A 72,089-nucleotide genomic window follows, 5' to 3' on the forward strand; every position below is an offset into this window, starting at 1 on the left:
TGTGGAACTTAATGTGGAATTCACGTTTTTTATAATTCAAACATTTTTCTCTATTTTATTTTATTTCATTTTCTCCATTTCTTTTCACACAACCAAATGAAGCATAAACGTGATTAAAAAAGAATATTAGCAGCCAATGTCATGCCAATTGCCAAATATAAACATCAGCGGATGTAGTGCTTGATTATCGAATATTATTATCTATTTATGTTGGATGTAAATGGGCTAGTTAAATCTTAAAAAAAAAGCGTTAATTAAATATCAAGCAAAAGTAAAACATTAGTTTTGGACGGTGAATATTAGGAAAGGAACCATGAAATAATGTAATGAATCAATGCTTTTATATTGAACATAACATTGGATAAACTATTAAGTTTTTCTTTTAATATTGTTATCTAATTATAGATTGATATGTACAGATTGTTGATTTTAACAATAATTTTTTTAATACATGTTTATGATAATTTGATTGATTGACCATGTAAAATTTTATACTATGTATAAATAATTTAACGCCATCTTCTCAATATTATGATAGTAGTCCACTGTGTTTCATTTTTCTTGTGTCAAAACATAATATATGAAAGAATTAAAGTTTGGTTTTAACGCATTATTATTGAATAAAACTCTTTAACCTATATAGCAAAAGCATAGGTAGCTTCTATTTCTTGTTGAAAGTTAACTTAGACAATTAAAAAGGGAAGTAAGAATCATATCTTATGTTTGAGAATCTATCTATTTGATTCAATCCAGATTTTCTAGCATTTATTATTTTTTTCTACCATTTGACTTCTCTTAAAATGTACTTTACTTTCATCAGTGTTTGACGTTAGAGTGAATGTTGCTATTGGTTCCCTCAACTTTTTTTCTTGACCTCACTAGTGGAGAAACACCTCTAGCTATTTTCAATATTGTGACTCATTTGTTTCTATGCTTTTCTTAATATTCAAAGCAAAGAAATCAACATTATTGGTTTGCTTTTGAGGAGTGGATTTAGGGTTGTTAGCAACTGAAACTCAACTAGTTTTAGTTTTTACAAATTTCAACGGGACCTTAATTTTGTTACCAACTGATTTTAAAATTAAAATATCAAAACATAAATTACTTGGTTGCAGTCCAAAATCCAAATGAAGGAACCGGTTATCCCGAACCGTACGCAAAGAATGATATGAGATTCTGATTCATCGAAACCGAGTTTGGAACTGGAGAGTTCCATTCCAAACAGTCCCTTATTTATCCGAAACGTATATTATATTAATTGATTATTGATTGTTTGAACTGAGAATGGAGTGAAAGCGATGGGGAACAAAATCGCGCGCACGACGCAAGTATCGGCTTCGGAGTACTACCTACACGAGCTGCCGTCGACGTACAATCTGGTTCTGAAGGAGGTTTTAGGTCGCGGTCGCTTCTTCAAGTCGATTCAGTGCAAACACGACGAGGGTTTGGTCCTTGTCAAGGTCTATTTCAAGCGCGGCGATTTCCTCGATCTCTCCGACTACGAGCGCCGTCTCTCTCAGATCAAACACATCTTCACCTCCATCGATCACCCTCACGTCTGGCCCTTTCAGGTTTTCAATTATAATTCTGTTTCATTTTCATCTTTAGCTCTCAGGTGCAAAATTACGTTTGATCAAAACCCCTTGCTTTTACTTTCATTTTGCTTTTATCCATTCAATGGGTCACCATGGCATTGGTGCGGAGTATATAAAAGTTTTGTTGATGAGTAATTTCCACGGAAAACCTGACTTACCAATCATGTTTTTTTTTTTTTCATCTCGAACCCGATACCTTGCTCAAGGGACTGAGCCCAGGACTATTCTCGGACCAACAACTTGTTGGTTTTTGCTTTCATCAGTTGGATTTGTATTGAAATATTTTCAACATTTAACATTTTGAACTTCAAACCAAACATGCACTTTAATTCATTCATTTGAGAAAACTGAGTGTGAGTCTCTTGTTTCAGTTTTGGCAAGAAACAGATAAAGCAGCATATCTTTTGAGACAGTTTTTCTTCCATAATCTGCATGATAGGTTAAGCACGCGCCCTTTTCTTAGTCTCGTTGAGAAGAAATGGTTGGCTTTTCAGGTACTCTTTCTTTCTTATTTATTTATGATGAGTCTTTTTTTTGGATATTCTTTTTTTTTTTTTTTATCGTCTTGTGTTAATTAATTATTGGTTTGGGGGTAATATGCTGCAGTTGCTTGTAGCTGTAAAACAGTGCCACGAGAACGGAGTGTGCCATGGTAAGTCTTGATTTAACTGAATCCAACCCTTGATTGTCAATGCAATGCATTGATGCTATAAATTTTCATTTTGTTGTTCAAGGTGATATCAAGTGTGAGAATGTGCTGATTACGTCCTCCAATTGGCTTTACCTTGCTGACTTTGCATCTTTCAAACCCACTTACATTCCATATGATGACCCCTCCGATTTCTCTTTTTTCTTTGACACTGGTGGACGAAGACTCTGTTATCTTGCACCTGAGGTTTCTTCTTTTTCCTCCTTCTATGTCTATTTTATTTGTTTTTGCTACAATTGAGTTAGAAGCTAGATCTACATCTGGTGTTGTGAAACTATTATATATGTTGTTGCTGTGTATTTTCTCTTATTCCTTCCCTTTTTTTTAATTAGTACAAGTTTTAATATAAAGATGCAAGCGAACTGCTTACCAGGTAACCCTCTGTTTAGAGGCTTAATTCAATTATGAATTCAGCTAATGACCTTGATGTTTTCATTCAACCAAGACTCTTAAGCTATAATATTTTTTTGTCACTGACTTATAAATAAGACAAATCTGTCTTGAGAATTGAAACTGAGGTGAACAAAAAATCTGCCATGGTCTTAGATGTCCAGTTTCTAGATTTTTTTTTTTAGATTTAACAATTTTGACCTTTATTGCAAAAATTATTGTACAGGTGTCTTTTTTACCTTTATTGCACAAAATTTGTCATGACCTTTTTTGTTTGATTAAAATTAAAAGTTGCAATTAGTGAGGAAAAATGTTAATCCTTGAAGTGTGCTACTAACTTCCATAAAACCCTAACATGATAAAATGTTACTAACTTCCTCTCTATTTGTTTCTTTTTTTCATTCATTTTTTGTTTGGGGCTGTGGCGTGTCAGAGATTTTATGAACATGGAGGGGAGATGCAGGTGGCACAAGACACCCCCTTAAAACCCTATATGGATATATTTGCTGTCGGGTGAGCATTCTTTGCTGCAAGAATCTTAATTTTGAAGATGTTTTAGTCTTTAAACCATCCATATTTTAGGCTGCAAATACGAATATTTTTGCGCAATTTAATTAACTGACTAAGTGATGGACAAAATAATTGATCTGCAAGGCATTGTACTGCTGTATTTATGGTGAGATACTGATGTTTTAGTCTGCTATTGATTTGATTTCTGTATAAATTTATGTTGAACCTGAACTCTCTAGGATATATTTTGTTGAAGCAGTAACTGATGCAATGCTGTAGTTATATCATCTTCTAAAATACTTTTTTTTGTGTTATGCTTTTGTTCTTTATTTTCTAAGTTGCAAATATCATTTTGCATCTTCAGGTGTGTAGTTGCTGAACTTTTCCTTGAGGGGCAGCCACTATTTGAACTGTCTCAGCTTCTTGCTTATCGCAGAGGGCAATATGATCCAAGTCAGCATCTTGAAAAAGTAATTTTTTTTGTGTGTGTGCATTAGTCTTGTTTGGTAATCCCGTAGTCCCATCAGTAGGGATAATCCCTACCCATTTAAATGACTCAGTTTTTAATATTTTAAATATTGTATTCTCTATGGGATGCAGATACCAGATCTTGGAATCCGTAAGATGATATTACACATGATTCAGTTAGAACCAGAGTCTCGATTTTCTGCTGAAAGATATCTGAAGGAATATGCTGCAGTTGTATTTCCAATCTATTTTTCACCATTTCTGCATGACTTTTACCGATGCTGGAGTCCTCTTCATTCTGATATGAGGGTATATGGCTTTGCTGAAATATTTTATATCATTAATGATTAGATGCTTTCAGTAACACCTACTTATTTTACCTGACTGCATCGACCAATCTATGACTGTAGGTTTTACTATGCCAAAGTGCTTTTCCGGAGATACTTAAACAAATGATGAACAATAAGTCATCTGATGATGCAGGGGTTAATTCTGGTGAACTTTTGGAAAACATGGTTGCTAAAGAAAGTGTGAGTTTCATGAATGATTCACTGATGAAGAGAGAGGACATAGGCAAAGGCTTAGTCCATGATCACTATGAACTTCTAGGTGATATTAATAGCCTACTGAGGGATGCTAAAAAAAATAATAATCAATCGCATGTAGCAGAAAATGCACATAATTCTACCTTTCCTGAAAATCTAAAAAATTTGCAAACTGGTAAACTGCTTCAAACTATCTCCAATGCATTTCGAGGAAATGACCATCCCTTTCTGAAAAGTGTTACTATGAATGATTTAAATTCATTGATGTCTGAGTATGATAGTCAATCAGATACATTTGGAATGCCTTTTCTACCATTACCAAAGGATAGTATGAGATGTGAAGGCATGGTTCTGATAACTTCTTTGCTCTGCTCTTGCATACGAAATGTCAAGTTGCCTCACTTGAGGAGGGCAGCTGTACTCTTGTTGAAGGCTTCTGCCCTATATATTGATGATGAAGATCGTTTGCAGCGTGTTATCCCTTATGTGATTGTGATGCTTTCTGATTCAGCAGCAATTGTGCGTTGTGCTGCTTTGGAGACTTTGTGTGACATTCTTCCCTTAGTGCGGGATTTTCCTCCCAGTGATGCAAAAATATTTCCTGAGTATATTCTTCCAATGCTTTCAATGCTTCCTGATGATCCAGAGGAAAGTGTGAGGATATGCTATGCCAGCAATATAGCTAAGCTGGCACTGACTGCTTATGGATTCCTGATACACTCAATATGCTTGAGTGAGGCAGGTGTCCTTGATGAATTGAGTTCACCACAGAAGCCATTGACATCATCCACTCATAGTTCTGGAAGATTGAAGAGGATAAATGGTGATGCCCAACTTCTGCAGCTGAGGAAATCCATTGCAGAGGTTGTCCAAGAACTTGTTATGGGTCCTAAGCAAACCCCAAATATAAGGAGAGCACTTCTTCAGGATATTGGTAAACTGTGCTGCTTTTTTGGTGTGAGACAGAGTAATGACTCTCTTTTACCTATCCTTCCTGCTTTCTTAAATGATCGGGATGAGCAATTAAGGACAATATTCTACGAAAAGATAGTTTATGTCTGCTTTTTTGTGGGCCAAAGAAGTGTTGAGGAATATTTATTACCTTACATTGAGCAAGCTTTAAGTGACGTGACAGAAGCTGTCATTGTTAAAGCTGTAGAATGTATGACTATGCTATGCAAAAGCGGGTTCTTCCGGAAGAGGATATTGCTTCAAATGATAGAGCGCGCCTTTCCTTTATTGTGTTATCCTAGTGAATGGGTGCGGAGATCGGTTGTCTCTTTTATTGCGGCTAGCAGTGAGAACTTGGGTGCAGTAGATTCTTATGTTTTCCTTGCTCCTGTTATACGGCCTTTCCTCCGCAGGCAACCTGTGTCTCTTGCTTCAGAGAAGGCTCTGCTTTCATGTTTAAAACCTCCTGTCTCAAGACAGGTTTTTTTTGAAGTCTTGGAGAACTCCAGGAGTTCTGACATGTTAGAAAGACAGAGAAAAATATGGTATAGTTCTTCACAATCTAAACTATGGGAAATTGATTTACTGAAAAAAGGAATTGATGAGTTGGATTCATTAAAGAACTGGAGTGACAAGCAACAAGGTCATGGGGTTCAACAAACAGTTGGCACTGCCTTCCAACAGCCAGGGATAACTGGTTGTGACAAAGCTGAGGCAAAATTGAGAGATATGGGGGCCTTTATGCATAATGATAGCAATAATGTGGTACATCGTGATACCCAATGCTCAGAGAAGTTACAGTTTTCAGGATTTATGTCACCACATTTTAGTGGTATGAACAGTTTGACATATGAAAAGCCATCAGAAGGCATACCTTTGTACTCCTTCAGTGTGGACAGGCGAGGAATGGGAATCCCTCCTGCAGCATCTGATCCTCCACTGCCAATGAATTCTCTGGGTGTTAGTTCATCTGCAATGCCTTGGGTTAATCCACTTAGTAAGTCCTTTAATTTGGCTAATTCAGTTCCAGCACCAAAGCTCTTTTCAGGTTCTTTTAGTATCAGCAATGGTTCTAAACAGTTCCATCGAGTGGTACATGAACCAGAAGCCAGGGAAAATGAGACAGCCTATGTTAATAACACATTTCAAGATGTGGGATTATCTGCTAATATTAAAGGTACTTCAATTGCATTGGAAGATGCAACTTCCCAAACTGATCTATCTGGATTTCCATCATTTGCTCGAGCTTCCATCCCCGACTCTGGTTGGAGGCCCCGTGGGGTGTTGGTTGCACACCTCCAGGAGCACCTTTCAGCTGTCAATGACATAGCTATATCTGCTGATCATAGTTTCTTTGTGAGTGCATCTGATGATTCTACAGTAAAGATTTGGGATTCCAGAAAGCTGGAAAAGGACATTTCATTCAGGTCAAAGCTAACTTATCACATGGAGGGAAGCCGTGTGTTGTGTGCAACAATGCTTCCAGGTTCTGCACAAGTTATAATTGGAGCGTCTGATGGATTTATTCATATGTTTTCTGTTGATCATATCTCTAGAGGTCTAGGAAATGTTGTTGAGAAATATTCTGGTATTGCTGATATCACAAAGAAGGATATTAAGGAAGGTGCCATACTCAACCTTTTGAATTGCCCTGTGGATAACTATACCATCATGTATAGCACCCAGAACTGTGGCATTCATCTGTGGGATACTAGGTCCAATTCCAATACCTGGACTCTTAAAGCTACTCCTGAGGAGGGCTATGCTTCTTCTCTGGCATCAGGGCCTTGTGGTAATTGGTTTGTATCAGGGTCATCCAGGGGGGTTATTACACTTTGGGATCTGAGGTTTCTTATACCTGTGAATTCTTGGCAGTATTCTCTTGCTTGCCCTATAGAAAAGATGCGCCTCTTTCTTCCTCCTTCAAATGCTTCTGTTTCTTCAGCTGCTAGGCCCCTTGTTTATGTGGCTGCTGGTTGCAATGAAGTTTCTCTTTGGAATGCAGAGAATGCGAGCTGCCACCAGGTATGAGGTTACTGTTTTATATTTGTTTATAGATAATAAAAGCAATATGTGGTAGAACGAAATGCAGTACCAACAAATATTCCAGCTAAGTTCAAGTTTCTATGTATCCTGAGAAATATGGTTTTCTAATGAAGTTTTCCATCTTTTTTTTTTTTTTATCACTAGTACTTGGCCTGCTGTGTAACTTAAATTTATGATGAGATGGTTCCATAAGGCTTATTGCATAAACCTGTGCCCAGATTACTATTACTATGTTTAATCACATGTAACCTTGTTGAATCATACGTAAATGTAATATTTAATATTTATAATATTCTGATTATTGTCTTGTACAATTAACATATCTTCTCACAGGTCCTAAGGACGGCCAATTATGACAGCGATGCTGAAATGTCTGATCTGCCCTGGGCGTTGGCCAGACCTTCAAGTAAGCCAACTTCCCAATCAGATCTAAGACGAAATGTTAATCGCAAGTATGGAGTTGATGAGCTAAATGAACCTCCTCCTCGTCTTCCTGGTATTCGTTCATTACTTCCCTTGCCTGGGGGTGATTTATTGACTGGAGGTACTGATTTAAAGATACGTCGGTGGGATCACTACAGGTATTGTATTGGACTTTCAGTTTTGTTTACTTGTTTTTCTTGCAAGAATGGTCTGATTGAATTAATCTGTGTTCTTTGTTGCAGTCCTGACAGAAGTTACTGTATTTGTGGACCAAACTTAAAAGGAATAGGAAATGATGATTTTTATGAAACTAAATCTAGTTTTGGGGTGCAAGTTGTACAGGTAATTTATGTTTCAGTAGATTGTGTAATCAACTTCATATTTCTTTTGTGCATGGATATTGTTTGAGCAGGGAGGTTCTCAATCAGGGTAGGTACAAAAGCTGGATTATGGTTTGTAGGGCTGAATAAAATATCAATTTAGGTACTTAACTATCCTTGAGATGATGACCTGGGTAGTTTACTATTGGTTGGTTCAGCTCCACCATCCTTCTTTTTTTCTCTTCTCTATGTTTTCTGTCCCAACTGCCAGGGATCAGCTAATGATTCATCTGCTGAACGAATCAAGAAATTAGACATACTCAACTATCCTTTGATGAATGTTTTCTGAAATAATTAGTTTTCATGATTTTTTTTTCTTGTTCAAAGTCATCCTTCACAGTTTTCTACCTATAGAATTAGAAACTTCGAGAAAATATTGTTGTGAATGACTCATTCTAAATCAAATTGAGAGGTCATTTCTACATCATGTGTCCCTTGTAGAAGTTTATTTATTTATTTTGAAACAATGTTGATGAGGGGGAACAAGGGAAAATAAATAATAGGCTGCAGGAGGGAATCAACATTTGATAGGGTGACAGATTAAAGCATGGGTGATGGGAAGCTTTACATTCTTCAATAAATTTTGTTTTGTAATGGCTAAATCTCTGGTATCCCTGTGAATGTTTTACGGGTTAAATTCATGGTGCCTTCTAAATGCTGTTGGATATTGCTTGCAGCTCCATAAACTTTCCAACTTATATAGAAATATACGCAGCTAAAATTTTATCTTTTACTCTTATAAACAGGAGACAAAAAGACGTCCTCTTACAATCAAGCTGACAGCAAAGGCAATTCTTGCAGCTGCTGCCACTGATTCTGGCGGTTGTCATAGGGACTCTATTGTTTCTTTGGCTTCTATCAAGTTAAACCAGAGACTCTTACTTTCAAGTGGTAGAGATGGGGCCATCAAGGTTTGGAAGTAAAGTTCATTTTGGTTATTTTTGTACATGAGTAGTGTCAAATCCTAGTATTAAAATTGTACAAAATTAAGTTATAGGCACTAACCCAGCAGGTAGTCACTAGACCCCCCCCCCCCCCCCCCCCCCCCTCCCTATTTCTCTCTGTATACTTTTCCATTTTTGTGTACACCTGATCTGTACCCGTAGGTATTATGAACAGGGGAATTATTGGTAGTTTCATTGACATAATCTTTAATTTAACCCTCGAGTGTTAATGGAACAAGTAGTTGGTGAGATTATGTCTGTATAGTGTATACTTAACTAGCAGATTTCGTCTAACAATTGAATATGTTTGTGTGATATTGATAATAATATGATGTACTAACATTTTCGAGGAAAAAAATGGGATTTTGATATTTTTAGATAGACCTCAGTTTTATTTGAAGGTGCCTTCTTGGCCGGCCCTGTCCCGGTGGCTGGGTGGTCTCTTAAAACACATCAATCATATGAGGGATTTCTCTTATGATGTCTGAGTCTTGTGGTTCCAATTAATTAGTTGCCATTAATCATTTCATATGACAATTGATAACACCAACGCTAATTTCTCTCACATCTTGGATTTCGTGTCTGCCAAAATGTATGTCAGCCTTCTAAGTGAAGTGACAAGCAAAAGTGGCTTAAAATCTTATTTGGAATGAAGATTACAACCTACGTGTTAGTTAAACAGCTTCTTCCTCATTAAATAATAAATACTGAACATCAAATATCTCACCTTTCATTTTTTCTCTCCCGTCTTTTCCTCACGGCCAAATTTTGTTGTGACCAGATTTCTATACTTTCGACCCAACAAAAAACAGAATTTTGTATTTAAATCATTTCCCCTTTAAATGTATAATGTATTAGAACATGTTTTTGTATCCGTTTCAAACAGATGTTGATAGAAAAGGATGTTTGAAATAGCGTCTACTCCTTAATTTTGCGTTGGATCATTGGATTTGTCTGGGAATTTATGCAATAACAAGTTGGACAGAAATCCAAATATGTGCTTAATGATAGGGATAGGAAGTAGGAATAAAAAATGAATTAGTGTTCAGACCATGGATGAAAATTCCGTGCTTGTTACTTTCTTGGGTGCGAGGTTCTGGTTCAGTTTCCACCAATCATCAGAGATGTTTAGGAAATATACGCAAGCATTGTGCAAAAGTGATGATAGGGACATTTCATGACAAGGTTCATAAAGAAACGTAATATTTACAAACACAATAAAAACGATCTAATTCGGATCAGGGATTTACGTGTTGGCTTCTTATTACAGAACTATGGCAGCCTCTGTACCATGCATGAAAAAAATATATTTTGCAACTTGTTATTCGAATTGCGAAGTGAATTTGACAGATGAGAGAAGCGGGGAAAAACAAAATCCTAAATCTCTTCTTTTGAGTTATTGAGATTTATGAATCATCACACATATATACATATTTATTCTTACGGAGATATAATTTACCATGAATCGAAATATACAACTAAATTGATATTCATGATAGTAGACCGAATAAAACTAGCGAGGCTTGTTTGATGACTCTTGAGACTCTCCAAACTTCGTGCTGTACACGATGCCACGATTCTGCAGTATGTAGATTTTTGGCCATTTTAACAGCATCATCGATTCCAGGGAAAGATTGAGAGCCGTAGTCATTATGTTTTGATGGTCCATAAATCTGAAAAATGCAGGGAAATGGAATTAAAGGGAAAAAGACTTCATTATTAAATGTTTGGATAACTTTAACAAAATGTTCTAATAGATAATTACATCAACACAAAATGACATAAGCTGGGGGGGGAGGGGGGGTGTAGTTGTAATCTTTCAATCATGAACTAGAGACTAATCCCTCATGATAAAGATACATTTAAGAAATTGACTTTTCTTTAGAGGGTAAAAGTAAGAGATCTTTCAGATCATGAACTACAAACTAATGGCTTATGATAAAAATCCATTTATGAAATTGATTTCTCTTAACATATTTCCGGGGGGAGGGGGTGCAGTTTGTAACTAAGAAATCTTTTGGTCGTGAACTACAGACTAATCCCTCATGATAAAGATACATTTAAGAAATTGACTTCTCCCAATATATTGCCAAATTTTCCTCCAACATAAGCTCTCTTCAATACACAGGTGTCTTGAGATTAGACTCCTAACACATTAAGGGACATGATTATTTGTCAATCATACTACACCTTATTGGTCATCCATCTTTTTCTTTTGTTTTGATTGATATTGCTTTGGCTTATTATCAAAACATTTTAATTTATCCCTGGTAATCTAGAGTTGCCTCCGCTTGTAATCTTTACATATCATTGGTTATTGGTTAACACCTCCCCTGAAAACAACTTACCAAATGCTTATACCATGACATTCCAAAGAGGCCATCTCTGTCAGTGAATGCACGCTCAGCCATCATCAATCTATCATTCAGCTCTCTCACTCTCAAGTGGTCCTTCTTCCCTGTTATCCAACCTTTACCAGCTTCTATTTCCTGAACAATCACGTTTGAATGTTTAGCACAAGAACCATTATGCTATTTTGGTTATTTAAAGAATACTCAAGACATACCTTTCTCTGGCTATCTATCTTGATTGCTGCTTTCTCAAGCCCCTTGATGGACTTGAATATAGGTGACAAATTTATGTCTTTATTTGAAATCTCATCCTCCAGATTCTCCACGCTAAGCTGTGATTTAAATATTTGGTGTTGTAAAGTATCTTTCATTCTCTCAAATTCAGTGAGCACAGTCTTTGAAAAAAATTACATTAAATCACCATCTAATGAATTGTAGGCACACCTGGAGCTCCTTGGCATAAGATAGATAATCAAAAGGTAGGAATTCCTCATCTGCTAACCAAAGTGCTACCAGACCCCAAACACTTGCAGCTGTTTTTCCACAGCATAAGCAATTATGGGATAAGTGAATTAAGATCCGTGCTACCGACTAGTAATAAAGCATGCACAGTGAGATTTAATTAAGGCTTGCTAAAAGAAGCATGGTAACAAAAAAATCTCTTCTGTAACTTTGTGTGTGTGTGTTAGTGTCTTCTTATTGTGGAAAATTTACCATGTTGAAATTTTCTTTAATCTTCATATCTATGGTAACAAAAAAAAGTTATATATGTATGAAAATCTTCATTATTTTCAAAACGAAATTTATGTGATCAACCTGCATATATAGAAACTATAAAAGAAATTTACGTGATCAACCTGCAACATGCCTTTGAAACATAGGATCGCCGAATTTTTCCATCCAGACGAAGTCATCATAGAGTGAGTGGTATACCGGGTATCCTGCAACATCTGACAAAATGGGGGGTTACCACTCATTGGTGACAAAATGTTACTTCTAGGCGTCACATCCTAAGTTTGCTTATGTAGTTAAACACATTACCTAGTTGGATAAGGCTCCAGTAATGTGTGTAAATAGGGTGTATGATGTATCTATCCTTCTGGATTTAATTTAAAGTGTATAGTGATCTTAACCTACTAAAATTCAAGAATAGATATATCCTTAGTAGCTAACATTGAGACAAACTATAGGAATATTTTTCCATACTGGGTCATAATAATTCTCATCAATTAACAATTTTTCAAATTACTTGATTTATCAAAATCTGTCTTGTCCTTGTTTGAGTTGTTGTTCAGAAATATATGGAATTTGAATTTTTATTCTCTGAATTTGAATTATGCTAAAAGTATTGTGACTTCTTTCTTTCATTTTGTTACGTGCTTGACCAGAACAATGACATGCATGGCAGACATGAGAATAATGATGCATCAACATCTTAATGATCAAAACAATGAGTTTTGTCTGTTACCTCCTCCAAAGGCTATGTCAGCAGCCGGGATTCCCACATGCTGCAAGAAAGATGCATAGTCTGATCCTCCACCTCCTAACCTCCCAAACTTTCAACGTAGAGAAATAGTTCATTAGCATAAACAGGTAACTAATTATTAAGAATATATAGCTATTCTGAAGTTTAATTCCCAGTGATTACTGGCTAATTGTTCAAATTAACCACAAAGTAAATTAACCGCAAACTAAGAATGTGTTTTAGATCCCTCAAATAATTAATATTAGTTTTAGTCCTTATCAAAATTCAAAATCATTAATAGTGATTTTGGTTTCGTATGTCTGACATGTGGTAGATTTCCGCTATTATTATATATCAATCTACCAAATTTTAGAAATACATGGACCAAAACCACTGTTTTTTAAATATAAGGACTAAAACCTATTTTAATCAAATCTTGAGGGTTAAAACACATTTCACCCTTGAATTTTTTGCAGAGTTGATTTTGGTCTTCCCTCAGTTTATACTCTCTCCTCAGCCCGATCCCAAGGTATTTAATTGGATTTATAACATAAAGATGTAAACAGCTGCAATATGCTTACCAGAGGAGAACTACCAGAACTAGTCCAAGATTCATAAATGCTCTGTGATGAGTTATCAGGGTCTTTGACCTACAAAAAATCAATACTAACAAAGTGGTTGGTGCCACCATCATGTATCTTCTTTCCCTGATTATGGACAAAAGAGCTTATTCTATTATTTTTAGTTCAACTTTGGTGATACCTCCTGAGTTGCTCTTTTGATCAATTCATCTAACTGTGGAGTGGCACGGACATTGAACCCTGGTCCACCTACTACACAATCAGCATTCAAGTAAGCAACTGCCTTTGAAGCAAGAATTTCTCTGTTCTCTTCTACCCATTCAGTTGATCCTATCTGGAGGCAATAACCATTATCAAACTTTCATGTTGCACACACCTTTGTGAGTAACAAGGAGAGACAAAAGAAGTAAAGAAAATTACAAGGCCATATTCCTCAGCATCCCAATTACATAATAAAATTGTTCTTCTAGGTCTCCACCCTTTTTTCTGAAGCTTCCCTAGCCTTTGAGCCACCTAATTTCATGAGACATGTCACTTGTGCCATTGGTTTGATATAAATAAGCAAAACAATGCCTACAAACAAATCCATTGTTACCTCAAGCAGTGCTGCAGTGCCACTATTGGGATCAACCGCTCCAAATGTCCATGCATCCCTATGGTTACCTAGTATGACAAATCTACAAGCAATTGCAACAGTAACTAAACCAGATGTATGTTTTCAAAGCTTTCACTCATGGCTACATTACAATCTAATTTTTTGTCCTACTGAATGCAAAATGATAAAAGGAGGATGTCTTGCATACCGGTCAGGCTCTTCTGCCCCTTCAATCACACCAATAACATTTTGAATTGTGGCTATAACATCCTGCCCCTGAAAACGAACATCCAAAAAATCCACTTAGTACTTAGCCAATCCAATAAATTCTTATTGTTTGAGTTACCAATCAGGATCTTTTGCACATGACATTTTCACATCCCAATAATTGATAACATAAATAGAATTTAAAAAAAAAACCGACTGAGTAACAAATTAAATCAAACTTCCAGTAAATAGTAAAGACAATTAGACAACAATACGGTGTGATATAGTTAACAGATAATCAAGCCCTTTAAGCATAGAGTCACGGGTTCGATTTTTAGGTTTGTATGTATGAAGGATCATATGTCAAGAAATGTCAATCCCTTAAATGGATCTTTAATACCTCAAGACATTAGTCTCCAACTTTCCATTAGCACATACACCGAATTCATCTAAAAAAAAAGTTGGCACAATTAGACAAAGATAGATGGCAATACCTTGTAACTAAGGTTGAGAATTCCTGGTCCTGGTCCAAGCCTGTAAATAGGGGCATCCTTGCTTCCCTGCCAATCATCCTCAGCAACTGGTCCACCAATTGACCTCATTATCTTCTCCCCATCAGCAGCTGACACAGGCAATGAAGGTATGAGAGGAACATCACCTCCCTTCTCCACCTCATCCTTGTTCAACCTCTCACACTCTCCATCACCACTACTACTACTTGCCCAACCAGGAGTTGTGGGGTCCCCTAACCCACCATACACTGTCCCCACCTGAACCCCACTTGGTGGCAACCACTTCTCATCAGGAAACCACTTTTCCTCACCACCATAGTCCTTCCTATCTGAATATATCACCACCCCAACAGCACCTTCCTCATAAGCATTCTTCACAATGTCCCCTCTATATATCTTCCCATGCCTTGCCAACACAACAGTGCCTGAAACATTCACACCATTTTTATCCTTCAGAGTCAAATAGTCCTCCACTCTTCCATAGTTCACATAACACACAGGAGCAGCCACAGTGCCTGACTTGGCATACGCGTGGAAAGTGGGGACAACCTCATCTGCCACGTCAGCATAAGGATCACCCTCGTAGGTTTCTTGGTGGAGAGTGAAGGTTGTAGAAGGGTTCGTTATTAGAACCAACGAACGTGACAAAGGGTACGTGAGAGAAACCTCGTAGGAAACTATGTGTGATGGTATGTATGAGGAGGTGAAGACTGAGACAACGTATGAGGCAGCTTCAGCGTTGGCTTTGGAACCTGCGACATGGGGTCTGCGGGTGAGAGTTTTAAGGTGGTTATATATGGAGGCATTGTCTGATAGGGAATCGGATATGAAGAGAGAGTGGTACGTGGATTTTTGGGTTGGCGTGATCAGAAGAAACAAGTAAGAGGTGGCTATGGCTAATATGGTTGTAGTTGTAGTAGTGCTTGTTTTCATGACTCTCTCTGGAATTCAATTCTATGCCTTTCTTTTTTGTTTCTTTGATGTTTGAGGCACTTAATATTGAACACTTAATTGGCTTCTCTGGTGTGTGAGAAAGAGATGTTGTCGTGTTGTGATTGGTTTTGTAATATAAGGTAGCACTGATTGATAGCCAAACTTGGTCTAAACTCTTACTTTGGTTGGTAAGTAAGTTTAAGGAGTGTATCAAATCGAGGAGCATTGGGGTGGTTTAATCAAAGTCAAAGATAATGAGGATATCAAAGTGTATTGGCCATTCTTATTAGAGCATCTTATTTTTTTTGTGTGAATCATGATTTTTAGAGCATATCGATGTGATAGATATATCACCAATATGATATGTATGGTTAGTAGATAACCTGTGTACTTCAATAAGGAAATGAATCCTTTCCTTTTTTCTTATTTATTTCTTTTGTTTTATAAACTTTTAGAAAAATAAATAAAATGTAAATGATACAAATTTAATGGAAAATGACATTTATTTTCTAAAAAGCTTTATAACAGAAATAAAAAAAGGAATTGGAGAAGATCCAAACTCCTTTAGTGATGTGGTTCGTGGTTAGGAATTTAATATTCAGATTTGTGTATATAAAAGATTATATATTGGGAAAAATCAACTAAATACATCTATATATTCAGAGATTACTCTCTAACAAGCCAACTAATTTTTTAAGAACCAATTCTCATGCAGTTTTACACATGACAAATTTTATACAAAAATTGTTAACAAATCTTATGAACTGTGAGTCATTATTGGAGAGAAAACTTGTTGAAATTCTTAAATTCGTATGTAAAATCCACCAAAAATAAATTAAATGGCCATACTATGATTACACTATTAGAGATGCCTCTTATTATTATTGTCGTCTTTTATGTTGGTTTTGATGTTCTGTGGCTATTCTCCTGAATGAGATGAATATGGACCTTTAATTTGTTATCAGGAAGTGTTATATTTCGATATAGAGAAGGTACCAAAAGTAATTCCAAAATTACCAAGAAATAAATATATAAACAACTGCAAATTTGGGGGATTCCCATGTTAAATCGAAACATTAAAATAAAATAAAATAAATAAGTGTGATTGCTCTCTCCCAAAAGAGATAGCTATCAAACTTAAATGACATGCATGTAATTTGCACTAAATTTGAAGTGACACTGATCAAATGGAAATCCCGCTGCAATTCTTCAAATCAGGGGATTATTTAATGTTGATGGAACTAATTAAGTAGGATGTCTTTGTCCTTTGTATGTTTTGCTAGGAAAATCCATCAAGTGTCATTGTGAGTCATGACTACGTAACTTGCAATATTTAAATTCTCATCCAACTCTATCAATTCGTTTTGTTTTGATTGAATATTGTGACTCATTTTATTTTTTCTTGTGTAAAATATTGTGACCCGTTGTTGATGTCCCGGATATGCTTGCCCTCATAGGCATTTTGTACATTGCATATAGAATATGCGGGGGGGAAATGAGGAGGCCCTTTCAATATATGTCTAAAATTCGTGAATCACAAATTGAGATATTTGATCTCTTAATTTTTAAATATTTTTAAACTATTTTTTTCATACTATAATTTTCCTTTTCCTCAACATGTTATTCCATGAGGAAGTCTCACTCATTTTCGTTCTCCATCTGTGTTTTTTTTCACTGTTAGGTTTTCCTCTTGGTTTTCATTTGTGTCCATGCATAATCATCTCACAAACTTTTGTTTGTGCTCTTCGTCTTCATTTGTATCGACTCTAAGATTGATTTTTTTCAAATGCACAACTCAAATGAGGTTGGATCAATGTGCAGGTGTATTTTCTTCCATTTTTTTATTAAGTTTTTATTTTATAGACAATCTTTTCTAGAAGAGGAATAGTGGCCACCATATTCGGAATAAGTATTTTGGAATCTTTTATTTTGATTACGGAATGATCATTTTAGAACATAATTTTCATTTTGAAATATGAGTTTCATAATAATAGAATAAAACTTTCGAATTACTTGGAAATATGTATATTTGTTTCAGAACATACAAACCAAAGTGTTAATAATATTGAGAACACGTATTCTGGAAACATATTTTATGTTATTCAAAAAGTCTATTTTAGAATTCAACTTGTTCCTAAATAATCATTCCGTAAGTTATTCGAAATAGGAATAGGTGTTCAGACAACTATTCGAAATAGTTATTAATGTAATATTATCTTATGGAATGATCATCCATGATAGGATGTGCTCCGAAAACCTATTTTAAATAACTATATTTTGAAAAGTAAAAATTCTTAGTGAAAAGGTTATTTTTATAAATAAAAAAATATAAAAAATGGGAGATACAGGATCTATATGTGCACAAGTACACGAGAAAGCAATCTTAATGATGCATAAATAAAAAAAGTGTGTAAGTAATGGATGGTTTGTAGAGCCAAGCCTAAATCCAAAAATTCTATAAGCCTAACCTTCATTTTGGATAGAAAAGATGGGATTCCATTGAAGCTAAGAAGAATAATACTTGGACCAAAGAAAAAGCTATTGGGTCAAATCAATCAATATCATGATCTTTCAACTTCCAAGCCCCACTGTCAGCTACCTCACTTAGCCATCCTCGTGTTGTATATCCATCAGTGACAATGGAGTTTTTTATGCAAACTCTGTATTTTCGTTTGTAATTTTTGTGTACTTTAAAAATTGATTATCTTATTGGAGTAATACTGAGGATATCTTACATCATTTGATGGATGGATTAAAAAGGAATTAATCATAATTTTAAAAGTATATTTGAAAAAACATTTTTATTTTATTTTAACGGTAAATATTAATTAATAATTTATTAATTTTTATTAGGAGGAAATCAAACTTCAAACCTTTCTCAAACACGTTAAAAAGACTATGAACATATATTCATTTCAAAAGCACAAATGGTATCTGTTGATGCACTGAAAATTCTAATGTAGTTGCTGAATTTTCTTATATGTATTTATTTTTTATGCTTTATGCAGTGTAATAAGTGTGTGTTCAGTAAGTGTGTTGACTAGTACTTGTTGGACTGTGTTTTAAGCTTTCTATTTATGATGGGTAGATGGACTATTAAGCTTGTTAGATAGAAGTAACTGTTCTATTTTGTGAGAATATATATATTAGACACAAAGTATTTTAGCTGCTGTATGAATGAATTAGACTTGCACTTCTTCTCTTTTGAGTGCATTTTTCTGATTTCTGGGTTTGTGAATCTCTTGTGCCAACAATTGGTATCTAAAGTTGATTTGATCATGAGGGACTGTGAGAGAACCTTGAGTGTAGAGAGAAAATGGAAATCAAAAACAGAGTTTGAGAGAACCCAATCCTTTTTCAGAACACCCAACTTTTTAAATGGCTTCCAACAATGTTCCATTACTAGCACCTCCTGTATTCACAGGAAAGAACGACGAAATCTGGGTTGTGAAGATGAGAAGTCAGTTGAAAGCTTTTGATCTTTGGGAAGCAATGGAAACAACTGAACCACCAGCTTTGGAAGAGAATCCAACTGTTGCTCAGATCAGATTTCACAGTAAGCAAGTTGCCAAAAGAGCAAAGGCTCTTACCATCTTGCACTCAGTTGTGGATGATGATGTTTTTATGAGAATTTCCAACTTGGATACAGCAAGGGAGATTTGGGAGAAGCTTCAAGAGGAGTTCTTTGGAAATGAGAGGACCAAGAAAATGTAGGTTCTCAACCTTAAGTGGGAGTTTGAAGCCTTAAAGATGAATGAGGCTAAAAACATAAAAGATTTCATGACCACCATTGAAGACAACAATACATGGCAGCTGGTTGACAAACTGGAAGACAAAAATTCTATTGGAGTTTTATACTTTATGCATTGCAGTAAGTGTATGTTCAGTAAGTGTGTTGACTAGTACTTGCTCGAGTGTGTTTTAAGCTTTGTGTTTATGATCAGTATACGAGCTATTAAGCTTGTTGGGTAGAAGTAACTACTGTTCTGTTTTGTGAGAATATATGTATCAGATACAAAGCATTTCAGCTGCTCTAAGAATGAACATCAGACTTTCACTTCTTCTCTTTTGAGTGTATTTTTATTATTTATAATTTTGTGAATCTCTTGTGCCAACAGTATCCTTCTACAAACTTAAGTTGAATCTTTAGCCAATGAATTTTCAAAAGCTAAGTCTTATTTGTATGTTTCATGTATTCTGCAAATGGAATGGAATTGTATATGAAGTTTCAAATTGTATGTTTTAATTATATTAATAACCTCTTAAAAAAAATATGATATTGGTGTTATTAGGTTAGGTACATTATTTTATTTGGTTTTTTGTTGTATGACTGCTTGTCTTATTTTATTAGTTTCTTTTCTTCTATTGCTAATGTGACTGTTTTGAGTGGGTGACTGAGGAAGGTATCTTTGGTGCTGCCGGAGAAGTATTGAAAGTTCAGTATAACTGAATTATGAAGCTTAAAAAGAATATAATTATGCTTTAAAAAAGGAGCACTAGATGGATGTGGTATAGTTTTAATGATTTATAACACGGCAATGTGAATTGTTGGTTGGATGATAATGATCATGGATTGAATTGTAATATGTTTTTTCTTCACACAATTATTAGATTTCACAAAATTGATCGAGATCCTTTGATTACTATGTTCTAAATTGCAAGAGTTACTGTGAATTTTGTGCATAAGTTTTTTTTTTTAGAGTACAATACGCTATAATTTTGATTGATTCTATTTAAAATATTAGAGAACAAAACATTAGAGTTACTCTGTCAGTACTTTTTTAGCAAAGAAAATTATTAGTTAGTATTTACATAGGATTTCCCTATTGTCAATTGTATAACACAATTTTTGTTATTTTTTCTGAATCTTGGATGAATTTAAGGAAAACTTTTTTCAACTAGAGAGAATAAATGTAGGAGGTAAAGTTTTAAAATTGACATAAAAACTGATTTATATAAAAAGAAAATTATAAACCGAAAATGATCAAGCAAGAGAAAACACTGTAGTAGTATGAACTAACAACAGTGCACAGAATCTACCAAAAGAAAAGTAGTACCTCCACAATCCACATGACAAAAGCATAAAAAGGGAACAAGAGGGAAGAATGAACCAAATTGTAGTTTTGTCTCGGTGCATTTCTTTCACATCACTAGAGTTATGACTTTGGCCTCACCAATGTTGCTTTAGCCAAAGTACCTAGTCTTTTTTGGGTGCCCACAGAGTTTCTATGATTCACCAACTGCACTGAATTTAGAATTGAGAAAATCTGTACCATTACAAGTGGTCAAATAACTGTAATCAGCTAAACAACAAGAAGAATCTAATTACATTAACGAGGGTCCAAATATTGGACGGCCATGATTCAAGACTCAAGAGTAGGTGTTACCAATTTTCAGCATGCACAAGCAGAAAAGTTGGCCTCAAAATGTATACTTTTCACATGAAATGAAATGCTATTTGACGCGCATAAGTACAACTCAACCCATTATATTATCTCGATAAGAATAATTCCATGATCATGCACAAACAGAAAAAGGCTCACGGGCAACACCAAACAAACAACTACAACAAATGGAAGATGACTAATAATTAATGACCAAATATTTCTGAGACAATGTTTTTTATGCGCAAAAAGTGCAACCTGTCCTGTGGTTGAGATTGTTTCTCTCTCCTCTTTTCTACATGGATGTCAGTAGAAGAAGCACCCGTGACCAATCCTTCACTGTCATTATTTTTCACTTTACACCTAAACTTTTCTTATGTTATCATGTTTTAAGTATGAAGTATTTTTGGAGTTTGTTGATGATTAAATTATCAAAAAACCTTACTAACTATTTCTAAGGAAGTTCCAACCTAAGATTTCACTTAAAATAAAATCAAAACAGGCTGCATTCCAACCAACTTAAAGTTATTACTTTACACCTAAACTAAGTTCCATAACTAGCATATAAGCCATAGCAATAAACAATTTCTAGGCCACTTCAAATTCCAAAGACCATTCCCCATTAGTGTTATTGTTACATTATTTTTACTAACATCATTTGTTTTTCTCCATCTCTTTGTCGCATCAACAATCTTATTCCACATTTCTTTCTTTTTTTTCTTTCTGTCTCTCTTTGTTGTATCTCTTACAATGTCAAACTTGCATTACATGTTCATCTTGTTTGCAGTTCTTCTTGTGCAAAATCCCAGTAGAATACATTGCCATACCAAGGGAATTAGACCAAGACTTTCTGCAGGTAAAGGGTTATCGACCAACATAACTAGAGTGCAGTATTCTGAACAGCAATTCATGAAATGGGTGAATTTTGTTGGTTCCCTCAAACACTCAGTTTTTAAGTCAGCTAAAAATAAGCTTGTGGCTTCTTACACTTTGCACGTTGATAAGGATCCTGGTGCTGGAGATTTTACCTCAATTCAAGAAGCCATTGATTCCCTTCCATTCATCAATCTTGTGAGAGTGGTCATAAAAGTCCATGCAGGGGTCTACACGTGAGTACTAGTACTACATTTTCTTGTACTTTAACTGAATTCTGCTCATTTTACTTTGTGCCCTTCTCAAAGTCGTGGTTTGTTCTTGTAAGACGTGGATTTTGCTGTTTGTCTGCATTCAGAATTGTGTTGTTCTATATCTATTTATTTATTTATTTTTTAGTTTACACTTGTAGCAACTCTTGTTTCTTTTAATGTCCTTTTCCTTCTGATTCAATCATTCAGATTCTCAGAGAGTTGGTCTTTGTCTGAAGATGATTTTACAACTAATAGCTTATTAGCTCTTTCCATTTCCTTTTACCCCATCATGTTACATTATGCAAATTTTCTACCATGTTTTATTATTGTAGTGAAATTGTGAATTGCATTTGAATGGAAGCCACTAATTTTCCCCTTGCATTTTTGTGTATATGTACAGGGAGAAAGTTAATATTCCTCCTTTGAAATCCTACATAACAATAGAAGGAGCTGGTACAGATAAAACCATTGTTAAATGGGGTGACACTGCTCAAACACCTGGCCCAAATGGGAGGCCACTAGGAACCTATGGTTCGGCAACTTTTGCTGTGAATTCACCTTATTTCCTTGCTAAGAACATCACGTTCCAAGTAAGTAAATAAATCTCTCCCTCTATTTCAATCCCAATTTAGCTTTGTGTATGTGTGTGAGTTTTTTTTTACAGGCATAACAATATATATTTGAATGCAGAACACAACTCCAGTTCCTGCACCAGGAGCAGTTGGAAAGCAAGCGGTGGCATTGAGGATTTCAGCAGACACAGCAGCATTTGTAGGCTGCAAATTCTTAGGAGCACAAGACACACTTTATGATCATTTGGGCAGACATTACTATAAGGATTGTTACATTGAAGGCTCTGTTGATTTCATATTCGGCAACTCTCTCTCACTGTTTGAGGTTAGATTTTCTTTTCATACCTCTAATCTGCATTGATTGCTTTCAATTAATCTGAAACATTAGAATATGCCAGTTTTAATTCCCGCCACATCAGCACAACCTAACCAATTTTGTGTTGCATTCATTACGTGAGCAATAAATGAGTTCTTTAGTTATTTGCAAATTATTATGAGTAAGCAGTGTAGGCACTAATTGTTTAAAGAAATTTTACATTCTTATTCAATCACATGCTAAAAAAAAGTTTTGATTTTTAGATTAATTATCTTAAAAATCTTATTTATTAGTCACTGTGCATAGAAACTATTTAGTATACTCTTATTAAATTCAAAAATTGTTTTATAATTAGCAAGGTAAAATAATCATTTAGCAATGAGGTAAGTGATTATGTTTGTGGATGACACTATACTATAGGGATGTCACGTGCATGCCATAGCACAGAATACAGGGGCAGTAACAGCTCAAGGAAGGAGTAGTATGTTGGAGGACACGGGGTTCTCATTTGTGAACTGTAAGGTCACGGGATCAGGGGCACTATACCTTGGAAGGGCTTGGGGACCCTTTTCTCGCGTGGTCTTTGCTTACACATTTATGGACAACATCATCATTCCCAAAGGCTGGTATAACTGGGGGGATCCTAACCGTGAAATGTATGTATATGTTCTTCTACTACATAGACAAATTCATTTTATATTTTACTAAAATTTTACTTCACTTCAGGATTTTAGAAAATATTTTTTTTTCTCTCTAAATGAACCTTACTTCATTTAATACTAATACTTAAGGTTAAGGTTAAAATAAGTTAATATTTTTTAGGTGTAGGTTTTTAGGTGTAAGTGAAACATCTCCATTTTGCATATCTATAAGATTACTTTAGTGAGAGCAAAAAAAGGGTCTATAATAATTTTACAGACAATTTTTTTTAATAAATATTTACAAAATGCATAATCTCATGATAAAAAATAAAATATTTAAGTTTTTATAAATTTAAAATGCTAAAATGAGTAAAATTAATATCATTTTTGTTATCTTTTATATTTTTGTATATTCTTTTTTTTAAAAAAAAAATTTATGGAGGCGGCATCTATTTTTGTTGGGGGGAACATAATTATTTAATACATTTAAGTAAAATTTACTTTGTGAAGGAAATTGTTCTCATAGATGTCAATACAGACCCGTCCCTCTCCATATAATTAATAAAACCTCTCCTTTTTTCCTCCCATTTATTTAAGTCAAATTTTTTACAAGGCCTAAAGGTCATTTTGTTTTTCCGTTCAGTGTATCTGCCATGAACTCTTGGCACCTTGTTGAGAGTATTTTACTTCTCAACATGGTAATGCACTTAGTGTCATCTCACTAATGGAAAGGACAATGAGTTACTCTTAAAATATTACCTCCAGAAATTATGTTTGACATCCCCATAAAGTATATTGAAAAACTTCTCCTATATAAATAAGATGGACCATGGTAAAAAATTATGTCTCTTAAACACACAGTAAAGTATTTTGTTCTTAAATTTATGTGTATGAGATAATATTTGTTGAGACTTGAGAGATATTTTTTAAGTTAATCTTTTCATATCTGAAAAAATTAGTCTTTTAACTCTTCATATAATAGGACCTTGACTTAAAAATAAAAAAATCTTCCTAGCTCCTATCTGCTTCTACACATCAATGAATTTTTGTTGGGTTCTCAACATTTTAACCCTTCATGACTATTAGACGAAAATGGGGCGGTGCCGCTCACTTTCTTACCGTACAATATGGGTGTGAAGGGTTTTTTGTCATCTTTCTCTTTTTCTAGAGTTCCACACTCAATAAATAAGTCACAAGCACCCTTCAGCCATTCACACTAACCTTATGCTTAAATGACAAAAATACCCCTACAGCAACATAACCAAACGGTCTCCATCAAACTATTAAGAAATATGAATGAGTCTATTCTTGTGATAGAACAAGGGAATAGCAATAAATATTGGGTGGTATCTCCAAATTTAGTTTGAGGCCAAGAAAATAGGCCTAGCTAGCTTTATATGAGTGTCCAATTCCCTATACGTAAGTATAAGTATGGATGGTGCAAGCCTACGTGTTATGTCATGAACCCTTCAATAAAAAAATTAAAAGAAATGAAAAGACTAAGAACTTTCTGAAGAATAAGAAAATTCACAGTACTTTTAGGAAAAGTGATAAGTAAATACTAAATACTATACTGGGTGGATTCTCACCACTGAACTTCATGTCTGTATGTGCAATATAGATAAGGCATATAGTGTCTGAAAAGAGCCTCAGCCACCTAATCCCATCCATAGCTTCACATATTATTATTGTAATGTTATTTGGCATACAGCTATGTTCCAAAAAAAAATAATATTGGCATGCGCATGTGAGTGGGTTTATAGTTTAATGAAAGATTAGTATAGACGTTTCAAACTATTGATGGTTAAGGTTTTTCATACAAAACAAAATAACAAGTATTTCAAGAGAATTAATATTTAGTAGGAAATAATTTTACTAAAATTTTCTTTTTCTTTTTCAATTTCAATAAATGAATAATTAAGTCTAGCTTATACGTTAACATTATTTATTATTATACAAAATTTGAATAGATGTTTTAATATCTTACTGAAAAGTGAGAATATTAATCTATTTAATTTTATTTTCAAAACTAAAAACCTAAAATTAAAGTTATTTTGAGACAAAGAAAGTAATATTATAAAAAAAATTATATTATCAATGAATTAGATGAAAATTATTATTTTAATAAATTTTTTGATAATAAAAAAAACTTTTATACAAAGAATGTTTAGAAATTAAAGTCACCGTGTTAATTTTTTGTATTATGTCCAGGACTGTATTCTATGGGCAGTACAAATGCACAGGACTTGGAGCAAGTTTTGCAGGGAGAGTACCATGGTCCAGAGAGCTTACTGACGAGGAAGCTGCACCTTTTCTTTCACTTAGCTTTATTGATGGAACCGAATGGATCAAAGTGTAGTTTAATCAATACACAATATTTATTTATTTTTATATTGATTTTCTTTGGAGAAAACACTTTGATGTATAAATTATATATTGTTAGAACCAGAAAAAAGAATTTTATGTAATGCCGTGAGAAACTGTACAGCACATGTAATGTATTATTGAGAAGTTATTTATTGGCAATAGTAATTATGCCTATTTACAATGTTAATCAATAAATCTCTTGGTTATAGATTAGATGTATTGAATTATCCTTTTAACATTTCCTATAATTCAAAAGCTCTAAACTTACACAATACTGGAAACTGCTAAAAAAATATCAGAAACACATAATGTTCAACATCTTTTTCACAGCATCAAAAACCTCTCAGTCTTCAATCCTTTGATCAAAATATCAGTCACTTGAACTTCTGTTGGACAATGATGCAAACCTATCCTTTCCATGCACACTTGATCCCTGAAAAAATGAAACTTAGTCTCTATATGTTTGCTTCTCCCATGGCTCACAGGATTCTTGGCCAAATCTATGACAGATTTACTGTCAATTTGCAGCTCAATCTTCTCAAAACTGCCACACTTCAACTCGGCTAGTAAGGACAATAGTCAAGAGACCTTGACACGATGCATTGCAGGCAGCTATATACTCAGCCTCACAGGTTGACAAAGCAACAACATCTTGCTTCCTCGAGCTCCAGGATATTGGAGCACCCGATAATAAGAACACAAAACCAGAAGTGACTTTATCTCCACACCAGTTTGAGTATAACCCACGAGATGTAGATCACCCTTCTCTTTTTGATTTGGAAACAAAATATCACAGTTTTTTGTCCCCTTTAGGTACCTCATGATCCTCTTGGTTGCTGCTAGATGAGATTGCTTTGGACTAGTCATAAATCATCACTCCAACACCATAAGAAATCTCTGGTCTACTGTGACAAATGAACCTCAAACACCCAATAATTTGTCTATACAAATTTGCATCTACATTGTGTTCACTTTTTGAGTTGTCAATAATTTTGTAAATTTAATGTCTTAATGTATATGTGCACTGATTGGAATGACAATTTGAATGCTTTTGGTACCATGTGAAACATTTCCAATGAATAATAGGCTCCGTTCATATGCACTTGAATTGTTTGTTATAAAACTGAATATTTTCACTTGTCTGATAGGAAATTAAGAATAGATGTTGTCATATTTGACTATTTTAGTTATTAGGTACCACTCCTTTGGGTAGAAATAATGGCTGTGAGAGGCATTTTTTTTTCAATTGTGATTCTTTGAGCCATTGAAAGACTATCTTGAGACACTACTACTATTATGTTCATCTATGCACACCAAACCCTTGTTATTTGTGTCTAATTTCATTCAAAGCTTCCTTCCCATTGAATTGCAGGCTTTGGTCAATTGTAGACACGAGTTAACATTTATGAGAAATCGAATTTTATATTTGTTTAATTTATTACAAGTACTACTACAGATGTAAAAGTGATTTTTTTTTACAAATATGTGAACATCAACCAATGCAAATAAATTTAGTTTTGATCAATATGCTTCACTTATTTTTTAGGTCCTATTATTGAGTTTGTTGTTTTGTGAATGGATCAAAAGTTGTTAGAATGTTGAATCCATATTAGAATTTCTCCTCATTATTAGAATGTTGAATCAATAGATGTTTTGTGAGGATGTGGTGATAACAAGCCAAAAATCTTAGGTCATGTTAAGGTTTTGGTCATTATACTTCACTTATTTTTTTAATACCAACACAATTTCACTACCAAAATCAGTATTCGTTATCGAGCATTGTGTATAATATAGTATCACTAGTTTGTTTTAAAAATATGAAAAGGAAGATTAAAAGGAAAACAAGAAAATTAAAGAGATCCATCAACAATGAATTTTTCAATAGAAGAAAAAAATGTTTTGCCTTTTACGATAAGAAGCAACTCTATAACATTGTATTCTTCTTGCTCTATATAATAACTACTTCTTCCAAAATAGATATAGTGTTATTATCAACAATTTAATTTCTATAAGATACTTCATTCGAATTGACAATTCCTATAATTTATAAGGATTGTTAATCCGCATATTTTATACGGATGTAATATATAACATTTCAATCCTTCAAATGCAGCGTCACACACAACATTAAAACAAAAAAGACAAAGACACTCACACACTCACGGCGACGATGACAACGGAAAGTGGTGGCAACAATTGGAGGCACCAACAGCGGGTTGTTAACGGCACAAGACGAAGCGAAACACAAAGAAGAAGGGGGTGCACCAACAACATGTAGGGTGAGGGAGAGGAGAAGAAAGATTTTTAAATTTTTAAGTAAAAGGTTTTTTTGTCATTTCACTTAAATTGCTGGAGACACATTAGTATTTTGTGTGGGTTGCACCAAGCAATTGCCTCGAATAACCATAGAGAGACAGATTGCCCAGTTTTTCATTTGGACCTATGATCAGATCCAAAATGAACAAAATAAAGCCCAACCCAAAACATATTGTCGTGTGTCGTTCATCCGTTGCTGCGTTTTGTGGTGAATTGTCGTCTTTCCCCGGCCATTAGAATAGAGATCAAGCGCAGACATGGGAACTTACAAAGGAAGAAACGCGAATTGATGATGGAGGTCACCAAAGACGAAGCTGCAACGCCAGGATCAGGAGGTGCTCAACCTCCCAATCCAATTTCTAACGGTAACCCTAATCCAAATCCAAACCCTAACCCGAACACGCCTCACACCCCCAGAGGATCCAAAGGAAAATCGTGTAAGGGATGCACCTACTACACATCGCTTCATAAGGCCAAGTCCAAAAACCCCACATGCGTTGGTTTCTCCAGAGCACTCCAGCAAGGTATCTCTCTCTTTGTTTTACTATTCATATCTTTGATGAATCTTGAAAACTTGTATATTGGTAAAATCATGAAATGGAATTTTGTGGGTGAATGTTTTGAACCTTGTTATTGAATATAAAATATTGTATTCTGAGCATGGAAAATTTATCAATTATTTCCGAGCTATGTACTGGATTGGCTGTTGATTTTTGCGGAGTACCTATGCCTTTACCTTGTAGTTTGATTCAGAGCAACGTATCTAAGATGACTTTGCATTTCTTGTTTTGACTTGAGCCTGCAGCTGGATTCTAATTTGCTTATGCTGAGTGTTAGCCTGTACTCAACTAATTAGAAATTGAGTATGAGGGCTGTTGAGCAAGGTTTTAAAAAGATTGTTTCTCATAAAAGAAACTATAGTTTAATCTTTTGGATTGGTTTTATATTCTATCATTTGCTTTACTTATGAGTGTTTAATCTTTATTTCATTATCATTATAAGCCTTTGATATCGTTGTTCTTATGCATATAACCAGTACCCCCTTTTGTTGTTGGAGAAACTGAGTTGGAAGCTTCAAAAGAGGGCCGCAGCCTTGCAAATTTCAAGTATGCATGTATTGGATACTCTGTCTACTTAGACAACAAAGATTCTTCTGCTGGCTCTCAGGATAAAACAGCAAAATTGCCCTTTTGTGTTGGTCTTGAGGTTTTATATCTTAACCTCCTTTTCCTTGTAATTTATGTATTTTGTAAAACTAGGTTTATCTTGTTCCATTGGTTTCTTTGAAGTTAGTACATATTTGTGTAATCTAGAGTTGCATATATATCATGCAGCAAACAAAATCTATTTCAGGGGTCAAATAAAAAACTTGTGAAGTCATTAAAGATAAAAGAGAACTTCTAGACTCTAGCACACTCTTTGATGTTTGGTAAATTTATGTGGAACCAACTAAGTAATTTGGGTCCCACTCGTTGAATGAGTCTCATTTATTGTTTAGGGTAACTCACATGATTTCCAGCCAATACTGAAGGGTCAACAAGATTGTTGCTAGCAACCTAGCATTCCTCATGATAAAATAAAATTAAAAAGTTGGAGAGTGGGGATGAGGTGGTGCATCAGTGATCACTTAAAATGTAAATGAAAATGTGGTCTTAGTTTATGACACTGTTAATGCATGTTTCAGGTGGTCTTAGTGGAGAAAGCTTCAAATTCAGATGCTGGCCATGTTCCTGCTACTCATAAAACTGACGGTATTGAAATTCTTGGTTTTTATTTTTATTTACAGTTCTAGAAAAAAAATTTACAGTTCTAGGTTATTTCTTTCTTTTTCAATCATTCCTCATTTAGTTGGAAAAAGTAATAGTAAAAGCCTCAGCATATTTTGATAATTCTCTTGTATCTTGGAGATGATTATTTTGTGTTCCCTTTTTGTATCAATGATAACTTTCCCAAAATGTAAAAAATGTTATGCTGGAAATTCATATGCAAAGTTGTTCTTTATTGCACTAAACGGCTTAGATATATTTATTACCAAGTGTTGGGATTAGAAACTCAAATACTGAAATGTATTTTAGAAGGAACAAGAGACTAGAGGGAAATTAGGCCCTGGGCCAGTCTAACATGAAATTAGTTAGTCGAACAGTTATTAGTGGCAGTTGGGTAATAAGGGAAAAACCGCTCTGTTTCAGTTTTCGGAAATTCACAGTTGGGAGAGAAGCTGAGACTCTTGAAATTCTTAGCTATTATCCAATAAAAGATTTGTTTTTTCTTCTCTTGCCTGCGTATTGAACCATAGTTTGATTAATTGTGGGCTACTTTATCGCCAAGATAGCTAGCAATCCTCAAGTTTCTTTTAAAAAAAATGAAAATAGAACTTTTTTAATTCGACCATCATTTATTTTTGTCAATCTGAAAGAATTTCTTTTAATTGAAGATATTATAATCAGTTAGAAGTTCTGTGTCAAACTTTAAAAAACAGTCGATTTTGAAGCAATTTCCTCTGCCTAGTGCCTATTCTATCAGTGGACTTTTCTACACTTCTAATGGGGTGAATGATAGATAATCATGAATGTATCACATGGAACACTCAACACAATCCTATTTAGTATTTACAAGTGTACAGAGTGATTCATTCTTCTAGACTAGTATTCTTCCTGTGTGTCAGAAAAAAATGCCATTGTTTTACAATATAATTTTTTCATCCTGCATGAATTTCTATACCAAAAAGTCATTTCATATTAAAAATGATTTTATATCTGGTTTTCTGAATAGTTATTTTATTAGCTAGGATTCCTTAATTTTGTGGTTAATTTTCTTCTTTTATTTGTACTTTTTACTAACTGTGCGTTTTCATTTCTGGGTTTTTGGTCTTATTTGTCCTGAAGATGAACATGCTGCTCCTCAACCTCGAAGATACATACCTCCAAATCATGCGACAGAGTTCTTGAATAGGCAAGTGGAAGTTTTCAGCATAGTCAACTCTTGTAGTACGTGTGTGCCTTCTAGCTACACGAATTCTAGGGATGTAATCTGAATTTCTTACTTCTAACATCTTAAGATTCTAAATATGCAGGTTTCAAAGAAATGCAGGCCTGGTGGCATCTGGTGTTGCCAAAAACTTGAACAAAGTGGGTAACTATGTGAAAGATCTCCTAAATGACATTCTAAACTAATTCTACAATACACCTTGCATGTGTGGTACATCCATGCTCCCTTAAGTTGATTTTACATTTCAATCCTCACCCCCCAATGTGCAAGGTGCATTATAGAACTACTCCGACATTCTATCTAGGAGAACGAAGGTGACATTTGTAATTCGTGTCCGAAATAAATTCAATTTTACACCTTGGCCATTTTCCTTTCGTTTCTGAACTTCGTTAAAATATTTTTTTGTCCAAGTTGAGTTAATGTGTATATATAGTTTTGGATTTCTTATGGCCGAAGTATGATTATTTTTTTTGTTCTGTAACATCTTCGTGCGCTTCCAATGTGGACCCCAAAAATTTATGTACTGGTTTGGCAGTAGCCCGTTGTTTTATTTAATAGATTGGTAAATGGCCAAAAGGACCGATAAGTTGTCCACTAAATCACCCTTATGCTGCGTGTCTTTGCTGTCATATAGCCATAGCATGCTGGGCTCGATTTTACTTTTATTTTTGAGAATCTAATATTTAACCTCTAAGTAGGTGTTTAGATATCAATGAAACTACTTTGTCATCCATTGTAGTAGGGGCTCATAAATTATCGGAATTTAAATTTTTTTAGGATTGCAGAATGTTAGGCTCAAGAGAATTCTAGATGTACATGCAATATTGAAAGAAATCAAATTTCCATTCTTATGAAGGCAGTGGCCTTTGATTTTCTATCATTTTATGAAAAGGGTGGATTGGATTAGGATTTTAAAGGATTTCAAAAGGTTTTTTTTTTATTATTAAAAAGTTTTGTAGTTTTTAATCAAGACTTTTAACTGATTGGCTAAAAATCAAAGCAAGATAAAAAATTACTGCCGCATAGCAGTGTGTCTATGGGATGACATGTTGGTGTTGTTTGGTGGATGCAAGTTGTGGGGTCTAAGCGGAGGTAGTTGTAGTGTTTATGTTGTGACGGTTAAAGAATTTGTAAAAGAAAATGACGGAGGTTAGTGAAGTTTATGGTTGAAAGTATTTTTAAAAAAATAACTATCATCATTTTAAATTAAGTATTTCGAAATTTAAAGTTAATGGTATACAAAAATTAGAAGAAATGACCATGAAACTTTCAAAATCATAAAAGATTAAAATGAAATTTTTAAATTTTAATGTAGTGAAATGAAACAAATATTAAAACACAATGAATTAAAAATGACATTTAACTTAAATGATATAACAAGGTGTGAAGTTGTGGTATTCAATCAACACTAGTATTATGTTTTTTTTAGGAAGGCAATGAAATTCAATGATATTTGATTAAAACTTTTTACAACTTCTTGAAAAAATTGTGGGTATGAAAAAAATTGATTGGTTGTTTTCATGATAGATTTTGTGACTTTTTTAGTAGGATGCATAAATAATACATTCTTCTAATAATTTTACCCAAATCCTTGATACTTTCTAGATTCATTCTTTCCTTTCTTGGTGGTAGTCAGACTTTTTTTTTTATTTCATCCTACATAATTTCTTTTCTCATAACTTTCTTTGCAAAAATCTTTTCTCATAACTTTCTTTGCAAAAAGTGTTATAATAAATTTTCAATAGAACAAAAGAGCAAATCTTCATAATTAGTGTTACTAGATAACTAAAATCACAGCTAAGTGTTTAAATTCAAGAGCAAGAATGAGAAGATGCTAACGCTTGAAAGGATAGTATAACTTTATATACGTGGAGAAATGTTACCTAGGAATACATGGAGCTAAAATTAATAATTTATTAAAAAATAGAAAAACTGTATTGACTTTGATTTTGTTTATATAAACCTTATCATTTGAATTTATCTTTGACATCAACTCTACTAAACTGTGAATGTTTTCTAAAAACTCAAAAATTCCTTTCATATTTTTAAATTCTTACTTTATAAATATATTGAAATCGAAACTCGAAAATCTAGATTATAAGTCTTTTAAAAAATATTGTAAGCCGTAACATTCTTATGTGGTCATTTAAATTTGACAGAATTTTATATTTAAACAGTCTTTTAAAATTCCAATTTCAATCCAACATACCTCCTAAATTAATTTGATAACACTAAATGAGAAAATAAAAGGAACAACACCTCTTTTTTGTGCTGCCTTCAATAGAAATAAAGAACATTTTACGTGCTTTGTAGTCGCTCTTCTTTTTTTGGACCACTATCTCATCAATTCATAATTAGTTGGAAATATTTGTCATTGTTAAACATGAACTAACAAAATAACTGTGTTATATATATATATATATATATATATGTGTGTGTGTGTGGGTTTGTTAATATAGACATGCTCCTTTTTCACTAGGAGTGCATTAGCAATGTACACCAAAATAATGATTTGTTTGAATAAATCCCTGAGTCTAATTTTAATATCCTTGACCTTGTTTTAGGATTCTAAGAGAGGATAAGGGTTTTAAGTTATGATAAGTCCTTAAGTTGGGGGATTGCTAAGGAAATTTGCCTATATATATATATAAAAAAGCAGCACACAATATGACACCCTGAGAAGCTTGTAAGCCCAAAGTATTCTTAAGAAAAAAAAGATTGTAAATAAGGGCAAAAAAAAAGTGCCATAAGTGCTAAAGTTAAAAAAAAAAACTTTGAAATAAAGGCAGAAAAAGAGAGGTGTCATAAGTGCCAAGAAGAAAAGTGTTGTTAGAGGAATAAAGGCTAAAAAATAAATAACCCTATGCAAGAAATAAGTGAAAGTTTTTCTAAGGATGCATAATCTCTTACTAATCCTAAGTTTTTGAAATCCAAGAAAAATCATGATTTCTGGTTTAGTCAGGTTCCGTTACAAACCAATAAAAGTCCTTAATGATCCAGCAAGTGTAAGTAAGAATAGTTTTAATTGAGATGAAGTGCAAATTTGGAAATCTTAATTGCAGGTCGTAAAATTTCAAACACTCACCCTAAACACTTGTGCGCAAAGAGAAACACTACCTTTGTGAGAAAAGTGAGGCAAGCCAACTTAATTGATTTCCGATACTAACTATTTTCATCTTGATGTTGTTTGTGCTTCCATTGTGAGATTATGGCAAATGCAGAAAGGACCAGTTGAAAGAATTTGAAAAAATTGCAGCTATTGAAAGTGTTGGAGCATTCGGAGCCTGCTCTCATTTTTATTTTTGCTTGAGGACAAGCAAAGTTTTAATTTAGGAGATTTTGATAACGGCTAAATATGAGTTATTTTGATGATAAAAATATATTGAAAATATCTTTAAAAATATTTATTTAGTAGTTATCTTTGGTTTAAATATTAAGATTTGATATTTTTCTTATTTATGACTTACAGATATGAAAAGGAGAGATTAAAAGAGAAAAAGATCAAAAAAAAAATATCCAAAATATCAGGAAGTCCAAGGAAGATATGATTAAAAGCAAAACAAATCCAAAAAATATCAAAAAAATATCACTAAGGAAGATTTTTAGCATTAGGTCAAGTCCACTCCAACAATTATAAAAAAAAGAGTCAAACCAAAGAGAAGAGAAAACACCACAAAAATCCTCCTCTAGTAGGGTTTCATTTACTCCCTTTCTTTCGCCCCTCTTGTCACATCAGTTCTTCTTATACCTCATCCGTTGTAAAGTCGTCCTTAATGGCCATGAGTGGTTAAACCCCTAGTTAGGACCTAGTAGGTCTAAAAGCCAAACGATGTATGATATATTCACTATTTATGCAAAAAGTGTTTTCTATTCTATTATCTTTTATGCTTTTATCTTGCATTATTCATCTTTATTTTGTTAGGGGTTGGATCCTCGAGAGAGGGTAACTTCTAAATAAAATTAAAATTTAAGGAAGGTATGCATGCATTGGTGTTAGGGTTAGACGCTCGGAAGAGGGTAACTTCTAATATAACAAAAAGAAAGAATTTCATAAGAAAATCATTACTAGGAATAAAACGATAATTTTATGCCCATGCATTCTTGCAAACATCTAGAATTCATTCATACTTCATGCATTTTATTTGTTGAGTCTTTGCATTCTTTGAAGATAGATAAATAAAATAGACTTGTCATCCTGAAGAATCAGGGACAAGTAATTGAACAGATGTGGGTGGAACAGAGTTACCTGAATTGATAATTAATTTAAATCTTTTATTTTCATCTTTAAATCTTTATCTTATCTACTATATTTTCTTATCTTTATTTTAAATTATTTATCTATTATTTTTAAATTGGATTTACATTAATCTAAGTACAAATAGAGTTCTTGTAAATTCGAAAATCGGACTTCCGAATACTTATAAATTTAGTACACTTACGAATTAATTGATCGATCTATGCATTTCTCCGTGTCCAGACATTTTTGTTTTATTACAGGTGATTGATGTCAATTCTTACCAGAAGCTTCGGGCGATTCTGGATGCTAAAGCTGCAATTGAAAGTACGTAGTTCTGATATTAGTGTAAAGTAAGTTACAGATGCATTGACTTGTAAGGATTGTAAATTTATAAGTTCAATTTTGACCGATTCTTTATTTCTCTAAAGACAATTGGTAACTTGTTAAAGTAGTGGTTAAGCAATAAAAAAAGAAAGAAAATTTTCATTAAAAAATATAATCAATGCATATTTGTCATGATTTCCAATGCATTTTTAATATACTAAATGCCAATAAAAAATTTCTATTTGTAATTTCTTAATTAATGTGATTAGGGAACCAGTTAAACCTATAGATGGGTGACATCATGATTTATGTTGCCATTGGGAATACTCATCATTTGAAAAACAAAATGAAACAAATTAATGAATTCCATGGTCTCCATCTCAAGCACAACGTGAATGCATCAAAAGTCAAACCTATAGATGACCCTAATTAATTTTTTTCTTTCAAAGGTTCTTAGATCCAGTTTCCCTTCATATTCTAGGTGATAGGTCTGTTTTTCTCCTAAACGACTTGAGCTGCACAAAACAAAAAGCGTTTGCCTAATATCCCACTTAATGGATGCAAAATTCAAGCAACAACATGTGTTATTCTATCAATTTAATTTGATTTGATTTGATTCCTATATCTTGGTATTCTCATAAATTCATCAAGAAAGGGAAAGATCAATGCATTACACTGTTAAGAAATAAGGAACATAAATAATAAGCTAAATACTAGAATTTAACAAGGAAGCTTAAAGTACCCTATGAATAAATTCTTCATACTGATCATTCATCCACTTTTGACTTTCTGGATACAAAGGTCGAGAGCATGAATGAAAGACTTTGGGGATTTGAATCTTTAAGCATAATAAGATGATTCCCTTCCTTTCCATTGTTAAGTACTTGACTATATATGGAAACAAAGAATGGAATCAGGTTCCGATGGAAAGTGCAAAGACTCAACCTTTTGTGCACTAAGATACTGCAGAAAGTAAAATGCTCCTTACTGCCAGTGTCATATAGAAAATGATTTTGCTGAGTTTTATTAATGACATCTCAAACCCATAAATTCACAACAATCAAGCCATAATCATAGTCAGCTTAAGCTTTGAACCAATACCGATGATATAGGTATTAGGCAGAGCATGAACTGACTAATATTTTCATTTTTAACATGTTACTATTTTGGGCTTGGTTTGTATGGCATTGACACAACATAACTGTAGAATATCATGATCATGATGTGAGTTATTAGAAGTTAGAACACAACATATATAGGTGTACAGATTCTTCCCACTTATATGTTGCTTAGTTTGTTTATTCTTATTTAATGTAAAACTTCTTCACACACATTTGCCACCTTAGCAATTTGAGAGGAGCGAGTTGGTGAATGCCAACATAGAACCTGACAGGAAGGTTTCATTGATACTGTTATGCAAGTTGTAAAGAAACTAATGAAATTAAAATATTGCTTGACAAGTGGAGATACAGGCTAGCATTTATAGAGACCTATAAAAGGCTCAAAGTGAAGAAGTTAATGGAAAAAAAAACAGAAAAAATGCAAGTACCCAACGCTTTCCAGAATTAGACTGGCTAACTGCATGAACATTAAGCATTTTCAATTCGTCCTTCATCTAATAAACAAAATAAATTAGTAATATCTTTGGCACTACCGTTTTCAGTGTTGTTGGTTTTTAAACTTCAAATTACATTTAAATATATGCACAACAGTGCATTAGTTAGTTCTTCAGTGTTTGACTGGTATCCTATATCGGACATGAATGCATGTTTAAAAAGTAAAAAATCATAGCTGTCAAGTTTTTGAAACATAATCATTTTTTAATCAAGTCCCTTAAAAGTTTTTGAAAAGAATAATTATTTTCTAAAATATAAACTTTCTCAGATAAGTTTCAAATCTCTGTCAAAGTAAATAAACATATATAAAATATTACCTCTTTGACAGTCTGTAAATTCACACTTTATGAAGTGTCCTACATGTTCTTTATGAATACATATTTTTTTTCTACAACCTACAGTTAATCAATAGTTAACTGTGCAACCTAATCAAATTTGACTAGACCCTTAGCTACAATCTATATACAGTTGATCAATAGTTAACATTGCAGTCTTATCAAATTTGATTAAACCATTAGCCAAAGTGTAGAGAAAGTTAGTGGTGAAGAAGTTAAAAAAGATAAAAGATACAAACAGCAACAAAAGTTTTGAAACCACCAAAGGCCAAACATCAACACAGCCCTTGTTCTACCGTCCCATTCTCATTCAAAATTCAAAACAATTAAAAACTGTTCATACCAGTAAAGGTATCTTATGACAGACGGTGCATGAGCCAGAAGTCAACAGTGTCCTTTGACATTAAATATTCCTTGACAGTAACAATGAAATATGCAATCAATATTTTTTAGTTTTGGGTAATGGAAATCTCCAATCATTAGTTGCTAATTGTTGAAAAGGTAGAACTCTGATACCTGATTTCGTGTGACTCCAATGTAGCTTGGCTTAAAGTCAATCATGCTATCAATGATTTGGCAGAAAAAATTTCCTGATAACTCAAAAAGTCTTATGTAGCATGATGTTGCTTCACTTTTAGAGGTATGTTAGTACACTTTGTTGTTTACACATTTCACGTATGAATGATTATATTTTAATTAGCTTGTTTTCTTACAAAAATAATATTCTAAAAAGAAAGAGTAAGAATAGCATTGCTCCTCTTGTATAATCAACTGTATTAGGCATCGCTATGCTCCTAAAAATAGAAGTATTTTTTGTATGTATCCTTTTTTGAAAGTAATCATGTTTGAATGGTTAAACACTAAATAAAGATATTTCTCTTAATAGGGATTTGAACCTTAGTTCCATCATCTAAAAAGAATAGTAAAAAAAAAATTATTTTTACATATTATTGAACAACAAAAGTATATTTGAGACATGTTGTGACATCCGTTATATATAAAAGCTCTTCCATATCCTCCTCCTCTTTTTCTTATAGGAAAATTATTTGTTTAGTCTTCCAATATTTTTTCTTTACTGTGAATCTTGTTTAATTAGAAATGGTTTTTATCATCTACAAGCCTACAACAATTGAGTTGTTGAGGTTTCATTATCACCAACAAAACAGACTCCTACTATAATAAAAAGAGAAGGAAAAAAAAAAAAGCAGCACACAAGATGTTTACACTATAGGAAAATTGCGACTCTTGCATTTGATTATAGACTTGTAATGACAATATATGAAAATTCCATGACCAAACTTTTCACAAAACAATGGGGAGCTTCTCTCTCTGCCTTCTATTTTGTCTTCACATTCCTACCACCACCTATGTATCTGCAAATTGCCAATCTTTGGGGGCACAAATATAGAGTTTTTACTGTGCAAAAAACAAGAGAGATAGATATCTTTGTGAATCTGTCCCGATAAGTCACCGCCTCCTCTGGTGGGAATAATTTCTGTCTGTCTCCCTAACAGATTATGTGGATTTCTGAAGCTTCCCCATCACAACATTCTTGAAATTAATGACTTCTTGAACCTGTGAGCAAGACCTCTGCATTCTAACCCCACTCAAACTATTCCTAGACTCCATCATTTCATTGAGGGAAATCCTCTTCCTTGGACCAGGTTCTGGCCGTTGCTTTGGAGCACTATGAGACCTCAATTTGGCCTTAAAAGACTGAGTACTAGTCATGTAGTTTGGAAAATTCCCATACTGCCTTAGGAACAAGTAGTTATCAGTGCACACACTCTTTGGTGTCAATGGTGCAACTGAGCCACAGGTACAAGAATTTGTGAAGCGCGGAGTGCTATGTGCTGTAGAGAATCTGCACTCTTCTCCTGTTAACCCCCATTCAGAGTCCTGAATATTCCTTTGGTCTGGTATGGACAAACGTGTAGGGGTTCTGTACGGAACTGGTAAGGGAGAAGAAAGTGCTTCTAGTGATGGTTCATCACCAAAATCTGAAATTGCCCTTCTAGACCTTGACTTAGGCCTGAAAGTGTCCACTTCCACTATTTTGGGGCTCCCATCAACACTGTTGTTAATTGTAGCATCAAAAGAAGATGATACCCTTCTACTGTGGATTGGAACTGCACACTCACTCTTAGTGTCATCAAACCTCTCCTGAAAATATTTCAACACAACAACTAGCTTAGAATATATAAGTACCATAGTTCATATAATGAGAAATGTAGCTACAATTCAAGATCTCTGCCAATACCATGGATCTTCTTGCTCTATTATGAGGTTTATATGCTTCATTCTTTGTGGTCATGGGCCTGAGAGATTTGTGGGACCGCATTCTAGCTTGAGCTCTAACAAGAGCCTGCATACTATGCAGGGTTGCTGTTGCTAGCTTCCTCACTAAATACCCTCTGACAAGTGCCTGCAATTTCACCAATCCTTTTAATGCCCTTAGTGCCTTCCTTGCCTGTTCAAAACACTTGTCATCAATTTTAAAATTCCACACTCCACAGTGAACACCAAAAAAACAAATAGAGAGCAACATTATGAATCAAATAAACCCTCTAACTATTGAAGCCAAAAAAGGCTATACTTTTTGGGCATAAATAAACAAAGTTGGAATACAAACTCACCAGGAATCCTCTAAACACTGTTTGAATCTTGATGGCAGCCCACATCTCAGGTCCAACACCAAACATGGTGCGACCCCTTCCTTGGCTGGTGAGCCTAACAACCGCCACCGCAGCCTGTGCTGCTGCCACAGCAGCATCAGCAGCTGCCGCCGTGGCAGCAGCAACTGCGATGGCGTGCTTGTTTTGCTCCTTCTCTGTGCAGAATGATTGTAACCAAGCAGCCTCAGCTTGAGAAAGGTTGGGGGGTATAGTCCCTGAATTGTGACACAAAACTGTTGAATTACTAGTACTCTCAGAACAACACAATTCCATACTTTTAGCCTCTCCACACCTGAAGTTTAGTTTCTTCTCTTTCTCTCTTCTTATTCCAAACAAACTCTTCACCCACCTAGTGGCTCTCCCCATTGCCTCACTGCAAGAAATAGAGCAACAACCTACAAATATGGTGAAACGTGGGGGGTTAAAGTATGCATTTTTGTTGGAGACCCTCCAAAATAATAAGAAATGACATAAGAAGAAAAGTAACAGTGTCAATGTGAATGGGGCATATACTTACTAAGTTACTATGTAATTTTATTGGCCTAATTCATATAGAGGGTGTGAAAGGAGACAAAACAAGAGAAATGAAACCGAAGAAAGACTCTGTCAAGCCCTCGTGAAAATCTGCGTTCATGACAAAAAACGAGCCAATGGAACATGCAGGGAGGAACAAAGAAAGTTCATGGAATTTAATAATGAATACTATTAGTTAACTTAGTAGGTTGATTTCATCTAAATGATATATAATAATATAAAGTAAGAAAATGCCACAGTTAACAATAGGACTGTGGTTACTGGTAAAGTAATAATCAGAGAGAAAGGTAACCTACCTCTACCTTTGATAGAATCTGATTCCGGAAAAGAAAGCAATAAAACTCCCTTTTAGTTCTTAAAAGTAGGCTTTCTATTAATCTGGTGTTTTATTAATTATTTTATTATTTCTTTTAAAAAAAACTTAGTATTTGAAAATCATTTTGAGATGTAATTAATTCAAGATGAGTCAAAATTGTTTAAAATTTATGCCTGTAATTTAAATTTGAATAATTTAATTTTTTTAATTATTTTGTAATTTTTCAAATTTTAGGATATCTCTTATAAATTATAATAGTTTTGGGCCACTTTTTATCCCCTATACCAAGGACACTTCAGACAATTTTCTTCGGTTATTCTATTTTCAGTTTATTTAATGAATCATATTAATTGGTGATAAATTTAAAAGAAAATAAATTTTAAATACACATTTATTATTAGGTATTATGAAAGAGATAATGATTTTTAATGGTCATTACTGAATAATTGACTTGCATTCATTAGTTGATTATTATACATTCATTTATTATATGAGATAAATACTTCATCCGCTTCAAACAATTCCATGCACACTTATTATTAGATATTGAAGGAAAGGATGATGAGTTTTAATCGTGTTATCAATGAATACTTGATTTCATGCTACAAGAAAAATTGAACATGAAAAGTATAATTAAAATAATTAATCTATAAATAAAGAAATAAAAGTGTTTAAAATTTTAAATATTCAAAAACATATTTTTATCAATAAAATAAAATTAAAATTTATATAATAATATTACATAAATATTCCAATTTTTGTTATTTTTTATTTTTTAGTTATTAATTTATATAGTGTTTAGTTGGAGGAAAAGGCAGGATTAGGATGGAAGAAAGAAATTTGACTGAATTTAATTTTAACAAGTGATTTATAATAGAATGCTTTTTGATTTGATTAATCGACCTTCAGATTTAAAACAAAAACTATCAACCAAATATAGACTATAACTTATAGTGGTTTTCCTAAAAAGAGGAAAAGCAATAAAAAAGTTGAGAAGTAAGAGCACGGAAAAGTCAAAATTGTGTATTTCTCCAAACTCAAGAATAAGGAAAAAAGAAAAAGTAACACTTACATCCTCTTTCACATGTTAACTTTTTTTTTGGTAGAATTTCACATATTAACTTATATCCACACGTTTGAAAATTTGATGAAAAACTATTTTAATTTTAAAGTAAAAATATTTTTACGCATTAAAATTTTTATTTTTATTTTTATATATTGAATTTACATTTCAACGTGTTCCAATAATTTTAAATATAAATCAAACATATTCTATGTGTTAATCTTCAACTGTTTGATCAAATTACTGCACGAATCAAGATTACTACGTGTGATAATAATTTTGATCAATGTTTTTAAATTATAAAAAATAACTATATTTTACGTAGAGATTTCTCGAGAGAAAACAAATGAATGAACTAAGTTTCATTTTACTTTGCACATGGCGTCTATTTATAGACGTTTATTTCTTCAGCTTCCAATTCCCGAAACCAAATAGAATGAGTTGTGATGCACTAAAGCACATGCAATGAAAAGACGCTTTTGCTTGAACATATATTTCTTTTTCTACCCCACTAACTAGCAATGTTGCTCTTTTTTTTTTCAGCTTTATCATTTTTGGGGTGGGGTATGAAAAGATCAATTGATTCGTAGCTAGGAATATCTATCTAATAATCTTCTCTTTTACTTTGAAACCGTGGCATATAATTAAGAAAATAAGGATTAAGAGATCAAATCCATGCATGCATTTGTGATTTGGACTCTAATTGTTTAAATTAATCAAAGTTAATTTAAAGGTGAAAGCTATCGATCCATCACCATTACTTTCAAATATTCATGCAAGTAATTCTAAAACTTATGCGTGTAAACACTGTGCTGTTCTTGTACTTTGGTGAAAGGGAGAGTATAAAAACAAAATTTGCTTGAAGATTGAAGAACATTGATGTTGACCTTGTAAGAGTACATCAAGTCCTTTCTTGAGGGGTAAAACTCATGGGTAACTAAATCAAGAGATTCGTTGCAAGTTGAAACTCCTTTCGTTTATCTTAACTTTGTAATTTTCATTTATATATAATTTTTCTCTAAAGTTTCAAACAAATTAAGATTAATAAAAAATTTACATACAAGTTTATTAGTTTGATGCTTGATCTTTTTAAGAGAAAATACCCAAAATGGACCCCAATAAAGGAATACTTGATCCCTTTGTTTGTTTATGGTTTTAAAATTAAAATAAATTTTATTTTGAGTACATTTAAATTAATGATTTCATATAGGTCTACATTTTTCTAGTATACTTAAAAAAAGAAAAAGATGTTGTAATATGAGTAACAATCCTTGATTTTTTATTCAATATATAAATCAAACTTTAATATTTTATAAAAAACAATTTGCACATACATTGATAATTGACTAAAATATATTTTTGGTTCCTATCAAATTAATTTTTCATTCAATATAAATCAAACTTTAATATTTTACCAAAAAAATTCATGTACACAAACATATACAATAATTGGTTAAAATATATTTTTTTGCTCTATAAAATTTATTTTTTCATTCAATATAATTTAAACTTAGATATTTCACCCCAAAAAAATCTCACATGTACATCAATAATTGGTTAAAATATATTTTTTGTTCTTATAAAATTAAAAATATTCATTTTTGGTCTCTATAAAATTTTTCATATACTTGTAGTCCTTGTAAAACTTAGTGTGCTTTTAATTTTGTAAAATTGAAATGCATTATTGTTTAACTTAGTGATATATTTTAATTTTACCGGAAACTAAAAATGTTCTAAATATTTTACAAAAATAAAAAAAATGAATATTTCTAATTTTATAGAAAAAAATATATATTTTAACCTCGACAATTTATATCATCCTGTGAAATTTTATGTGCTTGTCTTTATTCATGTACCTGTAAAGTTGAGTTGTCTCTCATTTGTACAATACCAACACTTTCGGAAAGATTTTAAAATTCGGCTGGACATGGACTCACGAAAAAAGCGGGAGCCAATTTTGACCATTAAAAGGGAAATCAATCCAACTATCCAAGCCAAGTTGAAATATTTACGAAGTGTCACTACAACACACTCATCACTATAGAATATTTGTAAATATCAAATATATGTAATATGTGTGACTTATCTTAGGAATATCATGGAATATTTATTTAATTTAAAAAATGGGATATTTGTTTAGGATATCATGGAATATTTATTTAATTTAAAAAATGGGATATTTGTTTAGGATATCATGGGATGTGTTTTTATTTCATTTTTTTCTTATTTTCTTCTTTTATAAATATTTTATGAAAAAAATTATCCAAACCTACCCTAAATCTTAACAAAATCCCATTTTTAAACTAACTTCTTTTAAGCAATGAAAATTCATATACTTAGGAAGAAGGACAAAACCAGGAAATTTTATCAAGGGGCAAAAATTTAACAAATGCCATGAATTTACTTTAATAATAAATATATTCCATATATCTTATAAGAATAAATATAACAATAAATCAAACTAGTTTACCTTTTTCTTCTTAAAAAGTCATTCATCAAGTTTACATGCTTGTGGTGAAATTTTCAAAGTTTATGGTATAAGAGGAGTCTAAAATATATCAAAATTATTGACTTATTTATTCTCCAGGAACCAATAAAGAGTTTTCTTAATTGTCATACTTTAACTATGTTACAAGAATTAATTTATATATAAGAAATTTTTAAGTTGTTTAGGTGCATATTTAATTTCACGTTCAAGAATTAATTCTGATTACATAATTGATTTCAAATAAAAAATTTATATGTTTTATTTCACATTTAGAATTAATTATAGGTCTAAAAATAATTATGAGTTAAAACAACTTTTTCACATAACTTGTGTGTTAGTTAAAAAAATTATATAAATTTTACTTCTAACTTAATTTTATAATAAAAACATCAAACATAAATCATATAACTTTAAAATCAATTTCATTTAAAATTAATTTTATAATGTTCATCCAAACACTTACTAACTTATTTTATTTCTTTTCCTCCCAAAGTCTTTTAAGATAAAAAAAAAAAAGAAACAATTTTAATGACTTAAAATTGAAGTAGAAAATAAAAGTAATGCAATATTTAATAACACTACTCAATTAACTTCCTACGTATGAGTTTTTTAATAGACATAAATTATATGAAATAAAGTGTACTAATATGGAGTGGGAGGCGGTAACATGTAAATTTACAATGTGTATTAACATATATGCTCGGAGTTAGGGGTCTCTTGAATTGAATTAGATGTTGTTGTTCTCTCCTTAGAAAAAAAAACACATTCATAACATGATCTTGTAAGGACTCCTAATGTCAATTTGGAAAGAGTGAAATTAGATACTCACAAAGATGTTGCAAGTTGACAAGAAGTAATAGCTAAGAATTGAGGTGTTTGACATGGGATGGTCTAACTTTTTATGCTCCTTATGTGTTATCATAAAGCAGTTTACCTTAGAAAACTCAAAAGTTTTCGAGGAAGTATACATCGAGATGGAACCTCTACTCTAAAAATGATGATCCCAAGTAAGATTGTGTAAGACAAGTCCAATGACTGAGACAGAAAAATGAAAGGATTTAATAAATAATGTACGAGATTAGGATTAAACTAAGTTAGAGAAATTGAAGGTAAATTGCATAAAAAGAAAGGAAAATATTATTACATTTAAGGGAAAATCAATATGGAATTTGATACCTAATTCCATTTATTAATTGAATTTTCACAAGTTTTTCTTAGTGTTTTTTTTCTTCAATTAAATAGAAAAATACAAAAATTAAGCCCTCAACCTTTTCTTAATTATCAAATCAAAAGGTTAATTAATTGGTTGTTGAGTTAATTTGTACATTAAACGAACATTTCTCACGGAAACTGTCCTGTTCGGGGTCCCGTAGACAAGAATTTACCTTTCCCGTGAGTACGGGGATCATTCCCCTCGCCCAGTGGGTCCTCAGTCTAAGGAAATTATAAAATTTATCTTATATTTGAAGAAAGCCTAATGACTTAGTCCTCCTTAAAGCTTAAATCCTTAAATAACTTATTCACTTCATTTCTCGCCCTAGACCGTGTCTCATCGTTCACTTCTCCCCAAACCGCATTGTCGCCACCTAGTCCCGTTACCACTCGCCGCAGGTCACCTCGGAGTGTAAGTGATGGCTACTCTCTTCCTGCCAATGGATTTGTTTGCTACACATTGCCTTCATTGCTTTCTTTTCCCATAGTTTTGCTTGATCATTTTGGAATTACAATTTACATTTGAAAATTTTAATCTTCTATTTTCTTTGGCTAGTTGACTGCTCAGATTTGAGTTTTCAGTTTAAACCCAAGTTTGCTTTCCTGTTTTGATTATCTAGACTTTCTTTATTTCTTTGAAAGATCATTTGGAGGCTTTGATGTGTACCCAAAACTGGTTAGGTAAAGAAATGAAAGGTAGTGTGTGTGTGTGTGTGTATATATATATATATTAATTCACTTAATTTTCTTAAATGGCTTGAAAGTTTATTTGGTTATTTATTTGTTAGGTTCTTCAAACATAACACACCTATTTGAATCGATTGCTCAGGACATGAATGATGATAGTGAGGTAATGGATATATACTAATATACTATTAGTTTACTGACTTGCAACATTGGAGGGTTTCTAAATTGGAGGACTTTAGTCTTGTTGGTTACTGAATTGGAGGACTTAGACTTGTTAGTTGTTCAAAATTTTATAAAAAAATATTTGTAGTTTGAACTATTTATATTATTATTGAACATTATGTTTGTATTATTTCAAATTAAGCTTGTTGTCCATGTTTGTTTATTTGAATTTGAATATTATGTTTATGAGACTTTTTAAGTCTTTTTTAAATTTATTTGTAATAGAATTTAAAATTAATATTTAAAAAAAAATCAGGATCCCATGGATACGGTTGGGAGCCTTGATGATGGGGATAGAAAAAAAAATTCCCCACACCGAAAATCAAGAAAGGAGACAAGGGGTAATTAGGGATAGGGATAGAAAGCCTTGGAATACTTCTTACCCTCGCTCCATCCCGTCCCATTGACATTCCTAATCATACTCTTACTTCTCAACTTTTAGTTGTACCATTCCATCACGTCCCATTGACATCCCTAATCATACTCTTACTTCTCAACTTTTAATTGTACCATTGATACACTTGCCACCATCCTAACATCTCCCGTAAAGATAGATCTTCCTAAACTAGCAACAAAAACTTACATGATTGCAGAATAATAGAAACAAAGAACTCATAATTTTGTTTGTCTCCAATGCTTGTGGGAACAATCTCTAACAGTTTTAATTTAACGTCCTATAGATTAGTTATCTACTGCATATATTGATATGCCACAAGACTACAAAAAATTATGATTGGAGATTTTAAGTACATTTTCATGGAGTGCCTTGCTCACAAGAAACATTAATTGCTATAAAGAATCTGAGCGTTTAGGATTACGAGATACATTGACAAGCAATATGATAAGTGATAAGTAAATATATTGCTTTGAACTCTCATTTCATATTTCTCTCAAGCAGTTCAAAGTTTCCTTGGGTACACAATCTGAGCGTTTGGGATTAGGAGATATATCGACAACCTAGCCTACAGAAAAAATGTAAACGACATTAAGCCTTAGAATGACCTCAGCTAAACACTTATCATATAATTATTAATTCATGACCTTGGTAAATTTTTAATCACATATGATAGATAAATTACTGAAAGAAAGTGTTCCTAATAAATTATTGGTTCGAGTGATCCTGAACATTGTCTCTTTAAATAAAATCTCAAGTTTAAGTTTTATGAATGAAAAAACATGATTGAAATGAAAGATCTTACTAAAGATGATCAATCAAACTTTCCGGCTTAGATTAATTATCAGTAAAATTAATGAATATTTCGCACTAATATATATCATGATAACAAACAAAATTACAATTCTCTTATTTGAGATTCAAGAAAGGAGTTAATTTTAAAAAGAAAAAAAGTTTAATTAATGATTCATTCTACTTGAATCTTGCCCTCCTAAAATGTGTATAATTACATACCTATCATATATAAACCCCCTTATTTGCAATAGCTATTTAGGACCATTTCTTTGTTTAGGTATAACCTAGCCTACTCCTAAACAATATTCTATCACACCAATGTTCCCATCCAATCCAAGTTATGAATAATGATATCCCTAAACATTATTCTGCAGTCCATTTCCATTTTAAAAATACATCCATGCTAGTTTTCCTTCTCATTCCTTTTATTAGCAGTACTGGGGGTACATGAGTCAAATTTGCATTCCAATTTTCATTAGCATATTCTTTCCTTTAAAAACATTTTCTCTCTTGGTGTGCGCTTTTATGTGTCCCCTGTTTTATTTACATGTGTAATGTGTAATATATGTTAATAATTCGTATTAAATGGCATTAACATGAATGCCATAATGCTTAACACTAATACATGAATATTTTTAAGAGTAAAAAATGGCAAATTGCAACCCTTGGATGGTAAATAAAAAAAAGCAGGACAGTCGAATTGTGTGAGGAGAAGTTTTTCATTTTTTTTTTTATTTCATTTTTGGGTGATCACTGTGTCCCTGCGTTTTTTTTTATTTTTTGTATTTCTCCACTTCATTTTTTTATAAAAAGAAAACTAAGAGTTCCTTTTTCCAAAGCTTTCTCGTGTTGCCTGCACATTATATGAATCCAGGGAAGGGCATCTGGGCCATCAACTTCCAGGCCGACATAGTCCACAGATGGGTTTTTCTTTGCAAACCCAGGAAATTGCAGGTACATCCAACACAACATACACAATTCCAATTTTGTCCTTCTGTAAACTGATACGGATTACGAATTTGTAAGCCCAATATGAATTAATTTAAAATTAATGGCTCAAACAAGAATTGAACATGTGACATTTGCATTATTAGCACTCTAACCAACTAAGCTAATAGGCCAATTATGTTATAAAATAATTAATGTCGCTATATATAATACTAAAATTTATAATGTATATTTTAATGCACATGTAAATTTACATAATAAATTTTGACCTAATAATTAATTTTTTTACATATATAAACAAATTATATATGTAAAAAATTAATTATTAGATCAAAATTAATTATCACAAAATTTATTATGTAAATTTACATGTGCATTAAATATACATTAGAAATTTTAATATTATATATAGCGACATTAATTATTTTAAAACATAATTGGTCTATTAGCTTAGTTAGTTAGAGCGTTATGCTAATAATATGAAAGTCACAAATTCAATTCCCGTTTGGGCCATTAATTTTAAATTAATTCGTAAAACATATTTTTAAAAATATTTTAAAAAATTCCTATGGGCCACTTACGGTAATCACAAAGAAAACAAAAACCATCCACACATATATGAGGAATTTGGCAGAAACTTTGGGCCCTTAGCATAGGTCATTGAACAGTTTTTTCACCTTGGTTTTATTCTTGTCCTGGCAGAAACTGTTATACTGACTTTTCGGTCTCTAAACTGATAAAATCGGTTAATGTAGAAGATAATAAAATAGATAACATACAGACTATTTATTTCAATTTAAGGATCGAAAAGTCGGTCTCTAAATGCAATTTTTCTTGTACTGAAAATACAGTGATGTCTAAATTGCATACATAAGTATATACATTTAATTTCTTGATAAGTAATTTTTTGTTTAAATATATTTAAATTTTATATATGATAGTTTTTGTTAAATATTTACAAGGAGATCCATCTCAATTAATTGAATATAGTGTGTGAATGTAGTAAACGTCTTGATTATCTTTAATTTCTAAGAATAAAAAAAAATCATATGAGAACTGAAACTTTACATAAAAGTCCATCGATATTTAAAATACAGGAATAAAATTGAGTCACGTAAAAATAAATTTTGAAATAATACCATATTAATGTTGAATTCACTGAAGTACTTCAAATATTATTTCTATTTGAAATCTTGTAAGATCTAAGCTAAATATCTTGTATTTTTTTATTATAAGACAATTTTTATGTTTCTTATACTTGATATTTCTATTGCCATTTTTTTTCAAGAAACTTCAATTAATATATTTGGTATTTTAATATGTTATCGATATTATAAATTATTGTGTGCGTGTATATACTTTTTTTGGGATAAAGTTGTCAACATTATACATATATTTTTTCCGGACCAAAGACTACACATATCCTTTAACCTATTGAGTTAGAGATTAATTTTATTGTGATACGTAATTATTATTGATCTAAAGATATTTTGCATATGATGAAAATCAAACACAAATTCTCTCTTTAAATAGATTATTCTTCTTTATATAAATATAAAGAAACCACTATATTAATGATATGGTTTCATACACATATTTTAATAAAACATTGTGACATCATTTATAGTTGTTTATTCAGTATATACTTTATTCTCAACATAGAATCCTATTATTTTTAATCATATTGCCTATTATATTAAATTTTAATTTAACTTATACATACATGGTAGACAATGACAAATAGTGTATCTATTTCTCTCTGTACATGAGATATGTATCATGTATGTATTGAAAAAAAGAAGTAATTATCCTTACTTCACCGATTTTATTTTTCTATGGCTGACCAAATAGTTTCTCTACTTGCATACATTAATGTATCCTAGCTACTTCTTTTACAAATAATATATACAGGAAGCGCTTTTAGCAAATTTTCCCACTCTTCCAAATTAAAAAAGATATAGAATTAATGAGTTTGATTAACTGTCAGTGTTGATTTACACTAACATTCAATAATATCTTTAACATTTTTTTAAATTTCTGTGACATTACTTTTTAAAATAAAGATAATAAAAAAGAAGAACAATTCTTCCTCTATCTCTCCAACTGACAAACTCCCGTTTATTTCCAAATCTACCCTCAGTTTTACACAAATGCATTTATGAAACATGTCAATGCTCCCAGTGTGCGTGCGAGCCGGGAAAAATAATATGAAAAAAAAAACACTTGTCGATTGAATTGGATCTGGTCTCCTTGTTAATTTTTTTGTTATTAATTTTGGGGTGTTTAGTGGACCTAAAGTGTCTTTTCTATTTTCAAATTTCAATTCATTGGGAGTATGTATATCGCCCATTAATTGCTTAACTTACTTTTTCTAACGACATGAAGCGATTGCATATAAGATTGCACTAACAAGTAGCTTGAGTTGACATCTTTTCCCTCTAAGAAACCTTATCTTAGATAAGAAAATGTTGCATATATAAATCAGAAAGAGGTCCAAGATATATATAAACATATTTAAATATATGTTTAATATAGTATTTCAATCATATCGTATCGCAAATACTTATGGAAATAAATAAATGGAAAGGGAGTTATATATGTATATATATATATAGAGAGAGAGAGAGAGAAGAGATTAGAACACATATCGATAAGATATGTAGAGTTAAAGAAATGCATGCGGTGCATGTCTGGAATTGAATATAAATCACGTAGCCTCTACTCTACAACATCTGCAACATAACATATATAATTAGGCTGCATGCCTAAATGACATCAAAATGGGGGTGGTCCCTCCAAGTGTCGACCTTAAAGTGGGCAGAGAATGATGGGTAACCAACTGAGCCCTAACCTGCTACAGCTATATATGCATTTGATAGGCAATGGTGCCACACAGTGAGATATTCAAGCTCATGTGTGGGGAGCAAGAGGGATAAGCTCATATGACTTTGTTTCGTACCTTCTTTAAAGGAGGAAAAAGAAATATAGTCATTTTTATTTACTTTCATTACAGAATTTTTTATATGAAAATTAATTAATAATAGAATTCTATACACTCTTTCATCACATGATGCGTATGTGTGTGAAAAAAGAAAATGTTCATTAATTAATTAAATTCACCTTCTTTAATCATTTTTGTATAGGTTAACTAAAAATGGAATTTTTTTAAAAAAATTTAAAAATTTAGAGGTCAAACTTTTATTTAAGAATTAAAAATCTTAACAAAAATAATTAATTGGGGACTTTGACTAATTATCAAACTTTTGTTCAGGAACACCAAATTTTGAAAAATATTTAAAAACTAAAAACTTAATTAATCTTTTTTTATTAGGCAGATGATAAAGTAACTTTAATTTTATGAACTTATTATATATTTTTATTTTTTATTTAACTCAAATAAGTTATGATTCTTTGTTATTGCATGATACTTCTAAATAAAGAAAATGATAAATCTTTCACTTTTCTACTTTAATTATGAAATTTTTTTGGCCAATACCAAACAAAGCTGGGTGAAACTAGGTAAGGTTTTAGTAGGTTTCATTCTGGAATTCACTAATTAAAAAGATAAAGCTTAAATCTGACCTATTATTTGGCATTTTTTTTTCTAAGATATGATCTTAAAAACTTATTTAAAAGCTTGTTTTATAATAAGATTTATAAAAAAGTCATTGGACCTATCAACCTAGTTAAGTAAAGCAGATCTATTGATAATTATACAATTTTTATATTATTATGTGTAATATATAGTATTATGTACGTATAAGTTTTTTTTTGCATAACTTATGTACGTATATGTATTATATATAATTATGTACATATAATATAATAATATACTATATATCCATATAAAATAGGTCGACTTATTAGCTAGACTTAATAAACTTTTTTTAAGGTACGAGACCCAACATTTTTACTTAAATAATAGGCTTTTTAAAAAAAATTAATCCTAACGTTTTTAATAACCAAGACAAGCATAGCCAAGTCGTAGGCTACTAATAGACTGCTTCAACTATTTTTAACCCTACTTATTACGAGTTAAGCGACATGTCAAACATGAGTAAAAATAAAATATTTAGTAAATTCAACTTCTTTTATATACCAATTTTTTTCTTAGACATATTTAAAAGTAATTAAACTTGATATATATATTGGAGGAAGAATACATACTTCTATTATTGATTAATTTTCTTTCTTTCTATTATATCACTTTATTTTTATTGGGTGACAGATAATTAATTAGATACTAAATGAAGCATTGTGACTTGTTAAGGGACATGTCAAACCAACTTGAGAAACAAAAAAAGACAGTTTGTTGAGCTAATTAATCATGGAAAATTACTAGCACTTTATAATGCTATACATGTAGCTTTAATGAACTAGATTAGATATGCATAGATAGGGTTGCAAATATATACTACTGAGAGAGGAGAATCTTCCACGTACGCCCGTGGTTTTCTGAGAGTTGTTGCTTGCAGAGTGAGCAGAGGCCATCTCTATGGGGTTATCTATATATATTGTGTGCGTCTCTCATGGCAGATGCTATAGGTTTCTTTCAAACGCATAGTGCCATGATGCATTTATAGGGTCTGAATGGTGATCATGATGTTGGTTAGTTAGTTGGTCATGCTCGATAGATATATTTGGAGGGAAAGTTTATTTTTCTTTATGAGAAAAAGAGATTATATGCACACGCAAAAAGATCTTGAAAACTAGTAATTAAAAAGAAGAATATGAAATAAGTATATTGTGAAGGCTTAGAAAAGGGGACAAAGAAAGTGATTCAAGGGATATTGGGTTGGTTGGTCACTCAAAAGGTTAGCCATGTGAGAAGCATGATGATGCAAAATGATGTTGTCCCATATAACCAGTTCATTTATTAATTGGCTAGTTTAATTTTTGGTCCTTAAAATTATTTTTGACACCATGAAAACAGATCTTAGCTATAGAGCAGTTACGATTAGCTAGATGAAGATAGCTACCATGACCCTCAGAGCTTTGTTCTCATTCTTTAATTTTTACGTACTATGCAAATAATTGACCTCCTTCCTAACATATGTCCCTAGCTATAGCTAGAACCCATAGAGACACACAGAGGCTTCTTAATTATTCAACCTATATATAATTGGATAATTTATACATATAAAGTATTATATACACGCATGACATTTTTGACATTGATTGACATCAAGGCAAGGTTACAATCTTTAACCTACAGGAGAATGGGTGCCAGGACGAACAATTATTAAGCACACAACAACGATCTTAGATGTAACTTATTAAGTGCGCAACAATATCATCATATATATATAATCTACATGCGGATGGAATATTCATTCAATTCAATATGCATTTCAGTTTCAGCTTGTTGCTAGTTGCTAGTTGATGCTAGTTTGAACCAGCCATATGGGATGTTTGTCTCGTCAATTTGCAATAAAGTCTATATGGAAATTAAAGATGAATAAAGTAATGCAATGACACTAGCTACATAATTAATTGTGGCCTCCAAATTAAACCTCCCATGTGTAGTCACATGCATGGCTGGACACGTGAGTAGGCCTACTATTAAGACCCTTCAATTAGTGAGTTAGCTAGTTACTATCACTAGTGAGTAGTGACCTTCTTAATATTCATTAAAGTGGATGTATAATTATATCTTGTCACCAACTATTTGGTCAACAATATTTATTACGTACTCAAAATATGCAAAGTATATATAGAAGTCAATTATTTCAAAAATATGAAATAATGATTAAGCATTAAAATAATTTTCACGTTTGCAAACTTATATTAGAATTATTTTTTATATTATTTTTCATTCACCTTTATTCTTATATTTATATTTAATTCTTATTGGAATTTGATTTGCTTTAATCAATTTCCTAAGAAATTTAAGGTATGCTTGGTTTATGAAAATATTTTTTTATTTTCATTAATAACTGAAAATTTATTTTTTTACGGAAAAATAATATGTTTTCTCAATGTATAAATTTTTAAAACAAATATTTTTTGTTTGATTAATAGTGGGAATAAAGATTAAAAAGTATTTCCAAAAACTAACCACCCGCCTATTTTGAGGAGATAATTCAGCGAGAATTCAAAATCCATTGATGAAGAAATTGATTAGACTTTGTTGTAGCTAGATTGTGCCTTAGGATAACGAGACCTAGTTTAAGAATATTGTTAACCCATTGATAAGTGTATTAATTCGTCTAGTAAAGTAAAACGGAAGTTCGAGTGTCGAATTCATAAGAATTTTGACTATACTCAAAGTTGTGTATATGCAATTTTCAAGTAATTAATAAATTGATTTAAATATTTATGATATGTGGTATTAAAAGTAAATTAACATGAAATTAAACTAATTAACTAGCATGTGCAAGGATAAGAAAAACAAACACTCAGAGCGGTGAGGTGACGGTCAATACAAAATGACGAATATGTTGGGGTTTAGCTCACCGAAACTACTCTTGATATAATGTTAATGATTTTTCTCTATTCAATACTATTTCAATTAACACCTACATCTACTCATATACTCTAATCGTGAATCCTCACACGAAAGAGCCTAATTTTTCTCCTAATCTCTTAAGAGATAAACTAGCTAAATTGAATTATAAACGGATATGCATAGACAGGCTAAATAAAATTATTCTATTCCTAAATATGAATTATTTAGATGTTTTTTCTCAGTTTTTAAGAGATAAACATTTTCCAATACATAAACCCTAAAACATAGCATAAATATGGATGATCAAGCCACAAGCATAAAATTAAGCGCAAAAAAAAGACCATGAAACTGAAATAACATTAAATATATAATAAGAATCGTTACATCAAGAGTGTTTAGTTGCTAAGCTCCCAACAATTGGGGGTTTAGTCTCTCATTGTCATGAAGGAAAGGAATGGATCCTAATGGTTGTTTTTCTTCTTCTTGCACCAACCATATCCTTTTCTCTGTGTGGGAAACTCAAAAATAATGTTCCCTCTCTTTTTTCCACTTAAAACGCAACTCAGTTTTGATTTTTGCACTTTTGTGCGTTAAGCGAGACTGTGTGCTTAGCGAGGAGTAAGTGGTCACGTGCTAAGCATGCCTTCACGTGACATCTGACTCACAAAGTGGCTTCTTCGCATTAAGCAATGACTGTCCACTGAGCGACCGTGTCACGTTGAGTGCGTATGGTGCGTTGAGCAAGAGTCTCCAAGCCTTCAACTCTATTCTATGCCATCTTCTGTGTTTCTACAAAAAATACACCACCAAAATAATATAAGTTTACCCGTTTAAGCACCTACTAGACAAAAACTCAGAGGATGTCAAAATCCTAATGATTCACATAAAAAGAAGTAGTAAAAGAGGGAAAATCCAATAATTTTTATGTGACTTAATTACAAAATATATTTATGCACTACAGTTATCAAACATTCAAGTGTAAAGTGTAATCTATCTTTCTAAGTCGAATACTAGGGTTTATAAAGGGTTGGACTCTAACTGTTTGATCCAATATTAATACGAGATCTTCGTTCATATATCTCAAGCAATTGAGGTCACAAGAACCTCGGGCACGTATCGCAAGCAGTTGAGGTTGCTTATTCGTTAAGGATTTGTCAAAGTGTGCAGTGGAATGCTTAACCAGCAAGACAAGGTTACTGGTCAACATCTGAGCAATTTCTAAGTAAAATAGAAATTGAACGAGCTAATGGAAAGAGTTAAAACTGATCAAGCAGGCCAAAGAAGTACTCATCCCTACAATCTCAAGTGCATGACCATGAAGACACTAAGGTCGTCCTTCGTACAATCATTCTAGGACGAAGGGTTACAAAGTCTCACTTTCTTGAGTGCATGAGCACGAGGAGATTAAGTTTGAGACACAAAGATCACCCTTTGTACGATTATTCGGGGCCAAAGGGGTACATAACTCCACAATCTTGAGTGCATAAGCATAAAGTGAGTAAGTTGAGACCCTAAGGTTGTCCTTTATACAACTGTTCTAGACCGAAAGGATACACAATCTCGCAATTTTGAGTGCGTGAACATGAAAAAATTAAGTTAGAGATACAAAGATTGTCCTTCGGTATGACTGATCTGGGTTGAAGGGATGCAGGGTCTATCTTAATGATAATAAAATAATGTAGATCTTAGGATGTGTTTGTTTCAAATAAGATCACATTTTTTTCTTCTTGTGAAAAAAAAGTTGATGTTTTTTTTATGAGTAAATGACATCTTTTATTAGTTGATTTCGTTGAGTAATATACATATAAACAAAAAGTAAATTAAAAAATCATTTAATTAACAAGAATGCCATTAATTCTTCATGAACATGAAAAGGGTTAAAGTGATTGATGGTACGTTTTTCTTTCAATATATTACATGGTTCTTGTTTGCATTATTCTAATTTGACATGGAAATGTCAACTAATACAACAATAATTCGTATAAGATGAAGTGAGAAGAGTTTATTATAGAGCAGAGTCAATTTGCTTTACAATAATTAATGACATCCCCATAGGCAGAGACTTTAAGTTTTCATATTATAAAGGATAAATAATTATTTTTCGTCCTTGAATGTATAGGACGCTCACAAATTCGTCCTGAAAAGATGAAAATTTAAATTTTAATCCGCGAAAATAAAAAAATACGACAAATTTGTCCATCCGTTAACTTTCATTTGTTATTGTTAAAGAAAGAGCCGACGTGACATAAAGGAACGAAAATATAATAAAAATGATTGTCAACATAACTGCTGTATAGATTGGACAAAAATGTCATTAAGTAAGTTTCCATTGGATCAAAATATCAATAAGTTTTCATTAGAATAATTTATGAGACCCCAAATTTCGTTTCATTTAAGGGTAAAACATAATTTGATTTTCATCTCCCCCACCCCACTCTCTTTTAAATTGTTGCAAGTATAACATTACAATAAACACTTAAAAAAATAGGGAAGCAAACATAAGTTAAAACAAACATAATAATAAGTATAATCTATATGTTGCTTTGAAATTTCTATTGTGACAACATTAGGTAATGACAAAATCAAGTTTGATCTCATTATTTGTAAGTATTAACTTAATGGTTGTGTATTTTTGTTTAAGTCTCATACATTGGGTAAGGTATTGTCACATTAGAAATTTCAGAGTAACAAACAAATTATGTTTACTATTATATTTGTTTTAACTTATGTTTGGTTTCCTATTTTTTAAGTGTTTATTGTAATGTTATGCTTGCAACGATAAAAAAAAAAGAGAAAAAAAGATGAAGATTAAATTATGTTTTACCCTAAATGAAACAAAATTTGAACTCTGATAAATTAATTCAATGGAAACTTACTAACATTTTGGTCCAATCTATTCCACAGTCATGTTATCAATCATTTTTGTCACATTTTTATTCATTCGTATTACATAAGCTCTTTCATTAATGGTAACAAACAGAAATTAATAGACAGATGAATTTATCATAATTTTTTTATTTTTAGGGACTAAAATTTACATTTCCCTCATGAAGATGAATTTATCAATGCTCTATATATTCAATAACAAAAATGGTTATTTACCCAACAAATACCGTTGACACATTAAAAAAACAAATTATCATTAAGTAGTATTACTTTTCTATTAAATTGACCTCCGCGATATAGTGCTTTTTAGTAAAAATTAATTTACTAATATAAAAACATTATAAATTTATATTAACAGTCAACAAATATTTTTTAGTATAGAATATTGATATATAACATTAATATATTAAATCATGCCAGTATAATATGTTAAACTATTAGTATAAACTTTCAAAATTGATACTAATTACAGTTAAAATTTCGCTAAACAAAGATTTTGTTAAGACAATTCTAGTGCTTATTTTTTTTATTAGGTAAATTTCATTTTTTATAATCAACCAATATCGTCAGTAACATTTTTTTGTACCCAATTTTTTTTTCTTTTTATATAAGACATATGTCTTTTCTATTAGATGCACCATCCCACTCGAATTAGATAACCGTAAACTATTATAGGTAATAAAGTTTTATATCTGATATTTAATATAATTATATATATACAGTAAAAAATATAACTACATATCTAATATTCAAACTTAAATCACATGGACTATAATATTGATGTTGATAAAAATAAAATAAAATTGGCATAGTTTCAAAAGTAATATTTGTATATTTTTCTTTTTTAGAATCGGACTTCTTTCGTTTGGCATTGAATATGAAACGGGGGTGGCAGGAATCATGATTGCCAACCCAGTACTTACATGTATATTTCAAAGCCATTGTTGCCTTATAGGTCAACCTGTTACACATGCATAGCAAAATAAGCTTTGCACGTTATCAACGGAATGATTCATTGGTGGACTGGCTGAAATATGTAGTCAAATATCGAAAGCATTTGCTCAGTGCACTCTGTTGAACAGCCCCTCCCAGAAACTAGAGGACCCCAATTCCATTCACAAAATCTTAAGCATGCATTGTAAATATATATATATATATATATATATATATATATATATATATATATATATATATAAAGTTAATTAGTATAAAATTTTGTATGTTGTTGATATTATAATAATGATTAATGTTAATTAGTATAAAATTGTGTAAAATTAGTTATGTTTATTGTTTTACTTTAATAATGAAAGTGATGATCAGTGTAAAAATAATTGTGTATTTATTATTATTATGATAATGATTAAGGTTGTCATCATTTAATACAAAAGTTAGATTCAATTTTATGTGTAAAAATAATAATTTCTTAAAAAATTATTATTTATTAAAAATTAAACATTTAAAGAATTATAAAGTAAGAAAATAAATTTTAATCTCTTCTTAAGGTTTCTAAATCCATTCCTACTTAGTAATTTTATTGATGATTAATCTTTATTAAAAATATGAAGAATCATCTTTATTAGATTTTTTCTTTTTAATTATATTTTTTTATAAAATTTAAATCTAAAATCTTATTTAAAGATGGAATTCAACACGAGTCAAACTAATAACTTTTTGTTATATATGTGTGGATTTGAAAATTAAGAAGAAAGTGGGCATAGATGGAGAGGAGGGGAGGAGTGTGATGAAAGTGTTTATCCCTCGTGTGGAAAAAGTTGGTGCTGCTAATTATAGAGACAAAACCCTATTTTGCTTGGCATCTCATAGCTCTCTTCTGATATATTGGTCTCTTCAGAGCAGAGCCCTTCTCATTATAGCCTTTGTTCCCTTGCTGGCCTTCATTATCTTTATCATGGGGACGCAAATCAACCACTTCTTGCCTTTTCCATATTGGAACACAGATTCTATGGGCTAAAAAAATTAATTAATATATATGCCAATTTCCAAAAAATAAAAAATAAAACTTCTTGTGTGGCCAGATTTATTCCACTCTCATGCAAACTCCTCTCTTCCTTTTTCTTTCCTTTTCCCGCATAAGTTAAAATTAATAAATATACTTCAATTAATATACATACATGAATATATATATATATATATAGGAGTTCATTAATTGCATCTATAGAACCAAGTGGGATGATCTAGGAATAATCTGATACATCATACATATCCCTTTACATTATACAATGTTTATCATCCGACCAAAATCAGAGATATAATTAAGTAACGAAATGGCGATTAATTAACATTTTCCTTTCACAAATGAAAATTCTCTCTTATGTTTCCATATGAGAGACATTTTTCTTAAAGAATTTAATAATTATACACCAATACGGTTAATCAATAAAAAATATCAATAAAAAATATCAATAGTATGTTAATATTAAGATAAACAAATTTATTATATATATATATATATATATAATAATTTATGATTAAATGATGGTGTAAAAATATTTTATATATACTGTCAATATATAACATTTATTTTTAAAATAGTTAATTAGGAGTTAAAAAGGAATATTAAGCCTTTGACAGGAATGAGTGAAATATGATAGAAAGAAAAGAAAGTGGCATAAATCATAATCAATGCATGTTTTGTTTCAAGTTGGGTTTCTAAAATCATGTTGAAATATCAAATAACATGATTATAGATAAAGTTACACTATTTTTATTTGATGATCAGACATTAATTATGTGTTAAGCGATTTTAGAAATTTTTTATGTTGGATAAAAAAATTTATATCAAATTTTGCTATTAATTTGATTTCATAATAAAAACATTCAAATTTTTAAAATTAGTATGTGTTTGGATAACCGTTGGCAAATTTGATTTTGAATGTAAATTGATTTTGTAAAATTGATTTTTTGACTGTGATTTATGTTTAAATGTTTTATTATAAAATTAAATTAAAAATAAAATTCTTGACAATATTTTGAATCCAAGGTAGAAGCTATCCCACATGTGTTTGATTTGGCATTGGAAAATTGATCATGAATCTATAATTGATTTTGGATATATTTTTACATGTTTGGTTTCATCATAGTGAAAATTTTAAAATTAATCATGAGTCAAGAATTAATTCTTAGTTGAAGCAACTTTGAGTAATTGCTTTGTTGAAATATAATATGGGGCTCACTATTTTTTAAAATTGTCATTTTTTTGAGCGGAAGTAGGGAAAAAGCGAGCTTAGACTTAAACTTAGATACCAAATGAAATTATATTTTTATTTATTAAGGATGTTCAAATCATTTTAAATTTACATTTTTTTTTCTTTCTATCCTCTTTTATTTATCTTCTCCTATTCAATAATCTGAAAAATCATCTCAATCTTTTTCTTTTTTCTCTTTCACTTTTGTTTCTAAACCAAATATACCCTTAAGTATGGCCCATATAATTTGACTGTCAAATTTTATCATTATTCTTAAGTTATGTTATTCAAATAAAATTTATATGATAACACTTTCTTTTGTATCTACTGCCCTTAATTATTTATTACATCTTTATTTTTTTTAGTTGTATAATTTCTTTTATAAATTATTGCATAAATAACATTTAATTTTCGTTATTATTTACGTCATTTAATAGAATTAAGATGATGATGCGTGGTACAATTATGCAGAAACTGCACAGGATTTGTACAATTAGGTAATGATGGAAGAAGTGTGGCACATATGATAATAATATTAGCATCCGCTAAGATTAGAGATATGTATTTATTTTTTTTCTAAATTCTTTGATTTATTAAGAGAAAAAAAATCTAATTAATTTAAAATTCAGTTAAAAAATAAAGAAAATTTGATTAAAAATTATATTCATAAAAAAGTTAAACTCAATATTATTTAAATAATTGGATCTCAGTACATTAACTTTTTGAGTTTAATGATATACATTGAATAAAATGAATGAATATCTTCCGTAGAGTACTTGAAGATAAGTTAACAAGAAGAACAGTACAGTACCATGCATGACATCTTCACTCTCCCTCTCAATATGTTTACGTCATTGACCCATTCGTCACACCTCCACAGCCCACGTGTCACCTTTCTATTTGGATTCTGCTGGACCACGCCAGGAATCAATGTTACCATCAACACAATAAGGTGCTTTGAGAAACCAGATATCAATTACTATAAGATTATTTTAATAAATTTAATGTTTATTTACTTATAAATTATTATTTGAGTTATTTTTAAATAATTATTTTAAAAATTAATAAATTTATTATATATAACTCATCTTGATTGAATGATTATATAGATGTTTAATATTTTTTTCTCTATTTTAATTTAATAGTTAGTCTTAAACTTTTGAGTTTTCAACGTGTAATTGTATTAAGAATTTGATGAAAGGATTTTATCTTGCATCTAACTCAAAAAAAATATTTTCATTCGAGAATATGTGTTTAACAAAACTTTGAAAAACTAACTACAAACTTAAAAGTTTATAGCTTTTAAACTAACTAATAATTAAGTAATAAGTGTCTGCTAAAATTATTTATTGAACTAATTGAAAAATATAAAATGATAAAAATATATATATTATATGATATTTTTATTTGAATTTTAATTTTGTTTTATGGATAAAAATATATTTTGAGGTGATAAAATTTTAGTTTTTTAATTAGTTTTAAAATTTTGTAATTTATTTTTTAAAGATAAATTATTTCCAATTTTTCATTACATTTTTAGTTTTAATTATTATATTTTTTTCAAATTATGTATTCTACTATTAATGTTACACTATATATTAAAATATTTTTAATCAAATTTAAAATAAAGTAAGGGATTCTAAAAATTACTTGTTTATCAAATAAAAAAAGTCAAAAGATAAGTAAAATTACTTGCTAAATATACCCTATATTTGATTCTAAAAATAAAAAGTGAGGGATTTACCGATACTGAAATTGTATATATTTTTTTAGTACATTCATGTGTGCGTTAATTTAAATTTTAGCTTACTTTTTACTTGATACTACCTCCTTCCCATAGTTTTTTGGTGTTTTAGTTTTTTTATTTTTTCTCAAAATAATTAATATTTTAGAATTTTAAAATCTATTTAATGTTTTTTTTAAATATATTCTGTTTTATTATTCACCACTAGTAATGCAGGTATAAAAAATAAGATATTAAATAAGAATATTTTAACCTAAATATAATGATTTTTAGTTCAATTCACAATTTCTTAATTCACGTGTAATAATCTTAAACATTAAAGTGTATGAGAAAGAAATAGCACATATCTTGTTATATTTTTCATAATTATTTTATTTAAGTATAATACTTTTCTGTTTATTCACAATTATCAAATAAATATAATAGATTGTAAATGTTTAAAAGAAGTGTCATTGGCGAGTTCCTAAATTCAAGTGAATAGGAAAGAAAAAGAAAAAGAACATTCTTAAAAGGGTACTGTACACTTACAATAATAGGTGAGGAGTAAGATGAGTAAAAGAAAAAATGTAGCATGTTTGGGCAGCACACCCATACGCCTTAAATTTTCCAAATTTTAAAAGGTTAATGATATTTATACATCAAATATTTTATCCTCTCTTATTTTTATCTACGCTCTCTTCTTTTTCACAATAAATATCTATTACATCTCTATCACTTTTATTTATTACTCCATTTTTTATAACTATAATTCTTTCACTCAATAAGTATAAAATAACATATAGCTATTTAAGAAGTGTTTTAATGTATATGTACTTATATAGTAATACTCTAATTTGATCTCCTTCACTCCTATCTCTTCCAAAATGTTTACACCTCCTATACCAAGACGTGGATAGTTAGTAGTTACCAAGTTATCTCCTTTATAAAAATTTATTTCATACTAAATAACATTTTAAGTGGTAGCACTACCATTTTAAAATAAAATTACTATATATAAAAACATATGCATAAAAAAAATAGATAGATATTTATTCTGAAAGAAAAAAAGAGAGCCATAAAGCAAGAACTGCAATATTTCAATTTTCAAATAGCTGGAGGCTTCACTCAGTTTGGCTAATAAGGCATTGATCCATTTATCAATTAGTCTCAGCACAGCAGACACATACATAGTACTCATATTTGCATTTACGAGATAAGAAACAAAATATAAATGGTATGTATATAAATAGATGTTGACAATGACAGAATCATCATTTTCCTTATCCATAATTTAAATAAATTGTACCCAGCTCAGCTCCCATTGGGTTAAAAAATTAGCAGTGAAAAATAAATAATAATAACTGTATTTCACAAATTCCCTTTAATAATAAGTAAGAATTATTACAAAAGAAAAAGAATATTACACCGTCAATCAACAATCATCATAATTTTTTTTTTTTTATTTCATCAAGAGTAGTTGTTGTTGTCCAAAGTGGCAATCAACGGTTGTTTGTGGCCGTCGGATCCTTCATCAAGGGCCGTAAGTAACTGGGCCCGACAGGCCTGGTACTCCCAATCGGTGGTCCCAATCATATACAACATGAGGCCCGCACAACAAACCTGGGCCGACAATAGGCCCAGCCAGAGCCCACAGAACCCGACCTCGAGCCAGAACGCAAGCCCAACTGCCACGGGCATCCCCACCAGATAAAACGCTCCCAGGTTCACATTCGCCGCCACGTTCGGCCTCGCCGTCCCCCTCACCACCCCGCACCCCACCGTCTGCGGGCAGTTTCCCAGCTCGCACAGCCCCAGAATCGGTAGCGCCGCCCCCGTCAGCCGCAGAATCCCCTCGTCTCCGGTGAACATCCTCCCCCACCTCCTCCGCATCGCCGTCGCAAAAACCACCGCGGAGAACCCCATTACGGCGGCAAAGAACACCGCCACCACCGCCGACATCCTGGCGCGTCGTCCCCTGTTGGCGCCAAGCTCGTTTCCCACGCGCGTAGACACCGCAAGCCCCAGCGAGGAGGGAAAAACGTAGATCAAGGACGTAGTCTGGATTAAAATCCCCATAGCCGCCACGCTGGCAGTGGGGTCCACCAACAACCCGCACAACAAAATCATGATCTCATACCACCACCACTCCAAACAAACGGAGACACAGCTCGGCGCCGCGAGCCGAATTAGCGGCTCCCAGCAGGTTAAACACTCCCGGCTCGGCGCGGTCCACGTGGCCAGGTGGACCCCACTTATCCACAAATAGAGAACCAGCAAACATAGAATGGAAAAGCTGGAGGCGGCGGCGGCGGCGGCGACGCCACCCAGGCCGCGCTCGACGAGAGCCAGGTTAAAGGCCACGTGGAGGAGGGTGCCGGCGAGGGACGCTAAGGTGACAGGGTGGGTGACGTTCTGGGCGCGAAGGTAGACTCTGATTGGGTGGAGGAAAGAGTTGATAAGGAGGTCGGGGAGGAGGAAGAGCAAGTAGGTTTGTGCCATTTGGGTGATGTGTGTGTGCTGGTTGAGTAAGATGAAGATTTTGGACATGTTGAGCCACAATAGGGAAATGGGGATTGAAGAGAATAATAAAAAGATGACGCAGCGATGGAGGGTGAGAGAGAGGAGTTTGGGGCGTTTAGCTCCGAAGGCTTGGGAACAAAGAGGTTCCATACCTAAGGAGAGACCCGAGAGAACTGAGTAGCCAGTGATGTTGGCGAAGGCGATGGCTAGGGATCCCGCAGCGAGTTCGGTGTCTCCTAGGTGGCCTAGGAACAGCATGGAGACCATGGAACGCGCGTAGAAAATTAGACCAGTGAGTGCTGTCGGGAATGCCACCTCCCACAGGGATTTCGCTTCTCCTATCACATCCCACATTATTGTCCTAGTCGAACCTCGTCTTGTTAATAACCCACCTAATTCTGTCTGCTTTTCCGTATCATGCATCTGCTCTGATTTTGATTCGCACATGTTCTTGTTATATCAGTACGTCTTCGTTGATTAGGAAATCAAGTTAATCTAGGAGGTAAACACCCAGAAATTTTTATCACGCAAAGTAACCTTACACCATAGCTTAAATCCAAAACCAAGGTGGGAACTCAAAGTAGGGTGTGATGGATTTACTATATGTGTGTTTATGAGAATGATACACAAACACACACTAGCTAGTGTGTTGTGATGAATGAAATTAAGAGGAGGGGGTGGGGACTCTGTTTTTGTTTGATGGGTGGAAAACGAACAAGGGAGGAAATAGGTGGAGGGAAGGAGCGGAGTGATAAATTAAGAAACTAGGTAATTATTACTGCGTGGGAGTGAAGAAGATGTGAGAAGGATGGGCGAGTATAAATAGAATAGAGGAGGATTTGAATTCGATCGTGTTTTTCCTGTTTAAAATATGTGTGTCACTACTATTCTAAAATTCTAATAAATCACTTTCTGCTTCCCTTGCCTCCTCAACTATGAAATCAAATGAAAAGGTTGACATATAAAGTCTTTTTTTTTTTCATATGCTTATGCAATATGCATTACTCTTCCTCCTTGTTTCTTCTCTCATTTTTTAAAACTTCAACCCATGCGTGCACGGTAAAAATGGAAAATATTCAATACACACACACATATATATATTCCTTTTCATTGTTTGACAAAAAATAAGTAGTCCCTCATTTTATTTCATAATTTTAAGAAAATATCTTTAATTTATAAAATTTTATTTTATTAGTCCCTTTTAAAATATACTATATGTTAAACCAAGTTTATTCTTCTCAGTTTATTGTCAGTTTAGTAACAGTGTCGTGCTACAAGAGATGTTACAACATCTGTTGCATCAACCGAAACTAATATCATTAATGTAAAAAAAAATTAACAGAAAAATTAATTTAGTCTAATAAACAAATTTTAATGTATCAAAGTGGAACTTTTCAATCTTAATTAAGGATCAAATTAAAACCAAAAAGAATGAGACTAGAAGTGTATCCATTGTTTTTTTTATTATTTTCTTTTAATTTTTTTTTCTACCTCTCTTTGTATGTAGCATGGCATAGTGTACGTTTATGATGATCCAAACTCAACTGCTGTTTTAAAGGGTAATTGTTTTCTCACATCCGAAAGGTGTGAAATGCCTAAAATGAAAACAAAAAGTAAATAAACGAAATGTTATAATCATTGTGATAAGGAAAAAAAAAGTGAAAGATAAAAAAGAAATGTAAGTGTAGTACTGAAATCTGAAAATGAAAATGTTAAATAGTAGTATATAATAGTAAAAATGTGTGACAATGTCAGTGTAGTACTGAAAGGAACAATTCCCAATAACGGAAATGTTCTGTGCCTGTGATATTTGCTCAGCTGCAGCTGCACTGCTAGCATCGCTGTTCTTTTCAGCCATGTCAAGCCTTATTATGTTATGACTCCGCTCATGAGGCACACTGTATAACCATTTTTGTCTTTTTGGCAAAATGACCGCACAACCCTTCAATTTCTCATTATTTCCTCTTTCTTTTTTCATGAAATTTACTTACTTTTTAACCCATACTTAGATCCATAGTAGTAATTAATTATAGATAAGTGGTTGATAGGAGTGGTATTGAGTTTAGTTTCTTTATGTAAGTTTTCAAATTCGAATATTATGAATGGAAACTAATTGGAAGAATTTTTTTTTTATTAAAAATGGTTAATTAAATTTTTTAATAAATATTAATAATTATTAAAGTGAATGAATATTTCATACTAATAACATAATTATCAAACGAAAATATCAATTAACAGAAAAAGGAAATATATGAAAGTTCTTTATTTTGGTTTTCTTCAAGAAAAAATAATTCAAGAATATATTTTATTTGTGGTTCTAATCCTCTAGTTCAACAGGAATATTTTTTTTGACTAATATAAAATTTGGTCAAATAACTTGTTTGGTTGAACATAGAAATAATATATTATTATATTCTTATAAATAATAATTAAGATCAGAAATAAAGTATAATATCAAACAATTTAATTTATGCAATCTATAATTTTTATACGTTACTTTTTCTTTCATCTAAATCTCTCCAATTTTGAAGAAGAGACCAAAATAAGAGGAAAAAATATTCAACCCTTGCAATTTTTTTTTCTCCCCTTCTCTTCAAATTTCTTAACTAATGCAATTTTCTTTTTAAAAAAATATCTTTTCTCTTCTCCTTCATTTTCTTTCAATTAAATACATAACTATCAGTTTCAATTCTTTGGTGCTGAAATAATGGAGTTACTTCTTGCATTCATTATTTCCCTCCTGGGTAAATGCGATTTCAAAATAACAAAGACATATAAGGATTTGCTTTTAGGTTTTAATAAGGTGCAGACGCGCGTGCAGTTACTTCCATGAAAAAAAATCTATAAAAGTATTGAGTATTAAAGTACCTCGGTGATAGCTATTGATACCAAAGTCAAGTACGAGCTTTTGACTTCAACGCACTAATTATATTCATAATGAACCCATCAAAAAGCAAAGAATGTTTTGATTCCACTAATTAGGATGTAAATAAATCCATTAACCCAGAATTTCTTACGTATTGCACTAAGGTTATAGTTAATTAAACGCAAAAATAAAGGAAAACCTGCCACAAATTAGAATATAATCTTGCGGGTCAAACACTAATTAATGTTGTCTTGTGTTTTCTTTTAAAATGGCATGTGATCTTGCGCGTTTATTAACTTAGTTGTAGAAGTAAAACACATAAAAGACAATATTTTATTTCGAGGGGACAGCACGGCACATAAACACAATATACGTATTCCTAAAATTTTGTCAGCATTTTTATGCTTTTATTGCTTCCTTTATCATACATCAAAATCAAATTAGGTTCCACTTTGGCCAAAAATTTGGAGTTGATCATAGAATGAAAGTAATGCAAGCAAGGTTGGAATATACATGCCTAAACTTTTTCTCTCGAATTTATTAGTTGTTTCAAATATTATTTAGTGATGACCCAATAGGTGAACATGGATTAGGCACTAATTAGTGGGCTCATATCTTTGTTGATTTGATTTTATGAAGAATCTTTCTGCTTTATACTACAAATAATAAACAAATAACGAGATAGCGAGGCACGTGAGGGTCACAACTGGAATGTGAGACAGTATATTCTATTTCTCGCAGCAGCTGCAGTAGGTGTTGGGTTCCGGCCCAGACTTTGTCTGCTTAATTGGGCTTAGATCTCTGACTCTGAGGTAAATGTGGTAATTTCTTTTATTTATTTTTTTTAGTCAAAGAAAACATTAAAGATAAATTAGACAAAATGAAAAAGACAATGAGTGAATTTTGTAATTACTCTCACAAAAATTAAAATTAAAGATAGTTATCATGAGTTCTAAATTAATTTTTATGCTATAAATTTGAATCCCTATTATTAAAAATATAATAATTTTTATATTCATTTTTCTTTTATGCAGTTACATATTTTGATTATTTTGTGATATGACTATTATATTATGTCAAAGTAAACAAGACTTTTAATTAATTATTCAATCAAACGATATTTTGTATTCTTAATTATTACCTCCATTTGGAATTGATTAACCTTTAAGGTTTTTCACTTATATTAAAAAACAATTATTCAAAGACTAAAGTATTTGCTAGGGATAATTTTATTAAAATATTCTTACTCTTTTTCTTAATTTATAGAAGTACATTATTAAGAATCCTAAAATGACAATACTTATTAGGGGGAAAATTAATATAAAAGTTTGAATATTTCATTAAAAATTGAAAATGTCAATCAATATAATTTTTAATTCTAAAACATTAATCAATTTAAAATGCAATGAGTACTTTTGGTAAAAAAAAATTAATCAATTTTAAGTACAAGACTATAATTGGATATTTGTTAATTATCATTAAAATAAAAATTATTAATATGAATTATACTTTTAAGTTAATAGACTAAGTTAAATTTTAAAAAAGGTCACATATGAGGTCTGAAACAAATTAAGGCTATGACAAGTAAGAGACTAAATTTACATCTTAAAACTTTTAAATAGGCTAGGACTATTTAAAGAAAATCTTGCTCAATCTAACTAATTTTCATTCTTATCTTTGACATTGCTTAAACATTTGAGATGAAATTGAGACACGAACTAATTGCATGGTGTCTAGACCACTTGAGAGATACTTTGTTGTTACTCCAGCACCTTGACGCATTTTAATGCAACCTTTGGGATCATCTTCCACTATCAAGTCATGATTCAATCATCATTAGATTCTAGAGCATTCTTCCTTCCATTGCTTTGTTTCCCATTGAATTTTTGAGTCATGTGTTGTATGGTTTATTTCTTATGTGTAGGGTTAAATTAATCTAATTCTCTCCCATATTGCTCTACCTAAAAATAGGTTTCATTTTCTTTTGTCTTCTTGTAGTCTATATGGTAACTTAAGACACGGCATTGGTTATACTTATTTTCATTATTATTTTGAATTTGAATGTTATATTTTATTCTAGTGAAAAATGGTTTAAGGATTGGTTTAGAAGTTGGTTTTGAAAAAAGTTATATACTAAACTAATTCAGAATCGGTTTTAGTGTAGTGTTAGATCCAAATATCCTGCTTCTTTTGCAGAGGTAAACATAAAGCGCGGATTCCATAAACGTAGTAGATAGAGATTGCTCTCTACCCCACGTACTAATTAGTGGTCCTGAAGACTGAAAATGAATGCTTTTCTGGGATAAAGTAGTCCATGATATGAAGCATGAAATAAATTCCTAACCCTTCAAAGCTCACAAGACTGAAAATGGTTTAAGGATTGGTTTAGAAGTTGGTTTTGAAAAAAGTTCTACACTAAACTAATTCAGAATCGGTTTTAAACTTTGGTTCACAAAAACCAAACTATATATTTTCTCAAATAAAAAAAATGTTTCAGAGGAAAAAATAAAACATAAAATGAATTAATTTGGTTTCAAAGTACTAAGTCAAAATTCGAGTGTGATTAAAATTAAAATAATAGGCTTAGTACATAAAAATTGGTTTAAAAAATGGTTTCAAATTGATTTGATTTTAAAAATCAATTTAAAACTAATTCAGTTCAAAATCGGTTCATAATTTATTTGGTTAGAAAATAAATGACTTTGTCTTTGTTTATCTGTATATATATCGAAGAGAAGAACTAAAGAGTTATAACACTCATGCATGCATCCTTGCATCCTGCTTAACCAATTGTGCAAGGACACCTACGTAACAAATCACTTTGTCCAATTTAAAACAATTAAAATTAAAAGAAATGATCCATTAAATTACTTAAAAAATATATTAAAAAAATAGAACCATGTATAGCTAAGAATTAAGAATTTGATCTTTTTCCTGACCACAAACAGTCTGGTTTCGTATCTTGATCCCTTGTTTCCTTTTTCAATTGAAAACAAGGATAAAACAAGAAAAACATAACCTTACATGGGGACACACCTCGTATCCAAAACAGAAACCACCTTGCTCTGGTTTCAATACAAAATTCACTATCTTAGCTCTAGCTAAGAGAACCTAGGTGCATGTCTTGATCAATAGACACTACCACACCTTCCTGATCAAAAAATTTCTTTAAATTGGCATTGTTGTCTGTCTCTTAATTACAAGATTTGCTTTTTTATTAAACACATGACAAGATTGGGTTACTTCATACTGGATTTATTGTCACTTTTCATGCATCA

General features: G+C 31.9%; 6 protein-coding genes across 8 annotated transcripts; 3 read left to right on the forward strand and 3 right to left on the reverse strand.

Moving 5' to 3' along the window:
• The first annotated feature begins 993 nt into the window (after positions 1–993).
• LOC114407591 (serine/threonine-protein kinase VPS15-like) lies at positions 994–9,332 on the forward strand. The gene is made up of 11 exons (XM_028370761.1): positions 994–1,571; positions 1,967–2,089; positions 2,202–2,247; positions 2,330–2,490; positions 3,128–3,207; positions 3,569–3,674; positions 3,805–3,981; positions 4,083–7,193; positions 7,548–7,795; positions 7,880–7,979; positions 8,764–9,332. The coding sequence occupies exons 1-11, from the start codon at positions 1,299–1,301 to the stop codon at positions 8,938–8,940; spliced, it is 4,602 nt and encodes a 1,533-aa protein (XP_028226562.1). The 5' UTR covers positions 994–1,298; the 3' UTR covers positions 8,941–9,332.
• Positions 9,333–10,374: 1,042 nt separating this feature from the next.
• Positions 10,375–15,879, reverse strand: LOC114407598 (probable glutamate carboxypeptidase LAMP1). Of its 3 annotated transcripts, none has more exons than XM_028370781.1 (12): positions 14,655–15,868; positions 14,162–14,229; positions 13,954–14,035; positions 13,779–13,871; positions 13,540–13,692; positions 13,359–13,427; positions 12,781–12,868; positions 12,170–12,253; positions 11,757–11,845; positions 11,528–11,644; positions 11,310–11,450; positions 10,375–10,634 (listed from the first exon to the last, which is right to left on the reverse strand). In XM_028370781.1, the coding sequence occupies exons 1-12, from the start codon at positions 15,603–15,605 to the stop codon at positions 10,452–10,454; spliced, it is 2,118 nt and encodes a 705-aa protein (XP_028226582.1). In that variant the 5' UTR covers positions 15,606–15,868; the 3' UTR covers positions 10,375–10,451. The 3 variants fall into 3 exon arrangements, with proteins under 3 accessions (XP_028226582.1, XP_028226574.1, XP_028226590.1); XM_028370773.1 differs by having other exon boundaries at positions 12,170–12,262; positions 14,655–15,866; XM_028370789.1 differs by lacking the exons at positions 10,375–10,634; positions 11,310–11,450 and having other exon boundaries at positions 11,554–11,644; positions 11,724–11,845; positions 12,170–12,262; positions 14,655–15,879.
• A 5,614-nt stretch (positions 15,880–21,493) lies between these two features.
• Positions 21,494–26,199, forward strand: LOC114407619 (probable pectinesterase 53). Its single transcript, XM_028370800.1, has 5 exons — positions 21,494–22,098; positions 22,517–22,706; positions 22,807–23,013; positions 23,425–23,660; positions 25,857–26,199. The coding sequence occupies exons 1-5, from the start codon at positions 21,740–21,742 to the stop codon at positions 26,002–26,004; spliced, it is 1,140 nt and encodes a 379-aa protein (XP_028226601.1). The 5' UTR covers positions 21,494–21,739; the 3' UTR covers positions 26,005–26,199.
• A 2,308-nt stretch (positions 26,200–28,507) lies between these two features.
• LOC114407629 lies at positions 28,508–31,915 on the forward strand. Its single transcript, XM_028370811.1, has 5 exons — positions 28,508–28,852; positions 29,365–29,534; positions 30,013–30,079; positions 31,214–31,280; positions 31,402–31,915. The coding sequence occupies exons 1-5, from the start codon at positions 28,618–28,620 to the stop codon at positions 31,499–31,501; spliced, it is 639 nt and encodes a 212-aa protein (XP_028226612.1). The 5' UTR covers positions 28,508–28,617; the 3' UTR covers positions 31,502–31,915.
• A 7,132-nt stretch (positions 31,916–39,047) lies between these two features.
• Positions 39,048–41,211, reverse strand: LOC114407638 (protein IQ-DOMAIN 14-like). The gene is made up of 4 exons (XM_028370820.1): positions 41,021–41,211; positions 40,465–40,898; positions 40,089–40,298; positions 39,048–39,991 (listed from the first exon to the last, which is right to left on the reverse strand). Exons 2-4 carry the CDS (start codon positions 40,867–40,869, stop codon positions 39,344–39,346), a joined length of 1,263 nt encoding a protein of 420 aa, XP_028226621.1. The 5' UTR covers positions 40,870–40,898; positions 41,021–41,211; the 3' UTR covers positions 39,048–39,343.
• A 23,548-nt stretch (positions 41,212–64,759) lies between these two features.
• LOC114407648 (protein DETOXIFICATION 51-like) lies at positions 64,760–66,855 on the reverse strand. Its single transcript, XM_028370831.1, has one exon. It carries the CDS (start codon positions 66,390–66,392, stop codon positions 64,893–64,895), a length of 1,500 nt encoding a protein of 499 aa, XP_028226632.1. The 5' UTR covers positions 66,393–66,855; the 3' UTR covers positions 64,760–64,892.
• Between the last annotated feature and the right edge of the window lie 5,234 nt (positions 66,856–72,089).

Source organism: Glycine soja, chromosome 1 (genome assembly GCF_004193775.1).
Source record: "Glycine soja cultivar W05 chromosome 1, ASM419377v2, whole genome shotgun sequence".
NCBI classification, from domain to species: Eukaryota; Viridiplantae; Streptophyta; class Magnoliopsida; order Fabales; family Fabaceae; genus Glycine; species Glycine soja.

Bases quoted from the DNA above. Each gene is read 5' to 3' on its own strand.
- LOC114407591 (XM_028370761.1), top strand. From the start codon at position 1,299: ATGGGGAACAAAATCGCGCGCACGACGCAAGTATCGGCTTCGGAGTAC. The intron at 3,982-4,082 runs GTATATGGCTTT...CTATGACTGTAG, and splicing joins CTCTTCATTCTGATATGAGG to GTTTTACTATGCCAAAGTGC. The intron at 7,194-7,547 runs GTATGAGGTTAC...ATCTTCTCACAG, and splicing joins AGAATGCGAGCTGCCACCAG to GTCCTAAGGACGGCCAATTA.
- LOC114407598 (XM_028370773.1), bottom strand. From the start codon at position 15,605: ATGAAAACAAGCACTACTACAACTACAACCATATTAGCCATAGCCACC. The intron at 14,230-14,654 runs GTATTGCCATCT...GTTCGTTTTCAG, and splicing joins TTCTCAACCTTAGTTACAAG to GGGCAGGATGTTATAGCCAC. The intron at 11,846-12,169 runs GTTGATCACGTA...GTGGAAAAACAG, and splicing joins GTTTCAAAGGCATGTTGCAG to CTGCAAGTGTTTGGGGTCTG.
- LOC114407619 (XM_028370800.1), top strand. From the start codon at position 21,740: ATGTCAAACTTGCATTACATGTTCATCTTGTTTGCAGTTCTTCTTGTG. The intron at 23,014-23,424 runs GTTAGATTTTCT...ACTATACTATAG, and splicing joins ACTCTCTCTCACTGTTTGAG to GGATGTCACGTGCATGCCAT. The intron at 23,661-25,856 runs GTATGTATATGT...TATTATGTCCAG, and splicing joins GGGGATCCTAACCGTGAAAT to GACTGTATTCTATGGGCAGT.
- LOC114407629 (XM_028370811.1), top strand. From the start codon at position 28,618: ATGATGGAGGTCACCAAAGACGAAGCTGCAACGCCAGGATCAGGAGGT. The intron at 30,080-31,213 runs GTATTGAAATTC...TTTGTCCTGAAG, and splicing joins TGCTACTCATAAAACTGACG to ATGAACATGCTGCTCCTCAA. The intron at 31,281-31,401 runs GCAAGTGGAAGT...CTAAATATGCAG, and splicing joins GCGACAGAGTTCTTGAATAG to GTTTCAAAGAAATGCAGGCC.
- LOC114407638 (XM_028370820.1), bottom strand. From the start codon at position 40,869: ATGGGGAGAGCCACTAGGTGGGTGAAGAGTTTGTTTGGAATAAGAAGA. The intron at 40,299-40,464 runs GTGAGTTTGTAT...TGTTTTGAACAG, and splicing joins CAGTGTTTAGAGGATTCCTG to GCAAGGAAGGCACTAAGGGC. The intron at 39,992-40,088 runs GTATTGGCAGAG...AAATATTTTCAG, and splicing joins ATAGAGCAAGAAGATCCATG to GAGAGGTTTGATGACACTAA.
- LOC114407648 (XM_028370831.1), bottom strand. From the start codon at position 66,392: ATGTGCGAATCAAAATCAGAGCAGATGCATGATACGGAAAAGCAGACA.